The sequence below is a fragment of the Apium graveolens genome, chromosome 8 (assembly GCF_009905375.1).
Source record: "Apium graveolens cultivar Ventura chromosome 8, ASM990537v1, whole genome shotgun sequence".
NCBI classification, from domain to species: domain Eukaryota; kingdom Viridiplantae; phylum Streptophyta; class Magnoliopsida; order Apiales; family Apiaceae; genus Apium; species Apium graveolens.
Window position 1 is genome coordinate 44,660,647 of NC_133654.1, and position 72,089 is coordinate 44,732,735.

At 34.4% G+C, this 72,089-nt stretch overlaps 3 protein-coding genes across 7 annotated transcripts; all 3 read left to right on the forward strand.

Annotated features, from left to right (window-relative positions):
- Positions 1–18,793: 18,793 nt before the first annotated feature.
- On the forward strand, positions 18,794–32,640 carry LOC141677858 (uncharacterized). Of its 5 annotated transcripts, none has more exons than XM_074483937.1 (7): positions 19,178–19,297; positions 20,280–21,134; positions 21,277–21,401; positions 21,511–27,714; positions 28,037–28,204; positions 31,095–31,818; positions 32,336–32,640. In XM_074483937.1, the coding sequence occupies exons 4-6, from the start codon at positions 26,605–26,607 to the stop codon at positions 31,806–31,808; spliced, it is 1,992 nt and encodes a 663-aa protein (XP_074340038.1). In that variant the 5' UTR covers positions 19,178–19,297; positions 20,280–21,134; positions 21,277–21,401; positions 21,511–26,604; the 3' UTR covers positions 31,809–31,818; positions 32,336–32,640. The 5 variants fall into 5 exon arrangements, with proteins under 5 accessions (XP_074340041.1, XP_074340040.1, XP_074340038.1 ...); XM_074483938.1 differs by lacking the exon at positions 19,178–19,297 and having other exon boundaries at positions 19,325–21,134; positions 21,511–21,557; positions 21,662–27,714; XM_074483939.1 differs by lacking the exon at positions 20,280–21,134 and having other exon boundaries at positions 19,169–19,297.
- A 1,895-nt stretch (positions 32,641–34,535) lies between these two features.
- Positions 34,536–37,323, forward strand: LOC141678892 (uncharacterized). The gene is made up of 3 exons (XM_074485316.1): positions 34,536–35,720; positions 35,864–36,031; positions 36,367–37,323. Exons 1-3 carry the CDS (start codon positions 34,671–34,673, stop codon positions 36,994–36,996), a joined length of 1,848 nt encoding a protein of 615 aa, XP_074341417.1. The 5' UTR covers positions 34,536–34,670; the 3' UTR covers positions 36,997–37,323.
- A 10,874-nt stretch (positions 37,324–48,197) lies between these two features.
- On the forward strand, positions 48,198–49,700 carry LOC141676821 (uncharacterized). The gene is made up of 2 exons (XM_074482542.1): positions 48,198–49,275; positions 49,413–49,700. Exons 1-2 carry the CDS (start codon positions 48,259–48,261, stop codon positions 49,572–49,574), a joined length of 1,179 nt encoding a protein of 392 aa, XP_074338643.1. The 5' UTR covers positions 48,198–48,258; the 3' UTR covers positions 49,575–49,700.
- The last annotated feature ends 22,389 nt before the right edge of the window (positions 49,701–72,089 follow it).

Consider the following 72,089-nt stretch of genomic DNA (forward strand, 5'->3'; position numbering starts at 1 on the left):
TGATAATCAAAGTGCTATTGCTATGACAGGTAATCCAGTTCAACACTCAATGACAAAGCACATCAGCATCAGGTACCACTTCATCAGGGAACATGTGGATGAAGGTACAGTGGAATTGCATTTTGTTCCCACAGATCAACAATTGGCAGATATCTTCACAAAACCATTATGTGAAGCTACTTTTACAAGATTGGTAAATGAACTTGGAATGGTTTCAGGTTCTTTCTCTAAATCTGCTTAGACTTGTTCTGTGTTATCAGACTTTATGCTCAGTATTTACAGAATTAATCTCATTGTATATTCTGTGCTTAATTGATAAATGTCTTTAAGTACTGACTGTTGTCTGATATATGTTTCTAAACTCTGATAAGTGATATGTTTGTTCTAGTACCTATTCAATCCTATGAGGATAACTGTGCTAGATACTGACCTAGTAGTCTTCAATAAACAAATGATTCCATGTAAGAAGTAATTATTTCAGTGGAAATCTTATGACACTAGCAAATTCTGATAATTGAGCTTAGTTAAGTTTACTTTGTATATCTTATTACTAAGTCACAAATTAGAATAATGCTACTCATCTGTTAAGTTCTGATACTAGTAAAACCGCTGAATGTACTAAGTGCTGATAAACCTCACTTATCAAAAGAAAAAGCAAAAAGATCAAAGAATAAAATCAGGTACTCCTTTGAGATCTAGAGTAAAAATGTGGAAGGGACGACCCAAGTGCATTGCTGGTATTAAGTAAATATGCATTAGAAAAGCAAAATATTTTCTTGGTGACTTTTCACACTCTATGATTACTGGAGAAATACTCTGATAATAGCATAAATTCTGATAAACAGTCGTGACTCACTTACACTGAGAAGCCACTGTAAAATAGAATTGCAAAAGATGCATAAAATTAGCACAAAACAGTTGAGGTGGACTCAAGCATGAACTCATTCATCAGTAGGTTTCAGGACAATGACAGATCTTTAGCAAAATTTTAGTTATGCCTTATTTCTAAGATGTACTGAAGTGAATCAGACTTTACTCTTTGTCTGTTATTTAGCTTAATGCACACACTAATCACTCCATCTGAATGATGAAAATTTCTGTGGTGGTCAATGTTATTTTAGATAAACAGTCATTGTGTCATTATTGCACAAATTCTGAGGACAAGTTCTAGTTACACGTTCTGATGATTAAGTTCTGACGTCTATAACTCAGAACTTGTATGAGGATTTATCAAGATGGGCATTCCTTTTTCGAGTTAAGAAATTATGTTCTGATGACTGTTAAGTTCTGGTATAGGTCTAAGTTCTGATTTTTCAGTCTAATCCTTTACTTGGCTTATCTGTGAATAAAACTTGGTAACAGTCTCAGTTTAATCTAGAATATGTTGAAATGGAATATTAATAGTCACTATGATTAGGATTAATGGTATTCCTACTTGAACAGTCCACTGTTTCTTGTGTCTTGTGCGGTCTAGACCATGATTCCTCTTTCCAATGACTGTTCTTCTTTTTCAAGTCTGGGGAGATGAGGTAGACTTAACTCTACCTGTCAGCATTAAATATCTTTGCGTCTCCTGGCACTCTCTTGCCTATATAAGCAACCACTTCACATCAGTCTTTCCATCATATTCTTCTCACACACTTATCCTCCTTTTTCTTTCAAAAACACAATGGTCAGATACAACATGTTTTTGAACTACCAAATCTTCAATATGGAGCTAAGTTGTGCCGAGTGGCAGCAGGAGTGGCATGTAACAGCCATTCCTGAGGAGATCTGGGACTCTGTCCCACAGGAGGTGCTGACTCACCTTCTATTCTTCTACATGGATTACCATCGCCATCTGGAGCGATTGGAGGAGGAAAGGCGGGAAGCTATCCGTCAGCAAGAGCGAATCATACGACTCGCCATCTTGTTTGTCGAAGATAGGAAGAGGAAGATGACTTAATCTTGTCTTCTTCCTGTTCTTCTTCATCCTCAGCTTTGTCAGGCTTCTTAGCTAGGACTAAAGCTGTTGATATTAGGATTAGGAGCTTAGGGAAAATCTTGTATAAGTATTGATGTAATTTCCATTTCATAAATGTATTGTCTTGATATATTAATGAAAGTTGTTTTTACTTCAAGATTTTGTCTCTGAGTTATTTCATCTTGTGTTGATAAATCCTGATTGATATTCTGATGACCATATAAATTTTGTTTAATATTAAGTTCTGATTCATTTTCAGCACTTACTCATCTAATTTATCTTGGTCATTTTCATGTGATGTATTTTCAGAATATCAATGATGCAGTGAAAAATAATTCAATCAGTAATAATGGTTTAAATTTTGAATTAAAACTGTTTCTCTTGATAAATGGAACGGTTTTTCCTTGAAACTAGGCAACTGGGTAAGTAATGATTCCTGTTTTCTCGAGCCCAGTAACTGACCGTTATTACTGCATGTCTGACAGGTGTCCAACGGTAACATTTTTGTTCAGAGTATAAGTACAACAGAGAGAAGATTTCTTTAATCTTTTATTTTCTTTATACTTTATTTCTCTCCTTACTTTTACTCTCTTTCTCCTTCTTTCTCACGTTGGTTTTTCATACAGACATTATCTCAAACACCTAACAGGCATACTTGAATCTCAATATTTTTTCACATGGCACAAAAGGATTTAATCATTGATGGAGCAAAGTTTGTTCCAAACAACTATGCTACAATTCTTGATCATGCTGAAGCTCCATCTGAATTGCACTTTGTGCAAGATCTTCTTGCACATAGTGAGGTTGGGTACGCCCTAACTTAGCCTGAATTATTTTCAAGTCAACAAGTTCTGAGGTTCTGGAGGACTGGAGTTTTTGATGATGGTGGTAAACGAGGAACTCCTAGTATTATCTTCCAAGTGGGTAATTCATCCTATGTAGTCACTCCTGGTACAGTACGAAGAGCATTACATCTTCCAGAAGATTGTACTTTCTCTATACCAGAGGAATCAGAACTTCGGGAGTTAATGACTGATTTGGGATATGAAAAGCGTCTGATGAAACTAGGATAATTGAAACGGGCTCATATCAGAAGAGAATGGAGTTTCTTCTTCGATTGCATCACCAAGGCTTTTGGCAATAAGTGTTCAAACTTTGATGCTATCCCAATCATGAGTCAGCACATCGGGTATGCACTTATCAATCAAACTCACTTTGATTTTGCAACTGCTTTAATTGGTTTTATTGGGGATAAGATGACAGAGGATAGAACTGTTGTTTACTTTGCTCGATTCTGTCAACTTATTTATACGTATTGTACTGATGAACCCCAGTTAGTCAGCACTCAAACCCCACCTTTTAAGGTTGCAAAAAGGTACTTTAACGACCAGATAAATGCTGACACAAAGAAATCAATGGCGAGACCATTACAGATTCCTCAGTCTGTGAAACAGATTCTGGTAAATGCTGATCCTGCTACTTACCAATCTGTTTACTCCAATGTTCAACCGACTCACCATAACCAAAATTCATCATTTTCAGTCCCTACCACTCAGGGTATATCTCAGCCTACCCTCAGAACTTATCTCAAATCCTATCTCTCCACTTCACAGACTGCTCAACCTTCTTCTTCAGCACCTACTGTGAAGCCTACATCCTCTAAGATAAAGCGAACAAAGACTGTTCCTCAAACACCTCAAAAGAGGAGGAGGATTACTTTGAGAGATGAATCAGATTCTGAGGAACAGATTCCTTCTTCAGAACCCGTGGTATATGAAGCTGAGAAAGCAACTTCTCAGAAGGATTCTGAAATTGGGGGTTCTAGGCTTCTCAAGAGGCTTAGACGAATGATAGTTCCTGAAACTTCCAAGGAATCCAAATCAACAAGGAAGTACAAGAAACAGAGGGCACAAAGGCCAGTTTCAGATGATGAGGAGGAAGCAGCTAAGGAAGGGGATCAGGAATCTCTGATCTCAAAAGACAAGGAATTTGCTCCAGTCACTTCTTCTCCATTAACTCCATCTCAGGAAGCTGTATCTGACAAGGCTAACTCACCATCTGTGTCTCTTGTTGATCCAGGCACAAGTGCTGAAATTGATATTCAGAACCTGGTTGTGCCTGAAATACTTTTCTTAGAAGCTCCAACAGCAAATAATCCTTCCACAACACCTGTTACTGATGCTGTTCAAACTCCAGAGTTATCAACAACACCTTCTCTGCATCAAGATGCTGATGATCAGATTTTAGGTGAGCATCAGGATATGGCTGTTGATCAGAACTTAGTCTCAGATCAGCAATTAGAGGATGCTGAAGCCTCCATTGCTACTCACACTGTTGTCTTATCAGAAGATATTGATTCTTTAAGTTCTGATGCTGCAAATGTTGGAGATATTGGTGAAGCTGCTCCAACTGTAGATGCTGATGAAGCAGGTCCTTCAGGACATACTCCTCAACCGACTCTTCCTAAGTCTGAACTGGTAAAGGAGTTTGTTATCAGGGATGCACCAGTGCCTTGGAGTGAAACTCCTGCAGGTCAGGAATGGACTAAGGAATGGAACTCAGTTTCATGTGTTCCAAATGCATTACATCTTGCTGAGCACTTGACTAAAGCTGATGAAATGTTAAATTCTGATGATTTTAAAACCCAGCTTAGAGTCACTGCATTGAGTACTAAACATCTACAAGGTCTTCATTCAACTACTCATGCAGAGCTACACAAGATTCAGGAGAACTTTATCAAACAAGAACAAGTTTGGAAAATTGATAAGAAAAAGTTCTTTCAACCTACCATTGACAGGATTGCTTATATTGAGAAAACTCAAGAGAAACAACAAGCTCAGATTGATCAAATTCTGACAAATCAAGCTTCTCAGCAATCACAACTTACTGAAAACCAGACCTCAGTGGAACTACTTATCTCTCTTTTACTACCTGCTGATGCCAAAAAGGGGGAGAAGGTAATTAAGTCCAAATGCAAAACCAACAAGACACTGCAAGGAAAGGATGATGGAAAAGATGACCAAGGAAACTCTGGAATGGGTAGCGGTCATAGTCAAGGTAGAAGGTTTACATCAAGACAAGCTAGTCACAGGACAAGTTCTGATACTGGGAAAAGAATAAGTTCTGCTGCTGGTAAAAGGATAAGTTCTGATGAACTTCTAGATCTTGATGAGGAAATGTCAAGACAGTTATTTCTTCAAGAAAATCCAGGAATGGACTTGGAAAGTTTAAAGGAAGAAGAATCCAGACTTAAATCAGAGAAAGTCACATCTAAATCTGAAGCTTCTGGTAAAAAGTCACTTCCAAAACTTAAAGGCATTGTGATCAAAGAAAGGACACATACTGAAGCAACATTGGCTAGATCACAACCACAGATAGATCCAAGATCCAAGGGTAAAGAAAAGGTTGGTGAACCTATCAAGGTTTATGTACCTCCTGAGGAAGAAGAAATTGCTGATGAAAAAGATGATCTTGCTCTGACTTCAAGAAAAGTTCTTAAAACAACCTCTGACATGGCTCAAGTTGTTCAGAGTCAAGAAATTGTAAGTTCTGATATTCAGAAGAAGCAAGTAACCTCTGACAGAGCTCAAGTTAACTTGATATCAGAAAATAGATCAAAGACACTCCTACCAGGATTCACTAAAGCAAAACAGACTCAATCTTTGAAGACTACTGTAAGTGGTTTTGAAGCAAGAGTAGTTACTGGAAAGGAAGCTAGAGATAAAACTGGATTGGGAAGTGCTGATGAAAGAAGAGTACACAACACTACCAATGATCCAACTTCCTTGAGTGAACCAGGTATTGGAGCAACTCCTGAGAGATTGAATCAACTGGAATCTGTACAGATGGTTTACCATACCTACTTGAAAGAATACATCATGTTGTATTTCATGACAGATGGTAGGGTTTATCATATAAGACAAAATGCCATTCCATTGAAGTATTTTGAAGAATTGGAGCATGTACTTTTCTTACTTCAAGTGGATGACAAAATAACAGGGACTGCTGCAAACTACTTAAAAGAACAGATTCAGAGACAGAAAAGGCTTTATTATGTTAAGTCTGACAGCATATATGTTCCAAAGTACAGAGATCACAATGGTGATATTGTTGATATGAAGCCTAATACTGCACAGATCAGAACGTATCTTGGTATTAAGGGACTTGAATTCAATCTAGAGTCTGACAAAGCTTATGTCATAAGACTAGATCAGGAGTTGAGAAAAGCAAAGATTAATGATCTCAGAGCTGCAATCTTTCAAACTGGTGAAGATACTGCAGAGCTTAAAGATGTTAAAAGGAGAATGATTGATGAACTAAGATATGCTGAGAAATGTTTGTTGAAGAACTATCTCAGAACAACTCCTGACATCAGAGAGATCAGAAAATGAAGAAGCCAAGTCGAAGATCTACAACTACTTAAATTCTGATATTTATACAGATTGAAGTTGTTATCAGAAGTTGAAATTGGTAAAAACTTTAAGGACTGTAAGTTGTAGTTATCTAGTCTATTTCTCATGCATTTGTACTTAATGTTTTTGACATCATCAAATATCTGTTAAACTTGTATATTATGTTAATTTACAAGTTGGGGGAGATTGTTAGATATATTTGATAATGTCATGGCTAATATGTTTTATGTTTAGCTTTCAGAATCTTACGTGAACAGGATAAATCAGTACTTACCTGTTGATCAGTACTTATACTGGAAGTCAAGACTTAAGGATATCAGTACTTATATTATCAGGAGATAATCATCAGAAGATAGATATCAGAACTTAAGTGCTGAAGGACAATCAGATAAGGACAGTAGCTGATTAAAGGAAAGAAGATCGAGATAAACATAAGAAGAGATATGCATGAAGAAGGAATTCCGTAAAGAATGGAATACTTGGAAGAAAAGATATCTGATTGATATATTTTAGGAAGCAGAATTATATTCCATATCAATTAGCGATTATCTTGTAATTGTGTAGTATATAAACACAGACATAGGGTTTACACTATAAGTGTTATCATTATTAGAAAAGATTATTCATTGTAACCCTTGCAGCTCTCGTGATATTTGTTCATCACTGAGAGGTAACAGTTCCATACTGTAACAGAGTTTATTGTTTCAATAAAGTTTGTTTTCTGTTACTTAAGATCTTAAAGTTCGATTTGAGTGTACTATACACTGTATTCACCCCCTGTACAGTGTGTGTGTGACCTAACAGTGCAAGTCCTAATAAGAAAGGTTCCAGAAAATCTGAAGGCAAAGGAGGAAAGTCTGACAGAGGAGATTACTCAAATGTCAAATGCTACAACTGTGGTGAGAAAGGCCACATATCTCCTGATTGCAAGAAAGTGAAAAGTGACAAAGGCAAGGCTCTTGTCACAAAGAAGAAAAGTTGGACAGACACTTTAGATTTTGAAAGTGAGGTGAACTGTGCCTTGATGGCAAATGCTGATAGCAGTTCTGAAGCTGCTGAGTTAAAGGTACCTCAAACAACTTATGCTTTTCATACTGATGATATTACTGAGTTGAGAAGATATCTTAAAACCATGTTCATTAGTTATAGAGATCAAACTTTAACATGTGAAAGATTAACTTCTGAAAATCTTGCTTATAAAAAAAGGAATTATTATTTAGAAAAAGAGTTAGTTATGTTCCATCAAACTCAGAAAGATAGAGATGATGCTTTCTATGTTAGAGATGAAGTGCTTAAAATGAATGAATCTCTAAAAACTGAGTTAGAAAAGGGAAGAGAGATTATCAGGACTTGGACTAACTCTGGCAGAACAACTTAGAATTTGTTAAGTAGTGGAAATTGGAAAGAGGGCTTAGGTTATGGAGATGATAAGAATAATAAAGGAACTGTAGAAATTGAGCCTATAGTTGTTAAACAAAAGCCAAAGGTAAATCCTGTTAAGTTTGTAGCTGTAAAGTCTAATATTGATAAATCAGAAATTAAAGAGAAATTAACTTCTGACAAACCAAAACAGGATAAGCCAACTGAAGTTAACATAGGCTTAATGACAAAGAAGCAGCTTAAGCATAAGCTGAAAGATGTTAAGAATGTAAACAAGGTAAAGCCACCTAGGAAAAATAGGAATGGAAAGGAAGGTGTGAATAAAAGCAATGATTATAAGCCTGTTCCTAATGCTCTTAGAAAGAAATGTTATAACTGTGGAAATTCTAACCATCTGGCTTTTTTTTGCAGGAAGAATAAGAACATAAACTCCTTACCTTCAAAATCAGGAGTTAAGAGTCAGTCTATTAGATATAGGCCACAAAATCCTTATTTTCATTGTGGTAGTTTATGGCATTCCATTTATACTTGTAAGGAATATTATAGTTTGTACTATGATTATTATCAAATAAAACTTCTTTAAAGAAAGTTAGCATTATTCCTTCTAGTGTAAGTTCTGATGCAAAGTCTGATACTGTAAATTCTGATAAGAAAAATGTTAACATAAACTCTGATGTTAAATCCGCTATAAATGTTAACAAACTTAATAAGGCCAAAGGATCCAAGCAAGTCTGGGTCCTTAAAACTAATCATTAGTGGTCTTTGTGATTGCAGGGCAACAGGAAAAACATCCTAATTCTGGACAGTGGATGTTCTGGATATATGACTGGAAATAAAGCCCTGCTATCAGACTTTGTGGAGAAAGCTGGCCCAGGTGTTTCTTATGGAGATGGCAATATTGGAAAAACTTTGGGATATGGCAATATCAATCTTGGGAATGTCATCATTAAAAAAGTAGTTCTAGTCTCAGGACTTAAACACAATCTGCTGAGTGTTAGTCAAATCTGTGACAAAGGTTATCATGTGGATTTCTTTGAAGAACACTGTGAAGTTGTAAGCAAATCTACAGGCAAAGTTATTCTGAAAGGATACAGGCATGGTAACATTTATGAAGCCAAGCTTTCAACAAGTTTCGATGGTTCTGCAATCTGTCTGCTAAGTAGAGCATCAATTGAAGAAAGCTGGGATTGGCACAAGAAACTCTCTCATTTAAATTTTAACAATATAAATGAACTTGTCAAGAAAGATCTTGTGAGAGGACTTCCAAAATCAGTGTTTGCTCCTGATGGCCTTTGTGATTCATGTCAAAATGCAAAACAAAGAAAATCTTTATTCAAGAGCAAGACTGAATCTTCAATTCTTGAGCCTTATCACCTACTTCATGTTGATCTATTTGGTCCAGTGAATGTCATGTCTATTGCAAAGAAGAAATATGCTATGGTCATAGTGGATGAGTTCACCAGATACACATGGGTGTATTTCTTGCACACAAAAAGTGAAACTACATCTATCTTGATTGATCATGTCAAACAACTGAATAAATTGGTTAAAGACTCTGTGAAAATCATAAGAAGTGATAATGGCACTGAGTTCAAGAATTTGATTATGGAAGAGTTCTGCAAAGACTATGGAATAAAGCAGGAATTTTCTGCTACTAGAACTCCACAACAAAATGGAGTTGTTGAAAGAAATGATAGAACTCTTATTGAAGCTGCACGAACTATGCTTGATGAAGCAAAGTTACCAACCTATTTTTGGGCTGAAGCTGTGCAGACTACTTGTTTTACTCAGAATGCAACACTTATCAACAAGCATGGAAAGATACCATATGAGATGGTTAAGAAAAAGAAGCCAAATATGAAGTATTTTCATGTATTTGGATGCAAGTGTTTTATTCTTAAGATTCATCCTGAACAACTATCCAAATTTGATCTAAAAGCTGATGAAGGAATTTTTGTTGGATATCCACTTTCCATAAAAGCCTTCAGAGTCTACAATTTAAGAACAAGGGTTGTCATGGAATCTATCAATGTCTCTTTTGATGATAAGAAAATTACTGGACTTGAAGATTTCAATGATCATGATCAACTGAGATTTGAGAATGAAGTTTTAAATTCTGATTCTCTAAATCCTGACAGTCTAAATCCTGATACTGCAAACTCTGATGGGTTAAACTCTGATGTTATTGAAACTGTGATGACTATGCCAAAGGAAAATGCACCTGTATAGGGGGAGCATATTGAAGAACCAACCACATCTCAAGAAGCATCAGAACCAAGAAGAGGCTCTTCAAGTTCTGATTCATCAAGTTCTGATGGGGCAAGTTCTGATAATTCTGAAAACTCAAATTCTGATAATTCTAGAAACTCAAATTCTGAAGGATCCAACTCAGAGAGCATAATTTCAGGGGGAGCATCAGAAAATGCTGATGGAGACAGCATGGATCATGGGGGAGCATCCAGTTCTAGAGATAATCTTCCATCTGCAAGAAAGTGGACTAAAACACATACACCTGACTTGATTATTGGAGATCCTGAAGCAGGTATTAGAACTAGAACAACAACATCAAATGAATGTCTCTATAACTCTTTTCTTTCTCAGACTGAACCAAAGAAAGTGGAAGAAGCTCTTCAAGATGCTGATTGGGTGCAAGCAATGCATGAAGAGTTAAATAAATTTGAAAGAAATAAAGTCTGAACTCTAGTACCAAGACCAAAGAACAGTTCTGTTGTTGGTACAAAATGGGTGTTCAGAAACAAAACTGATAGTGATGGCATAATTACAAGGAATAAAGCAAGGCTGGTTGCAAAAGAATATTCTCAATAGGAGGGAATTGATTATGATGAAACATTTGCACCAGTTGCTAGATTGGAAGCCATAAGGATATTTTTGGCTTATGCTGCTCACAAAAAGTTTAAAGTCTTTCAAATGGATGTGAAAAGTGTTTTTCTTAATAGAGAATTGGAAGAAGAAGTATATGTTGAACAACCTTCAGATTTTGTAGATTCAAAATTTCCTCATCATGTCTACAGACTTGATAAAGCACTTTATGGCCTTAAGCAAGCTCCAAGAGCATGGTATGAGACATTAGCTCAGTTTCTTCTGGAAAGTGGATTCAACAGAGGGACTATTGATAAAACCTTATTCTATCTCAACCATGAAAATGACTAACTTTTGGTGCAGATATATGTTGATGATATCATTTTTGGTTCTACAAATGACAGACTTTGTAAAAGGTTTGTCAAGCTAATGCAGTCAAGATATCAAATGAGTATGATGGGAGAAATTAGCTATTTTCTGGGCCTTCAAGTCAAGAAGAATGAAGAAGGAACTTTTATTTGTCAATCTAAGTACACCAGAAATTTGTTGAAGAAATTTGGAATGCAAGACTGTTCAAGTGCATCCACTCTTATGGCCACTGCAACAAAATTGGATAAGGATACCGGTATATCAGTAGATATTACTGATTACAGAGGTATGACTGGCTCACTACTCTATCTAACTGCAAGTAGACCTGATATCATGTATGCTACCTGTCTTTGTGGAAAATTTCAAGCAGATCCAAGAGAACCTCACTTAACAGCTGTGAAAAGAATTTTTAAGTACCTTAGGGGTACAACTGATCTGGGATTGTGGTATCCTAGAGAATCAGACTTTAAGCTAATAGGTTACTCGGATGCAGATTTTGTAGGATGCAAAATTGACAAGAAAAGCACAAGTGGAAGCTGCCAATTTCTTGTAGGCAGATTGGTTTCTTGGTTTAGCAAGAAATAAAAGTCAATTTCCATATCAACTGCAGAAGTAGAGTACATTGCTGCAGGAAGCTGTTGTGCACAGATTCTTTGGATGAAGAATCAGTTACTGGATTATGGGTTAACATATTCTAAAATCCCTATTTACTGTGCTAATCAAAGTGTTATTGCTATGACAGGTAATCGAGTTCAACACTCAATGACAAAACACATCAGCATTAGGTACAACTTCATAAGGGAGCATGTGATGGAAGGTACAATGGAATTGCATTTTGTTCCAACAGATCAACAACTAGCAGATATCTTCACAAAACCACTTTGTGAAGCTACTTTTACAAGATTGGTAAATGAACTTGGAATGGTTTCAGGTTCTTTCTCTAAATCTGCCTAGTTTATGTTCTGATACATTAGACCTCATGATCAGTATTTACAGGTATTACTATCTTTATGTAGTCTGTGCTTAAATTGAAATTTCCTTAAGTGCTGATTGTTGTCTGATGTGAATTTCTAAACTCTGATAGTGATATGAATATTTCTGTGACTATTTAATCCAATGAGGATAACTGCGCTAGATGCTCACCTAGTAGTCTTTAATATACTAATAATCCCATGTTTGAAGTAATTGTTCATGTGGAAATCTTTTAACACAAGCAAATTCTGATATTGAGCTTGGTTAAAGTTTACTTTGTGTATCTTATTACTAATTCAAAAACTAGAGTAGTGCTTATTATATGTTAAGTTCTGATGTTCGTAAATCTGATGGATGTACTAAGTGTTGATAAGCCACACTTATCAAAAGAAAAAGAAAAGAAAATAAATAAATATCAGGTACTCCTTTGAGATCTAGAGTAAAAATGTGGAAGGGAAGACCCAAGTGTATTGCTGGTATTAAGTAATATGCATTAGAAAAGCAAAATAAAATTTTCTTGGTGACTTTTCACATTCTCTGATCACTGAAGAAATACTCTAATAACAACATAAATTCTGATAAGCAGTCGTGACTCGCTTACACTGAGAAGCCACTGTAAAAAGGAATTTCAAAAGATGCATAAAATGAGCACAAAACAGTTGAGGTGGACTCATGCATGAACTCATTCTATAGTAGACTTCAGAATAATGATATATTTTGAGCAAAGTTCTTAGTTATGCCTTATTTCTAAGATGTACTGAAGTGAATCAGACTTTACTCTTTGTGTGATATTTAGCTTATTGCACACACATACACTCCATATGAATGATGAAAATTACCGTGTTGATAAATGTTGTTCCAGATGAACAGTTTAAGTGTCAATTGCATAAATTCTGAGGACAAGTTCTGATGGAAGTTCTGATGATTAAGTTCTAATGAAACTTATGTGAATAATTACAGAAATAAACATTCACTTTTCGAGTTAAGGAGCCATATTCTGATGACTTTTAAATTCTGATAATAATCAAGTTCTGATGCTGATGTGGCAGTATTTATTTACTTGATTTATTTTTGGTCATTACTTGAACGGTCATATTTTTACAGAATTTCGGTTTATGTGAGATAAAGCAGTAATAATCATTTGTTTAGTGGGAACAGTTTTTTTTAAAAACTGAACGTGCAATGTAATCATTACTTATTTACCGTGCCCATTAACTTTTGCCTTAACAGCTGCATGGCTAACAGATGTAAAGGTCTGTTCCACTTCTCAATAACTGCTTTCACGTGGGTTGTCTAAGTAAAAGAGATAAAAGATTTTCAAATCTATTATTCACATATCTATTCTATTCACTCTCTCTCTTTTTCTTATTCTCTCACATTTTCAGACGGTTTTCTATACAGACATTTCATCAAACACCTTTCAGGCAAACTATTTTCTCACTTATTTCTGATGGCGCCCAAGGATTTAATTGTTGATGGAGCCAAGTTTGTACCAAATAACTATGCTGCAATCCTGAACAAGGCTGAAGCTCCATCAGATCTGCACTTTGTGCAAGATTTCTTAGCTAATAGTGAGATTGGGTACGCTCTGACCCAACCTCAATCTATTTCAAGCAAACAAGTGCTGACGTTTTGGCGAACTGGGCTATTTAATAATGGTGGTGCTGTTGGTTCACCAAGCATCATTTTTACATCAGGAGATGTCGAGCATGTGGTTACTCGAGGAGCAGTTCGTAAAGCTCTCCACTTACCTGAAGGTTGTACATTCTCAACAGTGGAGGATCCTGTTTTACAGCAGCTTATGGCCAGTTTGGGCTATGAGAAAAGTTTGGGAAATCTGGGTCAACTGAAAAGATTAAATATCAAAAAGGAATGGAGCTTTTTCTTTGATCGTATCACTAAGGCATTCGCCAATAAATGCTCCAACTTTGATGCTATTCCCATCATTAGTCAACGAATCAGGTATGCCCTTATCCATCAAACTCATTTTGATTTTGCAAGTGTCGTGCTAGGTTTCATAGGGGATAGGATGATAGAGGATAGGAATGTAGTATAATTTGCTAGATTCTGTCAGCTTATCTATACTTTTTGTTGTGTTGATGAGCCCCCACTAGTTTTGGTCCTTCATTAGTTTGTGCTTGCATAAAGGGCCTTTAATGATTTATTAAATGCTGACAATAAGAAACAAGTGCTGAGACCCTTACAGATTCCTCAGTCAGTAAAACAAATCTTGGTAAATGCTGATCCACAAACTTATACATCTGTCTATCCTGATGTCCAACCCACCAACTCATCACAACCAACACAACAACCATCAGAACATACCATCTCTCACCAACCTCAAACTTCTCAACCTTAACCAACTCAACCCTCCATCAGGACATATTACAAACCAACACAGTCATCTCAACCTAAACCTTCAGCACATCCAGTGAAGCCTTCATCTTCAAAACCCAAGAGGACTAAGATAGTACCTCAGTCTCAACAGAAGAGAATGAGAATTATTCTGAGAGATGAGTCAAATGATGAGGAACAGGTTCCGATATCAGAATCTGTTGATATAGAAGCTGAGAAGATCACTTCTCACAAAGATATTGAAACTGGGAGTTCTAGGCCCCTCAAAAGGCTTAGAAAGCTAAATTCTGATGATGAAGCTCCCAAAGTCTCTACTTCAGCAAAGATACTTAAAAAGCAAAGAGCCAGAAGGGCTGTAACTGAATCATCACACTCTAAAGAAGTTTTGGAAGCAGCAGCTAAGGAAGGGGTCAGGAATCTCTGATCCCAATAGAACCTATAGTAATTGAATTACTTCCCACTGCTGAATCAGACTTTACTAAAGCTCAAAAGTTTCTTATTCAAGAGCAAGAGGATATTCCAGAGCAAGTGCCTACACCTCCTGTGTCTCCTATAATTGATCCAGTACATGTTGAAGACCCAGGTACAAGTGCTGAAATAGACATACATAACTTGGTTGTGCCTGAGGTTCTGTACTTGGAAGCTCCTCCAACTCAACTCACTCCACCAACAACACCACTTCTAGATGCTGATTTCAATGCTAATATTCCAACAACACCAATTCTGAATCTAGATAATGAAGATCAGATTTTAGATGGGCATCAAAATTTAGATGTTGATCAGAACTTAGTTGCAGATCAGAATTTAGAGGATGATGTTGAAGCCTCTATAGCCTCACATACTGTTATTTTATCAGAGGATGCTGATACTGCAGGCTCTGTAAGTTCTAGTGCTGACAATGCTGAAATTACTGGTGAAGCTGCTACAAATGTAGATGCTGATGCAGCTGGTCCATCCGGACATGCACCTCAACAAGCTCCATGAAAAGCTGATCTAATCAAGAAGTTTGTTAGAGAGGATGCACCAGTACCTTGGAGTGAAACTCCTAGAGGAAAGGAGTGGACTAAGGAATGGAACACAGTTAGTTTTGTTCCTACTGAAAAAATTCTTGCTGAGCACCTGACTAAGGCTGATGAAATGCTGATAAATGATGATTTCAAGGCACAACTGAGAGTTACTGCATTGAGTACTAGGCATCTTCAAGGTCAACACTCAATAACTCATGACAAGGTGAACAAAATTTAAGAATTACTGATCCAACAAGATATGAATATAAAATTGGAAAAGAACAGATTTTTCAAGCTAGCCTTTGACCGAATTGGGTATATTGAAAAGACTCAGGAGAAGCAACAAGATCAGATTTCCGAAATTCTAAAGAATCAAGCTTCTCAGCAAACTCAACTCAATGATATCCAATCCTCAGTGAAATTTCTTGTCTCTCTTCTTCTACCTGCTGATGCCAAAAAGGGGGAGAAAGTGATTAAGTCCAAATGCAAATCTAGTCAAGTACTGAAGGATAAGGATGATGGAAATGATGACCAGGGAAACTCTGAAAAGGGTAGAGGTCATGGTCAAGGTAAATGTTCTTCATCAAGGACAACTGGAACTTCTATACAGAGATCAGGCTCTGATGCTGATAGAAGAATAAGTTCTGGTAAACAAGTTCTGACAAAGCCTGATGTTCCTACACAGGGTGAAAGTCAAGAGTTTATACAGAAACTGAAGCTCAAGAGGAAGGAAACAATAGTTTACTATCAAGACCCTAAGTTTCATAAGCTGGATGAAGAAATTTCAAAGAGATTATTTCTTAAAGAAAATCCAGGAATGGACTTTGAAAGTCTAAAGGAAGAAGAAGCCAGACTTAAAGCAGAAAATGTCAAATCCAAGTCTAAAGCTTCTATTGTTGAAAAGAAACTTCCAAAGCCTAAGGGAATTGTGATTAAGGAAAAGACAAATTCTGAGGCAACCAAAGCCAAATCACAAGTGGAGGTAGATCCAAGATCCAAGGGCAAAGCAAAAATTGATGAACCTGTAAAAGTATACATGCCAATCATGGATGAAGAAATAATTAATGATGAAGATGCTAGCCTGATTTTGAAGAAAAAGGATATTCAAACAACCTCTGACAGAGCTCATGTTGTTCAAGATCAGGACTTAGTAAATTCTGATATTACAGTGAAGCAAGCAATCTCTGACATAGCTCAAGTTGGCTTGATATCAGAAGATAAAGAAAAGGAAACCTCTGACATTGCTTATGTTAAACCTTCAAAGATGCTACCACCAGGATTCACAAAAGCTCAACAGACTCAACCTTTGAATACTACATCAAGTGATTTTGAAGCAAGAGTTGTGTAAGGAAAGGAAGCAAGAGACAAATCAGGATTGGGTAGTTCTAAAAAGAAGAGAATACACAACACTACCAATGATCCAACTTCCTTAAGTGAACCAGGAGTAGGAGCAACTCCTGAAAGATTGAATCAACTTGAATCTGTACAAATGGTTTACCACTCTATTTTGAAAGAAGATATCATGTTATACTTTATGACAGATGTGAGGGTATTCCAGATCAGGAAGAATGCTATTTCATTGAAGTATTTTGAAGCACTGGAACATGTTCTATTTTTACTTCAAGTGAAAAATAGAACAACAGATGGTGCTGCAGGTTATTTAAAATCAAATATTCAAAGACAGAAGAAACTTTACTCTATAAAGTCTGACAGCCCATACTGTCCTAAGTACAGACCTCATAGTGGAGATATTGTTGAAATGAAGCCTAATACTGCAAAAATCATCACTACATTTTCTGGTATTAAGGGACTTGAATTCAATCTAGAGTCTGATAAAGCCTATATCATCAGACTGGATCAGGATATAAGAAAAGCTAAAATAAATGATCTCAGGGCTGCTATCTTTCAAACAGGTGAAGATACAGTTGAACTGAAAAATGCTAAAAGGAGGATGGTTAATGAACTTGAATTTGCTGAGAGAATACTTTTGAAGAACTATCTCAGAACAACTCCTGACATCAAAGAGATCAGAAATTGAAGCCAAGTCAAAGATCTACAACTACTTAAATTCTGAAATGAATACAGACTGAAGCTGATATCAAACTTTAAGGATGGTAAAGCTACAAGGACTGTAAGTTGTAGTTATCTAGTCAAATTCTCATGCATTTGTACTTAATATTTTTGACATCATCAAATATCCGTTAAACTTGTATATTATGCTAATTTACAAGTTGGGGGAGATTGTTAGATATATTTGTGATGTCATGTCTAATGATGATTTGTGTTTAGTTTTCAGATCTTACTTAACATGACAAATCAGTACTTAACTGGAAATCAGTCTTTATACTGAAGTCAGGACTTAAGATATCAGAATTTAAGTTATCAGAACTTAAGTTATCAGAAGATATTTATCAGGAGATAATATCAGGACTTAGAAGACTTTCAGATAAGGAAGGCGGCTGATTGAAGGAAAGAAGATCGAGACTAAAACAAGAAGAGATATGCATGAAGAAGAATTCTATGAAGAATATAATACTTGGAAGAAAAGATAACTAGTTGATATATAGTATGAAGCAGAATTATGTTCGATATCAATTAGAAGATTATCTTGTAACTGTGTGTCTATATAAACACAACATAGGGTTTACACTAAATGTGTTATCTTAATCGATAATATTATTCATTGTAACCCTAGCAGCTTTCGTGATATTTGTTCATTACTGAGAGAGGACAGTTCCATTATAATACTGTTTTATTAATAATATTATTCTGTGTTTCATACTTGTGTTCTTATTTCGATTTGATTGTGCTAGACACTGTATTCAACCCCCTTCTACAATGTGTGCGACCTAACATACAACAACTAAGACTATAATTAAACCGAGCCGAGTCGAAAACTTTCAGACTCGAACTCGATTAAAAATATCCGGGCTCGAGCACGAGCTCGGTTTCAACCGATTCTTAAATCAAGCTTGAAATTCGGGTCGTAAATAGTCCGGTCGCCTCAAGTTCGGCTCAAAATCTTGAATCAATTTCACCAAATATTGACAAAAATTTGAAATATGATAGGTTATGCTCGAAATCGCTTTTATTAAATATATAAAATATAAATGAAATATTAAATATTTACATACAAATATATTTATATTAAAAAAAATAGTATCGGCTCGATAAGACTCGTAAGCCTTATGAGCCGAGTAATTTGAAGTTCGAAATCGACCGTGTAAATAAATTTACTATTTTGCCCCCATATTTTGATAAATATGATACATAAACATTACAGTATTTTTGGTATCTCCAATTGAAAATAATTTTGATACTTGATAGAAAGTCATTATTTTCAATGGTAAGAGTGCATTCTAAACTTTATATTCGTGGCATAATATAAATTTAGAGATATTCGTCGTTACATTAGTACTTGTAACATGAACTATGTAATATTGTATGAAATAACACAAATATCGTAAAAGTACATTAAAAAATTAAAATATTTTTTATAAATAGAGCTATCGATGATGGGAAAATTAAACCCTAATTGCTAATCAGGCAATTGAGAGGTGAGGTGCTAGAAAATCCCTTTGCAAAAAGAGGTGTTTGATTTTCGGTATGCACCACAAGGTCTGTATACGGTGAGGAGGTAGATTGATGGTCCAGTTACCAGAAATCAGGGTAGCTCTGAATCTGAAGTGTAAAGTGTTTAATGAGCTACATTTAGAAGCCCTCCATTCTAAAATCCTGAATGTTTGTCAAGTGATACTGGAATCTATAATGCCAAAAATAAATTACGTTGAGATAGCTTTTGGTATATGGGTACCAGCCTTGCTACTACTGCTACCTATGTTTTTATAAAAACGACTGTGAATTAGGGAAATCTTTTATTCCACCTACATGTCCAGATGCGAAGCTGTTTCCATTAATCTCCAGCTAATCAAGCTAGGATCAACATATATCGGAACAAATGCAAGGCGTTTTGGATTTACTACATTGTTTACTACTACATGTTACTATTTACGCACACAGTAAGTACCACCACGTTCTTGCTTCTTTGTTATATTTATCTGCATACTTCATATTCTTCTATCCTTGTGTTTTTTTATTTTACCTTTTACTATAGTTGCACAATATCATTATCTTGTTCACATATCAGATCCTTAACTAGTAAACAACTTGCATCTTTCTGCGTTAATGTAGATTAAAACCTCATCCTACAACTCAAATCATACAACTGTACAACGACAACCAATTAGTTTTCCAAATACTGTCATTAAGGACACCAGTGTCATAAAATTTTGTAATTGTGGTGCTTACGCATCTCTAAGCAAATTAAAAAAAATCATCGGTGTGCTATGGAGAAACAATCTGTTTTAATAATAGTACTCCTATACTCTCAAAAAAGTATGCGAGGTTGTAAACAATAAGTAATAGTAGAAACCTTTCTGGTAGATAAAAAGCCTAAACATCGCTGTATTAAGGAAGACGGGTGTAGTAGACGTTTACGATATATTGTACTTAGCATTAGTGTAAAAAACAACCTTCTGTATAAAGAAGGAAGTAATGACTTTATTGAGAAATTTAGAAGCAATGTAGACATTTAGTTTCTCTCTGACTTGCCCTGTTTTTCTCCAATTCATGTATCTTTAGTTCTGCAATTCTAGTCTACACTTCTTTAATTTACAAAGTCTTCATGGTATCAGAGCCTCAGATTCTCGAGGCCTAATAATTAATATGTACTATCATTTCATCGTAGTTTTAAGATGTTTCGGTGAAAACTCGATGACAACAACGAACGACTGTGGTCATCGGTATAGATGGTATTTACATAGATGTATATGTTAGGTCAGAGGGTGAAGTTTGGGTGGAAGAAGATTAGAATTTGATTGATTTTTAAATCTAGAAATGTCTTGAACATGAGGTGTTTGATAAAATGTCCAACATAAACAATTTGTTTTGATTGGATAAGAAGTCTGTCAATGTTGATGAGAAGAATGTGTCTTGTTGGAGGTACATTTGAAGTCTCTTTTCTCACCATTGAAAAGATTACTTTTGAGGTGAAATCAACTGCTAGTAACACTCGTTGGGAGGTGACGATTTTAACAACGAGATAGTGAGCCATTTTGTTCAGGAGTTTAAGAGAAAAATAAAAATAAAAAGGATATTGGAGTTAATGCTAAAGCTTTGTTATTGTGGAGGCTTCGAAATTTAAAATAATTGGTGAAAAGACGACATCAAGGCAGGAGTTAGCCGATGCTATTGATGTAAGAGTTTTTCAGAGGATCACCAGGTTGAGCCGCTCGGCTGTTGATTTGCTGAAGAAGGAGATGAATGAAGGTAATGCACCAGTGGCTTAGTCTAGTGGTGCTGTTATTGAGAAGTCTATTCGAAAGGCTTCTTTCGAAGGAATTCTTCAAAGGCTACTCAGTTTCTTGAAGCCCGAAATCTTTGTTGGATCGGTCAAAACAATTAACTAGAAAATCCCGTCTGTTTTGGATGAATCAGAATCAGGAAGCGTAAATTTGGGCATGTTCGTCTTATTATTGCCCCATCTGCAGTGGTCCACCAGAAAGAAGGAAACGAGTTGCATTTAAAGCCCTTGAATGGCGTTCTGTTAATGCAATTGCAACACAGATAATGAAAATTGATGCTTTAAGGTACATTAAGGTGTTAAGATCGGTATATATCCCTTCTTAAAGGATTAGTGAAATGTTGGAAATACACGGAGAAACGGATGTATCGTAATCTCTTTGATAGAGTTTCTTGTAATGTTTAATGATCCTGACTGCGGTTTTGGAATTATGTCCACTCTACTGAAACTTGAAAGTGGAGATAGAAATCGTCAAGTCAGTGTTACAACGAAGGGTAAGTTCCTCCAGACTCCAAGCACGAACTATATATATTCAATGAGTAGAAAAGAAGTTCGGGATGCTGCCTGCATGCAAATTGGAGATACAGGTTTGATTGATTACATGTTAAAATTGATGACCAGTGTCATTGTTGGCAGGTACATTGTTTGTCGAGATGTAAACCCACAAACTCGTGTATCGGAGTGCACTATTGAAGAGGTAGATCCAGAATTGGATTTGGTTGTGTGCTTACATGGGATCAGCCACATGCTATAATTCCCAGGTATAATGTTTACTCTGATATTGCATATTTCTATAACAACGTGTTTTTAAAATATCTGAACTCAAAATGGGTTGAGGTGGCCGTTAATATAGCAATTTATACTAAACAGTTTGTCAAAGAATGGCTTTTTAAAGGCGAGCTTGTTCAGCTACCGAGGTTTGTTTGTAGGGTGATTCCTAGTTTGAGTGATTTGAAAACTGAATTTATAAGGGGATATCCACCAGGAGAGCACATTACAGTTCCTTTGCATTTAACTGTAGGCAAGTTAAAATAAGTGGTGCATTATGTATTGAAGCCAGTATTTCTCACTGGAAGTTGCTGGATAGTTCATTTGCTTGCTTTGTTCTTGATCCGGTGATCACAAATGGTGCCGGTATTGACCTTGGCTCAAACTCACCCAAGGTAGGAGAAAATAAATTTGAAATGTGTGTAAACTCCGTAGTGAGCTTATTCCCGTTGCGGGTTGTGCCCTTTTATGGGTTGTTGAAGTCGAGAAGTCACTCCATTGAAGTGACTGAGTACTCTTGCTTGTTTTTGAGCTCTGTGAGCAATGGTCCTCTAATGACTAGCAAATCCAAGATTCCTCTAATGGCTAGTAAAACCAGAGTCCTTTAATGGAAAGCGAAGTCAGGACATCAGAAGTTTCGATTTTCCGTTTAGAATTCCGACACCATATTCTGTTGAGGCAGGACAGAGCCCTTGAAAAACCTCTTGAAAGCAGTTGTAAATGGATGACAAGGAAGAAGAGAGATTGAGAGAGAAATGATTTGGAGTCCTTAAATGGCCAAAAGAGCAAAGTGTGAAACAATTGTCCTTTAATGGCAAGCAAAGCCAGGATTCCTCTAATGGCAATCAAAGCCACGGTCCTCAGGTCCTCTAATGGCAAGTAACGTCAAGCCTCAAATGAAGCTGAAACGGTCCTCTAATGGCAAGTAAATCAAGGATACCTCTAATGGCCAGCAAAGCCAGGCTCCTCTAATTGGAAAGCAAAGCCAAGACACGTAAGCTTAAACTATTGATAAGCTTATCTTGCATTGTCAAGTTAGGGCTTTGTTTCGTCTATAAATGGCATCAAGATAAACGCAGGTTCAGTGGGTGGGGTAGTTGATGCAGGACCAGAATAAAAAGAAGAAAAACGATAGAATTATATAGATTAACTGCAGAAAATTCAAAAGCCCCAAGGTTATCTAACCATAGAAGAACCACTACCCCTAGGATTTCTCATCCGCGGAAGAGAAAAGTTTGTTGGGAAACCCATAACAAGAGAGAAACAATTCTCAATTTTGTATCAATGCAAATTTTCTTTATAATAATACATTAAATCTCATTATACAGGACTAAATCCTTAAAACCTTATCAAGTGAAACTTTCTTACCGAAGAAAAAAGAACTTTTTTTACTAAATAATCCTTTTCTAATTCTCTACACAATTTAGAATGTATGCAATTAAATTCAAACCAAACTAGTAATAGAAAATATATATCCAAACTAATATTTTAATTCTTTGTTCAGGTCATTCTCCACGCCTCCTCGTCCACGAGTTTTATATAATTTAAAAATTAACATACGAGGAGATGATTCATCATAGAACTTGAAGAATTCTAACTTCAATTCCATTAGTAGTATCTTCGAGGAAAGAATGAGATCTTTTGACATGGTAGTGATGTAGGATATAAAATTAAAGCAAATGATCAAGTAGAAATTATACGAATTCCAAGAATAATTAGTTAATATTATTCTTAAGACACAAATATAATCACAGCTGGATAAAAATGTGGGGCTTACGTCATTATATATAGTCATTATATATAGAGAATAGAATACCTAATTAAATACCCTAATGAACTATGGCCCAATAACAATGGAGCTAATTATATAATCTATGAATTATCAAACTACTAGCCCCCATAAAACGTTTTTGTAAATAAACTAATGTCTCGACTACATGTATGAATAAAAGCCTCCTTTTATTTTCATTGCCGTTCCTCATCATTTAGTAGTTCCTAAAACCTCGTCTTTTCCAAGATAATCAATATTCTCTACTATGATAATGTCAGTTTTCTTGTTCAGAACTTCAGTTTTTGACACTTCATCATCCACACAATTGTTAATTAGTGTGTTTTGCTCTTTTTCTTCATGAAATTCATCAAGTTTAAGTTTCACATTCTTTTCGCCATTAGATCGGGGTTGAGGTGGGATGATGGTGTTACAGATAGAGGATTATGTCTTACACCGAGTTTATTTTTTATTATTTTGAGTGTTGCCTGCATATCTTGCATTTGCAAACTCAAATCTTCAAATTTAATTTTGAACTTTCGTGATCTCAAATTGTTTTGATTGATATACATAACCAGACGGATGCTACTTGGCTTGCATTAACCATTGTGTAAAATTAAGGGCCGACTCATAAGTTCTGGAAAATTCAGGGGCTGTTTTGTAACATTCAGGAAGTTTTAGAACTGTTTTGTCACTTTCTAGAATGCAGGGACTACTTTGTAACTTTCTGGATGGGAAGGAACTGTTTTGTAATTTTCTGGAATGCAGGATGTACTAGCCGTTATTTTGATGAAATGTCATATTTATAAAGAATTAAACATATATGATCAATCTAAGGGTTTCTAGGTGGAAGAATGGTTGTGTTAGACTGATGGTGACTTTGATACCGCTTTAATGTTGGAGAAGAATAAAAATAAAGAAAATGATAGAATTATGTAAATTAACCGAATTAAACACACAAGCCCTAACCTGTAAATTATATGCTAAGCACATGTATATAAAAAGAGAAACCGATAAATCAGAGGGAGATAAGGTAGAACTAGGGGAGATAAACATAATAGAGAGATAAGAAATAGCTCAAGGAGAGAGAGAAGAGGGGGGGGGGAGAAGGAGATGGTGGAAAAGGATTCCATATTTTGATAGTGCATAATAATAATCATAATATAGCCAAAAGAGTACTTATAGTCCCAGCTAACAAACTCATATTAAAAGATGTAAATGCCCTTATGCTAATATGTTACTAAAGCTTGCTAGTCTTGACGCATGATTGCCTTTAACCATCCAAATCCAGTACCAAATTATTTTGGGGTCCCTTGGTTCGTGTGGTTTGCCACGAGGAATCATAATCTCATAAATGAACTTTAAACCCTATACTACCTTAACTTGATTCCAAACTCATACTACTTCGAAAACAAAGTATGAAAGTTATTTACATTTATCAAGAAACTTATTAAATTAAGATGAAGACATCATCACATTGAAGAAATCACCGCATTTATTTGAAGATAACAATATCAATATAAAGGGTTGGGAACATTGCGTACAAAACTATGATACTATTATGCATACAGGACACACCACCTCTAGTTATTTCTAGTTTTTTTATTTAGCTGCACTCTCTATAATATTTTATCTTATACTATATTTCACATTTGTCATAATATGATGTAATTGGTCACATATCAGATGAGAATTCTTGTAAAGAACTTGCTTTCTCTGTTTTTATAAATTAATTCTTAATTATATTAGTCAAATCATAGAGCCGTAGAGATACAATAAGTAATTTGCTAATCACTTTAATGAAACAATTCTGATTAATATAGACAAATAAGGAAACTACTTTTACAAAATCTTGTGGCCTGGATGCTTATGCACCTCTAATCTCTACATATGCCCCATCAACAAAATCGCATGTGAGCTATAAAGAAACAATTTACAGTTCCTTAGTATGGCATGTTTAGATTTAGTCTGTTACTAGTAATGGAAAATTCAATTTTTTAATTTTAACCCAGCTTAGTCGCGAAACCTCCACCACCAAATTCTTTATTTGTGCATCTATTATTTCTCATATACATGTATAGTAATTGTGTTTCAACCAGTTTAAGAGTCATTAGCAATTTAGCATCTTTCTTCTTAATAATCAGTGAATATGTTACAAGGTATTCTATTCCATTGTTATAATTTTATTCGATCCAGGGCATGAATTTGGCATTCTGTCATATATATATATATATTTGTGTGTGTGTGCGCGCGCGCGCGCTTGACCACACACATTAACCTAGGAGGAACATTTTGAGTATAATCATTTAGGCATTAGAATGTTTGTTGAAGGGATGTGGACTTGTGATAAGCTAGCAGGAGTGTGTGTGTACATAGAATAAAGTTCTATGAAGTTCTTTTATCAAACTATTACTTAAAATATTGATGAGCATATTATTTTGTGAATCATGTTGTAAAAACATCACAATTTTAAAGAAAATCTTGAAAATCTCATACATTTTTTTGCAATGTGAACATTTATATTCTGCAAACTAAAAATGTTTTGTAAAATAATATGTTTTGCAATTTTCTACTAGTAAACTGTATGTGTTTGACAAACTCTTTATTAAAATAGTGATATTTATGCAAGATGATTCACAAAGTAATACGTTCTTCAATATTTTACGTTATATTTTAATTGCAGAATATACATTAACTCTGGACTCCACAAAAAATAAGGATTTCATATAACTTAACTCTCTCTCTAGAGAGAGAGAGCTAAGGAGAGAAGTTTTACATGAACCACTGTTTAGAGAGAGAGAAAGAAAAGTTTTACATGAACCACTGTTTCATTATAGACCTTTTATATTCTATGGTCAAAATATTTTTAAAACAGAGCACTAGTATGTAAATATTTTTTATAAATTTGATATGTTGTATTAGCAAATATAGTTTCTCAAATCAAAACTCTTTCAACTCGAAAATAAATTCCGATAAAAAAGTTTTTTGAGTTAATATTTATTTAATATTTAATAATTCGAATCGAACTATCGCCTCTAAATACTATAATTGGAAAAATATTTCATCATTAAAATTTTAAAAGCGTACATATAGATTGTAAACAATAAAATAGACATAAATAAAGATACTAGTGGGCATGAACTTCGTGTGGTTTCGAACCCAGACCACACGGAAACCAATTCAAATTAATTTCCCAAAACTTTTCAATTTTTTTGGGCGCTATTCCTAATAAATAAAAATACCCCTTTTACACTATATATGCGTACAAAAACTAATTAAAATTTGCCATTTGAAACAAGTTTAGGGATGTATCTGATGCCTCTGCGCCGCCTACACATACATACATGAATAGCAAAGTACGAGGGAAGATTAAAAACCCTAATTGCAAATTGTGTGAGCATCTAAGCATTTGAATATCAGAATTATATATGGATAGACAGATGAAGAAGGCGAGGACGGAAGATGAAGATCTAATCAGTACGCTGCCTGATGATCTGATTCATCGAATAATGCTATTTATGGATACTCGTTTCGCCGTTCAAACTTGTGTTCTGTCCAGACGATGGGAGTTTATTTGGACTACTCTCCCATTTCTCAGTTTCGATGGCAATAAGCACCGGTACAAGAATATTTCCAAATTCCTTGACCATTTCTTTTCTTGCCGAAACCGTCAATCTCCAATTATGAAACTTGAGCTCTGCGCTGGTAATGGTGTGGATGTACGTTCCATGAAAAAGTATATAGGGTACGCAATTTCGTACAAACTCGAACATTTACATGTCAATTCAAATCATTTTCGTACATTACCTACATTCAGCTCTAAAACGCTAAAAGTACTCGATCTTACAATGAATTATGTCAGAGCTATGGAATCACTTTGTGTGTCTCTACCTAGCCTAACAACTCTACTTTTGAAGTGCTGCAATAAAAATAAACCCTCCAAATTTCCAAATTCAGTTTTGACGTGTTTGCCTGCCTTGACAACACTAGGCCTTATCAATTTTGAGTTTCCCAATTTTTTCAGTTTGCCTGGCTTAACAACTCTCCGCTTAGAATCCTGCATTTTGCCCCAACAAGTTTGGGATTTTCCAGCTTTATTGAATTTAGAGCTTAGTAATGTGGTCTTTCCTGGGAATACGAGTGACTACTTCCTTGCCCTTATAAGTCTACAGAATCTCGCCATAGATTTTGGTGGACAAAAAATAGGATGTTTTGTTGTATCTAGTTCCCAATTGTTGAACCTGGAAATCAGGGTGTCCTTGTATAATGTTGATTTAGATAAGGGAAAAGTTGTGGTGTTGGCACCCAAACTCCGTAATTACAATGCTATTGGTTTCTTTTTGACAAGATTTGAAGGTTCTGAGCTGGAGAATGTAAACATCAAATTCTGGGATTGCATAGATGGCACGCCATCTTCTTCAGAAAGTAAGAATAACCTTACATCGTTCATGTTGCTACGATATCAGATCCATTTGAAAATTATGTTCTCACAACTGGGAAGTGCTAAGATTCTTACCCTTGACTTGGTGACCCTTCAGGTAACTCTATAATGAAATTCAGGCATTGTTATCCTATAACTATTTTACTTGCGACAAATATTAAGTTTTTGCCTTTCCATTAAAAATTGAACTGTTCAAACTAAATTGGGTATGTTAACTGATTATTGACATAACGACTGTGTTTTCCATAGTCACAATATAAATACTTTTTAGTTTATTTCATGTGTACTCTTTCTCAAGGAGAAAGCTCACGAACAACTGACCTACCTTTGCTAGTCAGTACTACAATTAGATTTACTGATACGACAAGTTATTGATAAATGTTTTATATTTAATTTATTTGTTGTCATGATTTTTTTAGGCACTGTCTCAAATCTTCTACATTCTTGCACATCTGGGCTGCCCGTTTTATAATTTGAAGTATTTGAAGATACCACATGGATATGAAGAATCAAGTATGTCTAGATATGTCATACGGTATTTACTCAGTGGCTCTCCAAGTGCAACCATTGTCAGAACATTGTCTCGGGTATTTAATGACATCTCTGGTCTTCTATAACTTGGTGCATTGTTATTCATCATGTGTTTCTAGCGAACTACAGTTTATGTAAAATTTAAGTCTTGAAATTTATAGGAATTCCCCTTTCCTCTGTTTGCATAAATTGTAACTAGCAATTCTCACACGCAATAATAAGAAAATATTATTAAGAATTAAACCAGATTACCACATAGATTTATATATGGAAAAACTCATGTAAAAACTACAGCAATAACTTCATAAGTTCTTAGTGAAATAATATTGGTTACAATATTCTTTTTCAAGTTTATAGAGTAACATTTGAGGTACAACTAAATGGTAAAACAATGAAGACGGAGTCCCTCTTGTTGCAACCACAACAACTAGACATACTTTAGTGTTGCAGCGGGACATACGATGGGTGTCGCCAAATACTGACACTATAAGTCCCTCGAAATGAGAGAATAGAGAAGCACAGGGGACCATAGGGTAGGTTCTCTGCTCTTTGACAGATCTAGCAGTTATAAACTAATGTATGGGTGGAAAAGAAAAGATAGGTGCATTTGATAATAAGGAGGGGTGGGTATTTATCAGGAAGAGTGGTCTTAGATATTTTTCTCGAGTATAAAAATTTAAAAACCTTGTGCTCCTTCCTTTTCCCTTCAAACCATTTCAGCTGGTGCATGTAGATGTCCGCGTTCATATCTTCACGAAGGATTAAAGTTTTCACATCAAATTGCTCAAACTTTAACATCCATACTAGCAACTAATTTAAGAATTGTTCGATTGATGTCCTCTTTACAATCAGAGACTTTTTTCTATTGATCAAAATCAATGTCTTCCTTCTATGCAAAGTCTGTAACCACTGAGCATGCCTTACAGTTTAAAGCTTTCTGTCCTCTCGGACGCGTAGTCTTCCAAATTTCTCATGATTCTAACACTTGCGAAAGTTTAGAACTTTGATTAAGTACTCCACAACTTGTGCTCGAACCCTGGATCAATCTCTATTGCCAGTGAAAATACACAGAGTTGCCCTATATATATTCTCCACATTTGTTGCCTCTGTTAACAGGCAAGTTTCCCATTCAGGAAAATTCCCTCCTTATTTTGAGAGATGCTTGTATATCCTTATACTAACCTTGATCCTCAAAACTTCTTATGTGTCTAGGCTTCCTGCACTTTATTCATATGACCTTTTTCTTGGCCTCATAATATGAATTTTCTGTTCTTGTTTCCTGTTCTTTAAAATTATTTCGTGGCCAACTTCCTCTTTTATATGTGTTATTTGATTTTCAATGTTCTCCATCATTGAAATTCTTTACTTTCCAATCATCTCATTTTGAATTATTTCCCTTCTGGTTCTTGTGGTTGTTGTAACGCCTTCTTTCAACAAACATTGCCTGATTGTATTCAGAAATTGAAGCTTTTGCCATTTACATAGCTAGAGCTTTTTGATTGGTAAGTGATTCTCCAACTCAACAATGCTATATTGTCTGTCATCCTTAAATCAGTATCAAGGATGGGGTGTACTCCTTTATGCCACGAATAAAATATCTTCACATTCATGCCTCCTTGATAGGCTCATCAAGATCTAATTTTGAAATCTCAGCACAAAAGGCCATAAGCTCTGTACTTTCTGAAAAATCAAGCAAATTACCTGTTCCCTTGTTTTCTGACTCGTTTTTTAGTAATTGAATTCTAGGAGTGTTGTTCTTGGTAAAGAGCTAGCTGTGTTCTTTTAGAAATAACAAATACAAAGATAAGATATATGGTAATGAAATTAACAAGCAACAAGAATGGTATTTCTGAAATTGTATTTTTTAGATTTGTGTTTGCTAAAACAATTTAGCTTCTTTTCAATAGCCAAGTGAGTTAACTTTCCTTACAATTTGTTTGGAAGCCTAATTCTGTGTTGTGAAACGGCTATTTATATATTCTAGAGGACAACCTTTTCTCTTACCGGGCACACACACAAGTTTCCCACTCACATGGTTCGCACAAGTTTCCTAGAATGTATTATACAAAAAGATAAGATTTTTGTCTAATCTAAAACATGCCTACTGTAGTTCACAACAGTTCTGTTTACTGGCCTGATGTAAAATGGTCATGCGTCTTGAATTGATAAAATATTTCTATCTCTCCAAGGTCTCCCATGAATAACCTATAAATCCACCTGTCCCGTTTTTCTAGTACATTGATCAAAATCCACCTTTCATTCAATCCGATTAATTATTATGACAATTTCCTAAAAATGCTATTTTATTTCCAAGACTGCCCTATTTTTAAACTACTCTTTTTGTCACTATTTTAAATAGTAAAGGGCACTAGTGGAATTTAACTTATTACCCCCCATAAAAATGAAATATGTACAACATTTTTGGGACAAAAAAAACGGGACCGAGGCAGTACATATTTGTAGAATTGTAACCTCACATATGAAACATATTGATAAATATACTATTGATCTACAATAAATATATTGGGTTCTATGGAGAACACTTCTTTATGTAAAATTAATTGTATCTTTTATCCAAAATGCATGTTTTCTGTAAATTATAACGTAATAATTGTAACAAGGGTTGATATAGAAGAGGGAGGTGGCTAAAAAGTTATTATGATTAGTAATATTGTGGGAGGGACCTGCACCTAATTAAAAGCTGTACAACTCCTTCAAATTACAAATTCTTGGGAAATAGGGGAACCGTGAAAATCAAATGTCTTGTTCTGTGGGTACTTGTTGATTAACGTTCTTCTATATATGCCTTGCATTATTCTTATATATGTACATTTTTGTCCAAGATGAATTTCCTTAAGGTGTACACTTGGAGTTGGAAGCTATTTCCCAATGCCTCCAAAATTGTTGTTGACATGGTATATTTGACCTGGTTTTAATTTTTTTCAGAACGATGCGACTCCTCAAATGGAACGAGCTGTTTCCTTTATAACACAATGTGGAGTGCTAGAAGAACCCTTACCAACTACAACTGTGGAAATTAATGATTATCGGTACCCATATAGACGCATAAATTTTGGTGTTATTGATATGAGGGTTCCAAAAGAAAATTGGGGGGAGAATTCTGTACTAGTTGCCGACAAGGTCACACAGACTGAAGCTCCAGTTTCAGGGGCAAGCAGAGATTGGGCGGACTCTTGTGAGAAAAGTAATTCTGTTTTATGGCAGGGCCATGAGGTTAATTCTGAGTATGTAGGCATGCTTGATCTTATCAAAGAAAAGTATCCCTATACCTTTCAGGATTTACCCAAAAAAAATGAGAAGCTTTTGACCGTGAAGCTGAATACTCTGTGTTCCTCAGTGAATGCCTTTTTTAAGACCTCAATGGCTGAGGTTGACACTGAGATGATCACTGAGTACAAAATTCTTTTTACTACCTTGGGATCATGGGGATTCAATACAAATTGGCTACTGAGCCATGTATCCTATATTGAAAATCTCCATGAACTAAATGCAAGTGACTATCGTATTGATGATGCCAAAAACAAATTACAAGAGCTTCAGACTCTGCTTGCTGAGAAGAGTACAAATTCAGAGAGCTTTCAGACAATGGGTATCAGCAATGCTTCTACTGCTGCCTACATTGGAGATGGTTTACCGTAGCCATTCTTAAGTAAGTATAGAAATTGAATACTTCTAAAATAATTATTAGTAGACTACTTTATGACAATGTGAAAATGAGTCTGTGAAGTAGAAGAGTCTTTAATCCCAGTTATGTTTTCAGATGCTATGTTTTCATTTACTAATCAATGTGCTACCATTGTAGTCACTGTTGCGATCCCTTTTTTAAAATTAAATTGAACATATCAAACATAGAGAACCATATATATAGATGTCGATAGGTTTCAATCAAGTACGAAACTAGTAATAAATGAATCATGAATTTTCTTGCAATAATATTGGTAACAGAATGGCCAGACAGATTTTATGCTGTTTTTTCCCCAAACAACATTAGATATAAGATGAGGATATCACATACAGCATGGTATTGTTGGTGCATACAAATTGACCTGGTTTTCACTTGTAGAATATGTCATAGTAAATTTGAACTCTCAATCTTCTATTATCTCTTGTTATTATTCCACGCATAGCTATATATGTATGTTCTAATATAATTTTCTTTTTTGCAGATCAGAAGAAATTTCTTTACTGGGTTCAGAATTTGCATTTTCGGTTCTATCAAAAATTTAGATGTCATTAGACTCGTTGAATTGAAGAAATGTAGAACTGGTTCCCCAGTTTTTCGACATTCTCTACAAGTTTAAATTTTCATCATTTTACTTATTAATGTCTTGATCACTTTCACTTTCGTCTTTGGGCATGACTTTGGGTTATTTGCCTTTTTATGTTGACGAATGGTTACTTGGATGGTCAGTTTAGCATTTGAATTTATTTGTCTAAAAAGTTTAAATTCGTAATAATTTACCGTGGTTGAATAACAGTGATTGTGTTCATGTTTACCCACTGCCTTGTTCACATGGTTTGGGCCATTACTTACATCTAAGGCTTGTTTGTTTCGGGAATTTTAATTCTAGGAGTATTATCAGTGGAAAATAATTCCATTATTATTGTCAAAATGTATATAATTATGTGTAGCAACGGAAGGCATAGAGAGATTGAGCACAAAGGATGCAGGGAACTGTTTGTTTAGAGCAAGTCCAAAAACTCCCTTAAACACTTAAACATGTTCTTAAGTCCAAATATAAGAAATATGACATAAAATTGTACTCTAATAGTGTCTTAGTGGTTACTTATATTACTAAGACACCTTTCTCATCCCTTATCTTTAAAAAACTATAAGTCATCCTTTATTTCATTTTTATCAATAAAAAATTGATTTCTCTCTTTTCAGTTCTTTTCTCTTTCTTCCCTTCATATCTTATTCAAATTTATTATTATAGTAATAATGAATGAAAATAAGGATCATTATTGTAGTTCAAATTTAAAATCATATTTTAAATCACTAATAGTTAGTATTTTATAATATTTACAAGGAACTTATAAAGAAACTGTTGGACTTGCTCTAAACCTTTTTTTATAGATAAACTTAGCTTCCAACTAAAGCATGATACAATTAGAGCGGACAATTTGGTACACGACAAATGAACACGACACGAAACGACACGAAAAATATGGATATGAGTTTTAATTTTTGGTACATGAAACACGAATACGATATTACACGATAGATTTAGTGATATGGGTTTAAATTTAAGTAGATTTAGTTATATGAGTTTAAATTTAAGTACACGAAAGTACACGAAATTACACGAGATAAATATATTTATAAATTAATATATATAACACATGCATATATTTATGTATATAATATAAATATAATATAAATATTTATAAGTTTTTATAGAATATTATGTAAAAATATATATATTTATATATACACTCTCCATATTTCATTAAATTATACATTAAAATAGAATTTTTTATATATTATAAGTATATTTATATTAAATTAATTTTTTATTTAATACACACGAAAAGTACATGACACGATTTGAATCCAACGAAATTATTTCGAGTCGGATATAGTTTCATGTTTACGTACACGAAATTACCCGACACCAACCGATTGCCTGCTCTGATTACTCTTGCTGTAGTGAGTCATCTCGCTTACTCGCTGCATGATGATTTCTTTGTCCCAACTTATTTGTTTTTTTTAATGTTTGAATGTATTTTAAGATGTATTAATTATATAGACCGTTAATTATTTTTTAAATTTCCTTTTTGTGAATAAAGGTTTAAGATTTTAATATTTATAAAAACTATAAACGAAATTATACGATCAATGCACCTTAAAATATGCGTAAAGTTCAACATGAACAAATAATTTGGGATTTAGGGATATTTAACAATTATTAATCCTTAGGAATTAAAATATCATATTTTTTAAATTATTAAATTGAGGATTGAACTATACTCCTGTAAAATAATAATTCTTTGAAATTTATCTCATGTTGTTTTTGAAAAATAATGATGGGATTGGAATATTATTTTTAAATTTTTTGAATATTATGTATGTTTTACATGAAATTATGATGTTAGAAATGATAATCCTTTAAAACCATCTAGAGGAGATTAAATAATATTTCTTTTAACTAAATAAAAAGAAAAAAAGAGCACGGTAGAATATTTAAAATGATTATGAGTTTATTCTTTGTCATTCAGGTACCGAGTTCGATTTTGACTCACCCTGAAATTTTTTTAAAAATTTCTTAGAATCCGTAGTCAAAAACAAAAAAACTAAAGGAAAAATAAATTAAATGGACAACTAATTCCGAAATATACAATAAGGTGTTAGGTTTGAAGGCGAAAGCTCACCGAGGAAGTCTTTTTAACTTCCCAAAATATATAAACCCTAATTATTTTTATATACAATGTTGAGTAGAGACTCTAAGGAGGTGATCAAATTAAATATGGAAAGACAGGTGAAGAAGGCGAAAGTGGTAGATGAAGATCGAATTAGCAAGCTACCAGATGGTGATTCATGAAATTATGGTGTTTATGGATACTCGATCCGCAGTTCAAACAAGCATTCTCTCCAAGCGATGGAAGCTTGTATGGACTACTCTCCCGTATCTCAATTTCAATGCCAATGACCAACATTATAAGGATTTTTCCAGTTTTCTCGACCATTTTTTCTCTTGCCGAAACTGTGAATCCCGGGTAATGAAACTGGATTTTTGTCCTGGTAAAGGCCTGCATGTACGTGTAATGAAAAAGTATGTTAATTACGCGAATTCACACAATCTTGAAAGTCTGCATGTAATCTTAGATCGTGGTTGTTCATTATCTACATTCAGCTCTAATTCGTTAAAAGAACTCACTCTTGCGATGAAATTTGAATCTCGTACGTTGGTGAAATCACATTGTTGGACTCTACCAAACTTAGCAACTCTACTTTTGAAGAACTGCCTTAATAACAAATACCTCAAAGTTCCAGAATCATTTTTTACATGCTTGCCTGCTTTAAGAACTCTAGGACTTGACCTCTTTGAGTTGCCAGAATTTTTCAGTTTGCCTGCGTTAACAACCCTCCGCGTGAAATCATGTATTTTGCCCCAACAAGTTTGGAATTTGCCTGCTTTATTAACTTTAGAATTAACTAATGTGGTCTTCCCCGACCATATAAGCGACTACTTCCTTGCACTTATAAGTCTACGGGATCTCGCCATAGATTTTGATGGACATAGTATAGGATGTTGTGTAATATCTAGTCTCTTACTGTTGAATCTGAAAATCAGGGTTTCCTATTTCACTCTAAATTTAACCAAGGGGAAAGTTGTGGTGTTGGCACCCAAACTTCGTAATTTTCATGCTATTGGTGTCTTTTTAACAAGATTTGAATGTTCTGAGTTGGAGAATGTTACCATTCAATTCTGGGATTGCAAGTTTAGTACGCCATGGTGGACTTTAAAACAATATAAGGACCTGTTTAAAGTTATGTTTTCACAACTGGGTAGCACCAAGATTCTTACTCTCGACTCAGCCACCCTTCAGGTAACACTTTACTAAATTTTTTTATATAATTGTCGACAACTGTTTTACTAGCAGTTTATTGAAGAAGAATTTAGTCTATCCATTACACATTAACCATAAAAAATGTCTTGGCAAATATTTATTCTTAATTTGAATTTTTGTAGGCATTGTCTGAAATTCGCAAAGTTCTTGTACATGGGTGCTGTCCGTTCTATAACTTGAAGTATTTGAAGCTACCACCTGGGTATGACAAATCAAGTACATTTAGGCATGTCATACGGTATTTACTCAGCGGATCTCCAAGTGCCACCATTGTCAAAACATTGTCCCCGGTACTTGATATAAAATCTCAAGTCTTCATGAATAATTAAATTGGTGCATTATATTCATCTTGCTCTTAAGGAAACTACGGTTCACGTACCATTAAAGTGTTGAACCATGTATAACACCTCTAAATTATTACTAATTTTCTTCTGATGTCGGAGCGAAGGAAATCAATTTTTTGCTCCACTCTGTAGGTGATTATTGATAATTATTGTGCATACCTTGCATTATTCTTAATTTATATGTAGATTTGCTTAAGACCTGAATTTACTCAGGTGTAAGCTTGGAGATAGAAATTATTGCCCTATGCTTTAGAAATTAATGTTTATATGGTATACCTCAGGACGATCTGACTCCTCCGATGACATCAGCTGCTCCCTTGGTAACCCAACATGGGGTGAGGTCACGCAGATTGAAGAACATAGTGGAGAATAATGTCGTGAATTCCCATAAGGTGAGACAGATTGAAGCTCCGGTTGCAGGGGCAAGCAATGGCCAGGTGAATGCTATGGAGAAAAGTAATTTTGTTTTATGGCAGGGCCATGAGGTTGCCTCTGAATTTGTTGGCGTGCTTGATCTCATTATGAAAAAGTATCCGAAGACCTTTAGGAATTTACCCAAAAAGAATGAGAAAATTTTGACTGTGAAGCTGAATACTTTCTGCTCCTTGGTAAATACCTTTACCAAGATGTCAATGACTGAGGTCAACACTGAGATGCTCGCTGAATTCGGGTCTCTATTTACTGACTTGCACAAATGGGGATTCAATATAAATTGGCTAGTGCGTCATCTGAACTATATCAAAAAGCTCCATGAACTTCATGCAACTGACTCTCGCATCGATATTGCTAAAATCAAATTACAAGAAAAGCTGACTCAGTGTGCTGAGAAGCTGAATGGTTCAGAGAGCTTTCAGACAACGGGTACCAGCCACGCTGCTATGCCTTCCTTCATCGGAAATGGTCTACTGTAAGTCTGATAGCATTTTATACCTTGAAGAGAAACAAAATACTTATGAAATACTAATTGGTTGTAGGCTACTACTTTACGTCATAAGATACACTTCCGAATGACGGAAATCTAATATTCCCGGTTGATTTTCAGTTGCCGTGTTTGTCATTTACTGATTAGTGATTACCATCCAGCGTGTTACCATTTTTGACTCTTTGCACTGCAGTTCCTCTAATATCTAAACTTAGAGAACCATATTTTTAGATATCGATCAGCTTCAAATTAAGTACCAATGTATTTATGGATTATGTATCTTCTTGCAATCGAATTAGTATCAACTCAGAAACAATTGCTGGACAGATTTTCTGTTTGAGTTCTTGTCCAACTAAGATGAGAATATTACCTCCAACATATAATTTGTGCTTATATATTGCCCCTGTTTTTCAATTTTACTGTATAATTTATATTTTATTTCCGTCGCCTTGCTATGGTTTTATTTCCATTGCCTTGGTATGTTTTTGTATATGACTTGCTAGTTGGTTATAATTAATTGAGTTGTCCATATTCTTCTATGTTTGCGTAATACAACTTTCTAGATTGCAGATCAGATGAGGATACTTCACTAGTACAAAACTTGCATTTTTAGTGTTGAAAAAAATTTAAATGTCATTTTTCTTGTAGAACTAAAGAACCGTACTACTAAAATTGATCAGTTCGGTAATTGCATGAGTGCCTCAGTCTGATCTCTACTCTCCTCGGATGAACTATCAGTGCAAATATATAGGCTTGCTAAGAAAGACTACTGTAGTAGTATTCTGGTACTGGTCTAGCGAAACTACGCGGGGTTGTAGATAGATAGCACTTAAAAGAGTTATAAACTGACCACAACTCATTAGTAGTGACCTGTTAATATATTTCTAGTTATTAGTTATACTTTTGAAAATTTATTCGCTTTCGAGGCCAAATGCAATCAAATTCTTTGGCTTAGACGCCATTACTCTAGAAAATAATTCTTGATGCGTTTATCTTCACTTTCTCATTTCTTAGTGGTTGTTTTCTACCATATCTGTTTTAATAAAAAGTCCTTGAAAACTGATTTTTGATGTTCGGATTGAAACTTGTGTTCCAATCTATAGTCTTAAAATGACATCAAACATATTTAAATAAAACTATATTTCAACTACCAAATCTTTGAAAATACAATTGTATTTGTCAGTATTACTATAACTACCTATTTCTCACCATCTTGCACTTGAATGTTATTGTTAGGGTATATTTGATTCCATATTTAGCACCACGTATATCATTTTGTAATTTCTTACATCCATGTTTAGCGTTCCACTGGATTGAGTAATTTTTCATAAATTCATGCATTATCGATCACTGAACTTGCTCTCTTAACAGGCATTATTTTTTCCGGATTGTTCATCTCGTAGCTGGTCTGGGGTTTCTCTCCTTTAATGTATGTATACTTGACGATACATATGTCCACGTAGCGGAAGGTCTAGGGATATTGTCATTTCGGAAGTAGACTCTTCGTTTAGTCCACCCACAGACACACTACTGCTACAAATAGTAATTCACTAGAATACACTAATATAACAAACATGGTAAAGGAAATTTAAATTTAACTTCAAATTCCTAAAGTTAATGTTGAGAACTTGTCCTTGGCATAATAAAAAAAATACATACACTACCATACCAGAAGAGATAAACCAGATATGGAGGCTTCTGCTGTGTATGCCCTTGGAAGAGTTAAACAAGAAATTGCAGAGGCTTTAAGCATCAAAGGGGCTTGAAGTTGGATTAAAAGGAACATCTGGTTGTTAAAATAATAATAATAATAATAATAATAATAATAATAATAATAATAATAATAATAATAATAATAATATGAGATAGTTTCATTATTTAATAGTTTCCTTGTTATAATGTTTTTATTTATTACTGTTTGGTTGTTGGTTACATTAGCTCGCTTCTATTGTAATTAGATCAAGTTTCGTTATAATAAAATCTCAACTTTTCTCTTTTCTGTACTTTATCATGTTATCATGAGATAGATTGATTGGATTTGAGATAGGTTGATGGAGAGTCGATCGTGATGTCTTCCACATGTTGGGATTAAAACGTGTTTCAATTATTGTTGTTCTCGTTTCCTTTTATAAATAGGTTTAGTTTTTTGTATTGAATAATTCTTAGTTTTAATCATGATTGCTATTCTTTTTTCCGAATTGGTCGATTTTCTTGGTGGTAAAGACTTCGATTGCGTCATTTCTACTGGTTTCGTTTCGTTTTGATTGGGACTCTTTCACACACTTTCTGTTTCTTTGTCTTTGATGATATTGCCTCATTTACATAATTATTTTTTTCTTTCTTCCCCTCCCACCATCTCTTGGTCCTTCACAGAATTGTTTTTTATTTAGTACGATAGGCATATTGGTTATTTTTATCTGGTGCTCAAGGCACATTGGCCCCTTGCGGGATTTGATTTGATTTGGATATAGTTTAAATTTGGATACAGGTTTTATTTGATTTAGGAATGGATATAGTTGGTTGACTTTGATTCAATTATAATTTGAATTCATTTTTAGTTGATATTAAAATTTAATACAAGATGTTGGTTAGATTTGGATAAAATTGTTGGTTTGATTTGAATAAGATTTGGATTTGGAGTTGGTTTGATTTTAGATTTTAATTCGTTGGTTGTAGAAATGTTCTTTTAAAATTGTTTTGGTTGATTATTAAATAACATGGGTGGTTCTTCTTCTGTTGTTGATTGGATACTTGGATTTCTAATCTTTGCTCTTATGTTGCACTTGTGCGCAACTTTAGATTCTCTTAGGAGTTTTTGGTTCGTTTGGATTCATGATTTTGTTTTTGGTTCGTTTTGACACTCTTGTTTCTGGTGTTGCAACTTTGAATTTGTTTGATTACGTTACTCTGTTTCTCGTTTGACAAACTCTTGATTTCCAATTAGTTTGAAGGGGAGTGTTAATATATACAAATATAAATATTAATATATATATATGGGTTAGGTTATATGGAATCACCTATTTCATCGGAGTTCTTGGAGTCCATATATGTACTGCAAGTAAAATATAGCTTAAAATGTTGCAAAACGTATAATTTTTCGAATGATATTCTACAAATATCACAATTTTATTGAAAATCTTGCAGGTTGCATATATTTTACAAGTAGAACGTTGCAAAATATATTATTCTATAAAACATGTTTAGTTTGCAGAACATAAATGTTCATGTTGCAGAACATACATATTGTACTTATAAATATATGTGATTTGCATGATTTTATTGAAATAATGATATTTGTGAAACATGTTTTGCAAAATAACATGTTTTAGAAAATATTTTATTTCCAGAACATAGATGGACTCCGAGGACTACAATTAAAAGGTGGACTTCATAGAATTTTACTTATATATATATAAACTTTTGCTCAAATGAGAACTTTTTAAAATGAGAAATATGAGAACTTGTGATTTTTGTATGATAATAATGTATAAGTACTTTTTATTAAATAATAACTGATGCGACAAGACTTAATATTATAGTGCATGAGTATTTTTTGATTAACTGAATTCATCATTATTCATATTTTTCGTCTTTACTTTTTGTCAAATAAATTAGTTATTTAAAATAAATTAAAGATTTAAGCAAGTGAAATCTCTAATATTCATACTGGGAAGTTAATTTTTGAAATAACTTTTTGATTCAGAAAAATTAATTTTAAAAAAGCCACGGGAGGAGTTTTTAAGTCATGCATATAAAAAATTAATTAAAATATTTCTTTATCAAATAATTTTGTTCAAAATGGTTGAATTTAAACTCCAAACAAAATAGCTTACTCAATCAATTAGTCAAAATAATCAATTAAAACCACTGCACCTAGCAACCGCTGAACACTTTCTTTAGAAAAAACAACTACTAACCACTAATCGCCAAATATGAACATTGTTATGTTCGTTTTTGGCGCCTGTACTCCAACAAATATGTTATATAATCTCATAATTATCAAAGGGCACAATTATAATCATGAATGTTAGTCCATTTAAGGATCACCTGAAGTTTCATGAGTAACTCTATTAAGATTATGAGTGCCATATTCTTTTAAAGGATGATCTCGGAGGCGCCTTATCAAAGGATTATGTAATAATTTTTAGCAATAACTTTTAAAGGATGATCTCGTGCCACTCCTGCTACTGAAAGAAAGAAGAAACTCATGGTTGACCAAGTTCCTAAGACACCTATCAAGAAAGTCAAGACTGAGAATACAGAAAGGAAGAAAAAGTACAGGAATGGCGATAGGAGAAAACAAGAGCAACAACTTTGCATTTGTTGCAGATGCCCCTAGAAAGCAATGTCAGAAATGTGGCTCAACAAATCATCTAACTCACCTTTGCGAAAAGGATGTTAGCAAGCCAAAAGTGGGTGCATGCAAGTACAGAGAAGCAAATGCAGAAGACCCTTTCTTCTTTTGTGAAAAATTTGACTGCATACCTTGTAAATGAAAGTGATGACAAGTTGTTATAAACTGAGAGTAGATTTGAAAGACAAAAAGGAAAATGCAAAATAATTTGTTCACAGTGTTCCTTCTGAATCAATACATTCTAATTCTGCAAATTCTGTCAGCAAGAAGAAAGTACCTAACACTGCTTATTATGAGTACTTATACATTATTACCGTACTTTTTAAAACCATAATTTTCGAAACCCTACTCATAATCCATGCGAAAAAAATATATATATATTTTTTAGATAAGTTTATTTACCTAAGAAACTTAACAAATTGGTTGACTAATGAAGATCCAAAACTTATTCGATCACCATATGCATCCCGCTCTCGCGATCTACGCTCTCTGAGTCTCCACACGAATGCGTGAACTCAAGGATCAGATGTGTACTGGCACAAAGTTGTTTCTTCTTCCTCTCTTCATGATTTCTTGGTGGCTAGGATTTTTAATAAAAGTCTCGTGTTAAAAATCAACCACAAGAAGTATTATATAGAGAGTACAAAAATAAATTATAACTCTTAACTAATTTGAAGTTATTATTAATTCAAAATTCATATATATATATATATATATTATAATTAAGTCGCACTTAATTATTTAACAACTGAATTTCAGAATTAATATTACTGAATTCAAATATCATTATTTATCTAATTAATAAAGTCATACTTAATTAATATCATAAATAATTCAAATTACTTTAATTTAATTTAAATCCAGTTTAAATTTAATAATACTTCAAGAATTCTTTTTGTGTGACCTATAGGTTATTATTACATTGTCTACTAATTTTAAATATAATTTTATATCATAAATAATGAGCAATATCTAGTAATACATCACTACTACCCAAGTAATAATTAAATCAGTTATCGATTAAATCTTTCGTGAATAATGTACAATGTAATATAACCCTTTAAATCACATCTTATAGATTTTATTGAAGCAAGTAATATTTCATCCTCATCATTATTTAATATATGTTTTCTTGATCAATGAGTAGACTATCATATCAAATCAACATTTGAGCGCGACCACGCATTTCATAGTCTAGCTCAGGCCAATATTAGCACTTCAAAAATTAGGAGGGTTGAATCATTTCTAGACCATTCATATTTCTCATACGATTCGTAATATACCCGAATACACTTTTATCATTATCTCATCAAATATAACTTTTAATGTAATCAAAGTATATTAGTTCTCGTATTGAAATATAATAATTTCAAGTTTAAGGATCATTACATTATTATCACGATGAGAATTACTTATGACACAACAGACATGTAGAATCTCACATTGGGTCTATCCAGCTCCATGTACATTTACATGAGCCTGTATTTTTGACTTTAATATATGTTAGGTAATGAATACAATACAGGGGGGTGAATGTGTTTTAGACAATTTTAATCTTTTTGAACTATTTTTGAATGGTGAATATAATTATCTAAGTTGTAGAGATAATATGTTTCAACAGGAATAATAAAACATGCATAGGAACACAATATCTTTCAAAACTCACTTAATTTTATATTAAAATCAAGTATGTGTTTTGCTACAAATTTCTGGGTTCTTGTTATGCTAAGAACTCAGCTTCTCTCTTGAGAGTTACAAGAATTTAGATATGTTTGTTACTCCTGAAATAAAGCATCCAGTGTTTACCTTATAGAACAGTAACCACTGGTTTTACACAACATGCAATAGCATGAACTAAACCCTACTTTAAGTTAACAAAACTTTCTATTTCTGACTTAGTTGCGTGTGACTTTACTTTGTCAGTTAATCTTGACCTTTGATCTTGTACTCTTCAAGCTGCTTTTGTAGACTTTTCAAATCATTGATTGATTTATTTGTTGATTGATAATATTGAATATTTAACTGATCTGCACTTTGTACTTTGAGTTTTACCTCGAGATCTCCAGTTTGCATATAGAGAACTCGACAACTCGATAAGTATAGTGGCTTATCGAGATCTCTTATTAATCTATAGTTGTTGTGACTTATCGAAGTCTCTGAGTTCTCGAATGTAAAATTGGCTTGTCGAGATCTCTGAGTTCTCGAGTATAATCTTGACTTATTGAGATCTCTGAGTCCTCTAATGAGCTTGACTTATCGAGATCTCCATTTCTTTGCATGTAGAATTAACTTATCGATATCTCTGAGTTCTCTAGTGATATTTTGACTTGTCGATATCTCAAAGTTCTCTAGTAAAGAAATGACTATTCGATATCTCCAATCTTCATGTCTTCAATTTGCCTTATCGATATCTCTGTGACTTCTCTGTAAGCTTTACTAGACTTCTCGATAAGTCATTCTGGAGTTCTCAAATGACTTCTCTATAATACTTAATCCGTGACTTGTAGATTTCTTGACTTAGAATGTTTTTCCCAAAACAGATTTATTCAACTTCAAACTTCTTCACATTTTCTCCGAGGCATGATCTTCTAGATCTTCTTCGAGAGTTTATTCTTAGGCTTGAGATTGTTTACAGAAAAATACTCCAGTCTAATCTATTTTCACTTTTACAGACTTAAGTGATACAATACAAGATGCAAACTTAGATTATCATACAACTTACTTAGGGTTGACAATTTGACTTAGTCTTGTTATAGTACAGGCATGTCTTGCACAATAATATCATTATACCTATGAGAAATGAGATGTGATCATTAGTCAACAAACACACTATTCTTAATGCATTATTATTTTCTTTTAATAATAATACTCGACTATGTGCCTTTAGGAATATTGATACTATTCTCATTATCTCATTTCTAAGTCAAGTACTTAAAGATATATAATGCATATCATATTCCAAGCACATTTATTAATCCAACATTTATATCGTAGTAAATAAAGACATAATAAATTATAAACAGAATAATCGATAGAACATAAATATTAATAATCGAAATGTCTAAAACCTAAATATTATAGTGTTATTTATAGGGTACAAACACTAACATTCTCCCACTTACACTAGAGCCAATTATCCATGGATCTAATATTCATGGAACTAGTATGACCATCGTGCTTATGCTGCGACAAAACCTTAGTCAGTGGATCATCAATATTATCATTAGTATGCACATAGATATATATATATATATCTCCTTAATCATTAATCTCATTAATAAGGTGATATTTCTTAAGCACATGCCCCAATAGTCTCCTTGACTGTTTCAAAAGCATTAATAGATTCGGCTTCCATTGTAGAATCATCGATGTTCTTGCCATGAACTATTCCAGCTAACATCACTCATATTTAGACAAAACACAAAACCAGACTTAGGCACAAAATCACCCTTGTCCATCCAAAAATTAGGTTCAGAAACTAGCATTAGTGTAACCCTTTACAACCAGTTCCCCATCTTCTCCAAACACCAAGAATGAATATTTAGTCTTATTTGAGTACTTAAGAATATTATTGACAACTTTCTAGTGACCATCACCTCGATTAGACTGGCGTATGCTCGTCATGCTTAAAGCATATGGAATATCAGGACAAGTATATATCATTGCAGATATTATAAATCCAATTGTTGAAGCATATGAAACTTTTCTAAGATGGCCTTTATCATCTAATAATTTAGGGTAGTTATTGTGTGAGAGCACTATCCCATGAGATATCGGGGCGTATTTCTTCTTTGCCTCTTGTATTCTAAAATGATGCAATACTTTATTAATGGATATATCTTGACTTAGGTCGATTAATCTCCTTGATCTATCTGTAGAGATATTAATCCCTAATATATATGTAGCATCACCTAAGTCTTTCATCGAGAAACTATTTTACAATCAAGTCTTAACCGCCTGTTTAGAATGTGTGTCATTTCCTATTAGTAAATGTCATCTACATATAATACTAGAAATATCGCATGACTCTCACTAACCTTCTTGTAAACACATGGTTCATCTTAGTTTTGAATAAAGCCAAACTCTTTGACTATTTCTTCAAAATGAATATTCCATCTCCTTGAGGCTTGGAGACAATTTCTGATCAGTATTGTGTTTGATGGGAGGGCGACTCAAATTAATTTTTATCCTTACTGTAATATTAATTCATATCAGAATTTATATAAAAAAACAAGAGATTACGAAGATCTTGATCTATTAAAAACTGAAGTCGGATGAATATATTAGAGTTATTGTCTTACAAATACCATGCATGGTCTGAAATTCATATACAAGTCCTAGATCGCTTTTTATATAAAACTAGTTTAAAACCCGTGCGATGCACGGACTGCACAATTTTTTTTTAATATTACATAATTAAAAAAAATACTTGAATTCAATGCTTAATTTTACTCATTTAAAATTTAAATGATATGATTTCATGATAATTATATAAGTAAACATATATGTTCATAATTTTTTAGAACATTTACACTTATTTAAAGTGATAACATTGATAAAGGGGGGAAATATTATTATACTGAAATTATTATTTTATTGAGGGTAAAAATATAATGTCTCAATTATGTTGTTACCTTAAAAAACTATTATTTTAACATGGTGATTACTTAATCGATTTACTATAACTCTATAAAAGATATTTGAAAAAGGCAATATAACTAATTGAACGATATAATTTTATTGATAATTATATGTGTATTTTTAAAAAAATAATATTTATGTTTCATTTAAATTTTGAATTGTTAGTTCACATAAATAGGATACGAATTATACCCAATCTATTATTAATTTGATTTATCTCGTATAAGTGGTTTATATTATTTTATTTTAGCCCGATGCCCACTACACCAATCAAATCAAACTAATTATTTTTAATTTAATTTTAATTTTTTTGAAGTCTTGATCAATAAGGTAATTTTGTTATAGACTGAATATTTAGTATATATGATTTTGTTTTTGTTGGTCGAATTATTTTTATTTTAGTTTTCTGTTAGTCTAAATCAATTGTATAATATTTTTTATTCTAGATATATAAAATATATTATTTTGTTTATCCAACTTCATTAGTATAATTTTTTAGGAGGATTGATAGTATTATTATTTTATCTTAGCCCGAGTCACATTATATCAACTAAATCTAAATAATTATATTTAGTTTGCTTAAATTTAATTTAGCCCGAAATAATAAATTAGAATAATATAGAACTTGATATGAATTAAAATTTAAATCGGTAAAAGAAGTTGAATTTAATATAAATTATAATGATATACAGTTTGATATAAAATAGAATAGAAATTGGTAAACTAACAAAAACATTTGATTTCAATATTAATTAAAATTAGAATTGATCAACCCAATAATTAGAATTAGAATAGTTAAGTAAGGGTAATTAAGTAATTTCAGCAAGTACCGACCGATCGACTACCAAACTTTTAATGTTTCGTCTATTATAATATAGTATAGATTCATATATTCAAGTAAACTCAGATGTATCCTAATTTATAGAGGACAAGTGTTCATATTTTAAAGAAAATGTATCATTATTTATGAGGGGTTCAGATCATTTTTTAACAAACTATAAGTTTAAAAATACGCGGTAAAATCAAATGAGTGTAGTTTGGATTTACAAAGAAAAAATTAGTATTACTTAAAAAGGATGAGACGTTAGAGGTTAGCTGGTATATATCCTATTCAAACTAGAAAACAAATACATATTTATATATAATTAAGTTTTCAATTTTATACTAGACAATTCGAAGTACAAAAATGTTATATATTTGAAGCAGTATTGTGTTTGATGGGAGGGCGGATCAAATTAATTTTAATCTAAATTGTAATTTTAATTCATCATAATTTATAAAAAATTCACGAGCTAGGGAAGATTTTGATCTATTAAAAACTAAATTCGGGTGAATAGATTAAAGTTAGTGGCTTACAAATATCATGTATGATATGAAATTCTTATGCAAGTTCAAGATGGTTCTTTTTATGAAATTCATGTATTCAAGTAAATTCACATGTATCTTATTTATTAAGAAGATGTGTTCGGATTTTAAAGAAAATGAATCATTATTTTTAAAGGGGTTCATGTCATTTTTTTAATAAATTATAAGTTTAAAAATAGCCAATAGAATGAAAGGGGGTAGTTTGGATTTATAAAGAAAATGTACTATCACTTAACAAAGATGAGATGCTAGAGGTTAACTAACATCATAATCGAACTAGAAAATAAATTCATTTTTATATAAAATTAGTTTTTCGATTTTATAATAGACAATTTGAAGTGGAAAATGTTATATATTCGAAAAAGATAATTTCTGATTAGGATTGTATTTGGTGGGAGGACGGTTCAAAATAATATTTACCTAAATTATGATATTAATTTATATAAGAATTTATACAAAATTTAAAAGCCGTCGTGAAACGCGGCTGTATTTACTGATCTAAATAAATGTTAAGAATAATTTTTTTATAAAATTTAATAATTACGCTTTTGTATAAAGTTGACATAATGTCTTTAATTTTTGTTATTAAATATATAAATTAATTTCTACCAACAATTTAAAGAATTTTTTTTAAAAAAATTAAAGATTATATGTAAAATAATGTCGACGGAACCTTAAAAAAAACCTAGCACATGAACATAAGCCAAATATACGTATACCCATTCAAGTCAGCGTACGTGGAGATAATAAAAAAACCCTAATTGTACGTGACAGAGAAGAAAGAGAAGATATCTAAAAGCATCGTAAATGGCTAGGCGGACGAAGAAGAAGGCTAAATTTAAAGATGAAGATCGAATCAGCAAGTTGTCCGATGAATTGATTCATCACATAATGTGTTTTATGGATATTCTATACGCAGTTCGAACCAGTGTTTTCTCCAAACGATGGAAGCTTATTTGGACTACTCTCCCCTTTCTCGATTTCAATGGCTACGAAAAACATTACTATGGTAAGAAATTGGTCTATTATAGCGTTCTCAAGAAAGTCTTCTCTCGTCGAAACCATGAATATCGGATGCTTGAGATGAATCTCCGTCATCGTCATGGCATGAAGTTAGGTAGGTTGAAAAAATATGTGAAGTACGCAATTGCACATGATGTCGAATGTATGGATGTTCGATCATATCACTATTGTCCGTTATCGATGTTTAGCTCTCGCTTTTTAAGGCAACTCAAGCTTACAATGGACTTTGGATCCGAAAATGTGATGGAATCAGATTGTTGGACTTTACCTAACTTAACGACTCTATTTTTGAAACCGTTCAAGGTTAATTTAAAACACATGTTCCCGGAAACATGTTTGATACGCTTGCCTGCATTGACAACTCTGGTCCTTAGCCATTGTGTGTTGCCCGATTTTTTCAGTTTGCATGGTTTAAAAACACTATATCTAGAGTCATGTGATTTAGCGCAAAACGTGTGGGATTTGCCAGCCTTATTAACTCTACAACTTACTAAGATGTCGTTTCGTGAGGATATGATTGAGTCACTTGCCAGTCTATGTGATCTCACATTAGATTTTGGTGAAGTGGAGAAAGGATGTTGTAATATATCTAGTTCCCAGTTGGTGAACCTGAATATCAGAGCCCCCTTGAAAAATGTTACAAAAACTGATAATGTTGTGGTGCGGGCTCCGAAACTTTGCAATTTCAATGCTATTGGTTTCTTTCGGACAACATTTAGAGAGTCGGAGTTGAAGAAGGTAAATGTTAAGTTTTGGGACAAGACTATGTATCAGAAAAGAAGGGCACCATCATGGGTGTTGAAACGGCATACAGACCTGTTTCAAGTGATGTTCTCCCAACTGGGAAGTGCCGAGATGCTTAGTATTGACTTGGTGACGCTTCAGGTACCTTATAATTAAGCTTCCATTCTTTCCATCTGACTGAACAATGTAACTATGAGTTCCCCTGTATTATGGTTCACTTGATGGACGTTTTGTATTCTAATCAAATCTTCTTTTTTTTGGTTGTTTTTACTTTCTAGGCATTATCTGAAATCCCCGAAATTCTTAGACATTTGAATTCTCCATTCTATAACTTGAAGCATTTGAAGCTACCACCTGAATGTGAGGAATCAATTATATCTGGTTCTGTCAGAAAATACTTACTCGGTGGTTCTCCGGATGCTACCATTGTTGAAATGTAGTACCAGATACTTACCGGCATATATACACTATACTCCTCAATCTTTATAGGAACTACTGTTCATGTAAAATTTATATCACCAGTTTCTGGTTTTTATGCAATGCGAAAGCGAAACTATTGTACCAAATGGTGGCTCTATGGATACCTTATTGACAATATTGTTGTGCTTATCTTGTTGCGTTATTAGTACATGTACATATTTGTTAAAAAGATAGTAGGATAAAATTATTGACTCTTGCTTCTGCAGGATCAATAATTGATTTTTTGTTTATTTAGTTTTGGACATAACCTTGCTATCTGTTTCTTTTTTTTTCCTGTACTTGATGATGATACAGGTGTCTGAAGGTATGGTCATCACATCCCAGTATTATGTTCCGTCCAAGTCCAACTGTCCAAGCATTTGGGACTTCTAATACTTTGTGGTGTTCTAAACTTATTTCATCAGAAGCTAATTCCAGTATCGAGTTACCAGCAGTTTTTAAGTTTTTAAAATGTTGTTAAATGTTCTTCTTCAAAACAAAATGTTGTTAAATGTTTGTCAAGTAATGGAGTATTTATGTTTTCACTTTAATAAAATTAGTTCTTACTCTATCTTTTTTAGAATTTGCGAAACATATTGCTTATCACTTCATTTACTTATTACTACATTCGTTTACTAAAAAACTAGGGAATACGGCGTCGATATATAACAAATTTATTTATTATAATATATTTAGCAAAAGAAAAATTATTAAAACAATATAATCCTCTTATTTTTTCAATAAAGAAATAAACATTTTCCAAAATCTTAAAGGCTGCAGCGGTCGACTTTTCTACTTCCAAAACATACAATCTCCGAAAATTAAATCAATCTAGGATCAGACAAAACTTTAAGTATGATATATTTGGATACAGCGTGGATCATATATGAATTGATTCGATTCAGCCTAATTGGAATTATATTCGGTTCAAATTTTTTCAAATCATTGTTCTTTCATTTTTCCAATTTATCAGATTTTTAAAAATAAATTACCTTAAATATACATAGGTAGACAAATGTTTAAATAAAAATCAAAATTAAAAAAAATTATAAACTAATATAAGCCACTCATTTATCTCAATAACCAACCACATGACATAGACACGTGACCCACTTCTTTTATTTTATCATCTTTCCATAATTTAAATTTTTCTCTTGATAATTTACACAAACATATATCAGATTAATTTTCTTGTTTTCTCTTTTTTTCACCAACTCCCTCTTACTCTTTCTAAATTCATTCCCCTGTGATATGTTAGATCCAACTACTAACTTGTGTTTACGACCTCCTATAGCAAAAATCGATCTATTTTTTTTGTCAAAAAGATGCCTTTTTATCCGACAACTTCATCAATGATGAACGTTATCAATAAATTACCGGCCATAGTTAATAAAATTGATATAAGAGTGACGATTTAACTGTACAGCACATCACTGGTGACTGTCCTAATATAAATTACTAATTTGCGTCAATAAATTAGTGATTTTCGTATAATAAATTAGTAATTTATGCAATAGTTATAATGGTTGGGGCATTTGAAGAATATAGCCTAATATATTATTGACAAGGTGTTGGGTGGTGATAAAAATGGTTATACTGTTGAGCTCTGAGATGTTTGATAGTATGATGGTGTTGTTGTTTATCCAAGTTAGATCAGAAGTGGGGATGGAGGAGATAGTGATAATATATGATCTTATTTTGATTAAATGCAGTGAAAAAGATTGAGAATTCGACAATAATTTATGTGAGAACAAGTAAAAAATTTTACAAAGACATAACAGTTTGATATGAATATATTGATGTGGGTGAAGAAGAAGGTCAAAGATAAAGTAGCGCTTATTTATATTGGGTCAAAATTTGGGCCTATCTTTTTACCGATCAAATTTAATCGGATTTCAAATTTTTATTTTAAGACTCTCCTAGTTATATATAGTATCTCCTCCGTACACTTTTAATCACTTATATTAGTATTTGACCCGATACGATATGTGAAAGGCATATGTTATAGCCTATTTGTTTATTCGAGGATTTAACTCAACTCAAATAAGAATGTAATAAGTAAATAGTGGATCTATCGTCAGAGAGATCTCACAGAGTAACATATGTCAAATGATTAAGTAACATTGTTCATCTACAGACTTGATGACTTAATTCACTGGAAGAAGCTCAAGAAATTGATCAAGCCTCAGTGATATAAATCAAGATTGTGGATTTAATCAAGTGACAGAGATCTCGTCAGGGTATCAATTATTTACAAGGATTTAGTCTGAAGAAAATCAAGAGTATCAAGGTCAAGGCATGAAGAAACGTCACGGAAGTTAGTCACTCATGAACCAGACAGTACATCGAGTGTCAACATTGAAGTGGTAGAATTGATTCATATATTTCAGTGATTTTCAGAAGATATACAGAAGAATGGATGCTGCTCAAGATTAGTATTAATTCTCTATTAATTAATTAAGTCATATAATTTAATTAAGAAAATAAATTATATCTGCAAAGATTAATTTATTTGATTAATTGAATTAATTGATTAATTAATTCTGAATTAATATTAAGAATTTTCAGAATTTAAATTGGTTAAAAATCTGTTTTAATTCAACAAGACAACTGATTGTATTAGTATGACAATCGGTATGACAATCAATAGTCATACCGAAAGTCATGCTAATTCAAAAGGATTGTCTTACCAGAATTATTATAGGATTTAAATCTATTTATTTTCAGCAAAAACAATCTGATTGTCCTACCGAAAGTCTTGCTAGTTCATTCTGATTGTCTTGCTAGTTCTAAAAGATAGTCCTACCGAAAGTCTTGCTGAGCCAAAGAGATTGTCATGCCAGTTCATTTTCATTCGGTTGGTTGATAAAAGAAGCAGAAGCTGAACATTCATTTTTAAAGAAGGACAATCAGATAAGGACAGTAGCTGATTAAAGGAAAGAAGATCGAGATAAACATAAGAAGAGATATGCATGAAGAAGGAATTCCGTAAAGAATGGAATACTTGGAAGAAAAGATATCTGATTGATATATTTTAGGAAGCAGAATTATATTCCATATCAATTAGCGATTATCTTGTAACTGTGTAGTATATAAACACAGACATAGGGTTTACACTATAAGTGTTATCATTATTAGAAAATATTATTCATTGTAACCCTAGCAGCTCTCGTGATATTTGTTCATCACTGAGAGGTAACAGTTCCATTCTGTAACAGAGTTTATTGTTTTAATAAAGTTTGTTTTCTGTTACTTAAGTTCTTAATTTCGATTTGAGTGTACTATACACTGTATTCACCCTCTCTACAGTGTGTGTGTGACCTAACAATTGGTATCAGAGCCTATCTGTTAACTTACATACAGTTAAAGATCCAAACACAATCATGTCGGACACAGAAACTCTAACTAAGCCTATCACAACTGAGGAACCACCAAAGACACGAATTCAGAGTCGGTATGAGACCATCAGAGTCCCCATACTGAGACCATCTGAATATCTCATATGAAAGGTAAGGATGACCATGTTCCTGGAAGCAACAGATCCAGAATACCTGGATAGAATCAAGGAAGGTCCTCACAAACCAACCAAACTCGCTGTTGTAGTTGCAGGTGAAGCAGCAATGACCGTACCAAAGGAGAAGAGTGATTATACTGTTGAGGACATATCATCAATTGCTAAGGATGCTAAGGTACGACACTTACTGCATAGTGCCATTGATAATGTAATGTCAAACAGGGTAATCAACTGCAAGACTGCTAAGGAGATATGGGATGCTCTGGAAACAAGGTGTCAGGGAACTGACACAATTAAGAAGAACAGGAAGACAATACTCACTCAAGAGTATGAACACTTTGACTCAAAGACTAATGAGTCATTGACTGATTTATATGATAGATTTGTCAAACTTTTGAATGATTTGTCATTGGTTGATAAAGAGTATGATCTTGAAGATTCAAACCTTAAGTTCCTGTTAGCTCTTCCTGAATGCTGGGATTTGAAGGCAACGACAATAAGAGACAACTACAATCTTGATGAAACAACTCTTGACGAAATCTATGGAATGCTCAAGACTCATGAGCTGGAGATGGAACAAAGAAGCAAGAGGAAAGGAGGAAAGTCAAGGACAGTTGCTCTTAAGGCTGAAGAAGAATTCCCCAAGGCAGCTTCCTCAAAGAAAGACAAGGGTAAAGCTCTTTTCATAAAGTCTGATACTGAGTCATCAAGTTCTGAGAGTGATGATGACTAAGATTCTGAAAGCTTGCCTGAGACTGATGCTGATGAGGAGATGATGAAGCTGTGTGCTCTTATGGTGAAAGGAATCACCAAGATTGCATACAGGAAGTTCAGGAAGGGAAAAAAGTTTTCCAGAAAAAGCATAAGTTCTGATAAGAAGAATTTTAGAAGATCTGAAGGCAGAGGAGGAAAGTCTGACATAGGAGATTACACCAATGTTAAATGCTATAACTATGGTGAGAAAGGCCACATATCTCCTGACTGCAAGAAGGTAAAGGGTGACAGAGGCAAGGCTCTTGTCACAAAGCAGAAAAGCTGGACAGACACTTCAGACTCTGAAAGTGAGGAGAACTATGCATTGATGGCAAATGCTGATAAAGAAAGTGCTGAGAGCAGTTCTGAAGCTGCTGAAACAAAGGTACCTCAGACTACTTATGCTTGTCATACTGATGATATTAATGAGTTGGGAAGATATCTTAAAACCATGTTTGTTAGTTATAGAGATCAAACCTTAACATGTGAAAGATTAACTTCTGAAAATCTTGCTTTTAAGAAAAGAAATGATTTCTTAGAAAAAGAGTTAGTTATATTCCATCAAACTCAGAAGGATAGAGATGATGCTTTTTATGTTAGGGATGAAGTGCTAAAAATGAATGAATCTCTAAAAACTGAGTTAGAAAAGGAAAGAGAGATAATCAGGACTTGGACTAACTCTGGCAGAACAACTCAAAACTTGCTAAGTAGTGAAAATTGGAAAGAGGGCTTAGGTTATGGAGAAAATAAGAATGATAAAGGAACTGAAAAAATTAAGCCTGTTGTTAAGCAAAAGCCAAAGTTAAAACCTGTTAAGTTTGTAACTGTAAAGTCTGATAATGAGAAATCAGAAGTTAAAGAGGAATTAACTTCTGACAAACTAAAACAGGAAAAGACAGCTGAAGTAAACATAGGCTTAATGACAAAGAAGCAGCTTAAGCATAAGCTGAAAGATGTCAAGAATGCAAACAAGGTAAAATCACCTAGGAAAAATAGGAATGGAAAGGAAGGTGTGAATAAAAGCAATGATTATAAACCTGTTCCTGATGCTCCTAGGAAAACATGTCATAACTGTGGAAGTTCTAACCATCTGGCTTCTTTTTGCAGGAAAAATAAGAATATTAACTCCTTACCTTCAAAATCAGGAGTTAAGAGTCAGTCTGTTAGATACAAACCACAAAATCCTTGTTTTCATTGTGGTAGTTTATGGCATTCCATTTATACTTGTAAGGAATATCATAGTTTGTACTATGATTATTATCAAATAAAACCTTCTTTGAAGAAAGTTTCCATTGTTCCTTCTAGTGTAAATTCTGATTCAAAGTCTGATAATGTAAATTCTGATAAGAAAAATGTTAACATAAACTCTGATGCTAAATCCGCTGCAAATGTTAACAAACTTAATAAGGCCAAAGGATCCAAGCAAGTATGGGTCCTTAAAACTAATAATTAGTGGTCTTTGTGATTGCAGGGCAACAGGAAAAATATTCTAGTTCTGGACAGTGGATGTTCAGGATATATGACTGGAAATAAGGCCCTGCTATCAGACTTTGTGGAGAAAGCTAGCCCAAGTGTTTCTTATGGAGATGGCAACATTGGAAAAACATTGGGATATGGCAATATCAATCTTGGGAATGTCATCATTAAAGAAGTAGCTCTGGTCTCAGGACTTAAACACAACCTACTGAGTATAAGTCAAATCTGTGACAGAGGTTATCATGTTGATTTCTTTGAAGAACACTGTGAAGTTGTGAGTAAATCTAAAGGCAAAGTTATTCTGAAAGGATACAGATGTGGTAACATTTATGAAGCTAAGCTTTCAACAAGTACTGATGGCTCTGCAATCTGTCTGTTAAGTAGAGCATCAATTGAAGAAAGCTGGAATTGGCATAAGAAACTCTCTCATTTAAATTTCAACAATATAAATGAACTGGTCAAGAAAGATCTTGTGAGAGGATTGCCAAACACAGTATTTGCTCCTGATGGTCTTTGTGATTCATGTCAGAAAGCCAAACAAAGAAAATCTTCATTCAAGAGCAAGACTGAATCATCAATTCTTGAGCCTTATCATCTTATACATGTTGATCTATTTGGTCCAGTAAATGTCATGTCTATTGCAAAGAAGAAGTATGCGTTGGTCATAGTGGATGAGTTCACCAGATACACATGGGTGTATTTCTTGCACACAAAAAATGAAACTGCATCTATCTTGATTGATCATGTCAAACAGCTGGATAAAATGGTCAAAGATTCTGTGAAAATTTTAAGGAGTGATAATGGCACTGAGTTCAAGAATTTGATAATGGAAGAGTTCTGTAAAAGCCATGGAATAAAGCAGGAATTTTCTGCTCCTGGAACTCCACAGCAAAATGGAGTTGTTGAAAGGAAGAATATAACTCTCATTGAAGCTGCACGTACAATGCTTGAAGAAGCAAAGCTTCCAACCTATTTCTGGGCTGAAGCTGTGCAGACTGCTTGTTTTACTCAAAATGCAACACTCATTAACAAGCATGGAAAAACAACATATGAGATGGTGAAGAAAAAGAAGCCAAATCTGAAATATTTTCATGTATTTGGATGCAAGTGTTTTGTTCTCAAGACTCATCCTGAACAGCTATCAAAGTTTGATCTAAAAGCTGATGAAGGAATCTTTGTTGGATATCCACTTTCCACAAAAGCCTTCAGAGTCTATAATTTGAGAACAAAAGTGGTCATGTAATCTATCAATGTCTCTTTTGATGACAAGAAGATCACTGGTCTTAAAGATTTCATTGACCATGATCAACTGAGATTTGAAAATGAAGACTCATATTCTGATACTGAAAATCCTGACAGTCTAAGTCCTGATACTGCAAACTCTGATGGATTAAACTCTGATGTTATTGAAACTGTGGTGACTACGTTAAAGGAAGATGCACCTATGCAGGGGGAGCATACTCAAGATCCTACCACATCTCAAGAAACATCCGAACATGCATCTGGCTCTTCAAGTTCTGATTCGTCAAGTTCTGATTCGTCAAGTTCTGATAAGCCAAGTTCTGATAGTACTGAAAATCTAAATACTGAAGAATCCAACTCAGAGAGCATAGTTTCAGGGGGAGCATCAGAAAATGAAAATGAAGATAGCATGGATCATGGGGGAGCATCCAGTTCTAGAGAAAACCTTCCATCTGCAAGGAAGTGGACAAACTTTGCAAGAAGTTTGCCAAACTAATGCAGTCAAGATATCAGATGAGTATGATGGGGGAACTTAGCTATTTTCTGGGCCTTCAAGTCAAGCAGAATGAGGAAGGCACTTTTATTTGTCAAACCAAGTACACCAGAAACTTGCTAAAGAAATTTGGAATGCAAGATTGTTCAAGTGCATCCACTCCAATGGCCACTGCAACAAAACTGGATAAGGATACCGGTAAATCAGTAGATATTACTGACTACAGAGGTATGATTGGCTCTCTACTCTATCTAACTGCTAGTAGACCTGATATCATGTATGCTACCTGTCTTTGTGCAAGATTTCAAGCAGATCCAAGAGAACCTCACTTAACAGCTGTAAAAAGAATCTTTAAGTATCTTAAAGGGACAGCTGCTCTGGGATTATGGTATCCTAGAGAATCAGATTTTAAACTAATAGGTTACTCAGATGCAGATTTTGCAGGTTGCAAAATTGACAGGAAAAGCACAAGTGGAAGCTGCCAATTTCTTGGAGGCAGATTGGTTTCTTGGTACAACAAGAAACAAAAGTCAATTTCCACATCAACTGCAGAAACAGAGTATATTGCTGCAGGAAGCTGTTGTGCACAGATTCTTTGGATGAAGAATCATTTACTGGATTATGGGTTAACATATTTCAAAATCCCTATTTACTGTGATAATCAAAGTGCTATTGCTATGACAGGTAATCCAGTTCAACACTCAATGACAAAGCACATCAGCATCAGGTACCACTTCATCAAGGAACATGTGGATGAAGGTACAGTGGAATTGCATTTTGTTCCCACAGATCAACAGTTGGCAGATATCTTCACAAAACCATTATGTGAAGCTACTTTTACAAGATTGGTAAATGAACTTGGAATGGTTTCAGGTTCCTTCTCTAAATCTGCTTAGACTTGTTCTGTGTTATCAGACTTTATGCTCAGTATTTACAGAATTAATCTCATTGTGTATTCTGTGCTTAATTGATAAATGTCTTTAAGTACTGACTGTTGTCTGATATAAGTTTCTAAACTCTGATAAGTGATATGTCTGTTCTAGTACCTATTCAATCCTATAAGGATAACTGTGCTAGATACTGACATAGTAGTCTTCAATAAACAAATGATTCCATGGAAGAAGTACTTATTTCAGTGGAAATCTTATGACACTAGCAAATTCTGATAACTGAGCTTAGTTAAGTTCACTTTGTATCTCTTATTACTAAGTCACAAATTAGAATAATGCTACTCATCTGTTAAGTTCAGATACTAGTAAAACTGCTGAATGTACTAAGTGCTGATAGACCTCTCTTATCAAAAGCAAAAGCAAAAAGATCAAAGATTAAAATCAGGTACTCCTTTGAGATCTAGAGTAAAAATATGGAAGGGACGACCCAAGTGCATTGCTGGTATTAAGTAAATATGCATCAGAAAAGCAAAATATTTTCTTGGTGACTTTTCACACTCTATGATTACTGGAGAAATACTCTGAAAATAGCATAAATTCTGATAAACAGTCGTGACTCACTTACATTGAGAAGCCACTGTAAAATAGAATTTCAAAAGATGCATAAAATTAGCACAAAACAGTTGAGGTGGACTCAAGCATAAACTCATTCTTCAGTAGGTTTCACGACAATGACAGATCTTTAGCAAAATTTTAGTTATGCCTTATTTCTAAGATGTACTGCAGTGAATCAGACTTTACTCTTTGTCTGTTTTTAGCTTAATGCACACACTAATCACTCCATCTGAATGATGAAAATTTCTGTGGTGGTCTATGTTATTTTAGATAAACAGTCATTGTGTCATTATTGCACAAATTCTGAGGCCAAGTTCTAAGTTACACGTTCTGATGATTAAGTTCTGACGTCCATAACTCAGAACTTGTATGAGTATTTACTAAGATAGGCATTCCTTTTTCGAGTTAAGAAATTATGTTCTGATGACTGTTAAGTTCTGGTATAGGTCTAAGTTCTGATTTCTCAGTCTAATCCTTTACTTGGCTTATCTTTGAATAAAATTTGATAACAGTCTCAGTTAGTACTCTAATATATTGAAGTGGAAGATTAATAGTCACTGTGATTAGGATTAATGGTATTTGTACTTGAACAGTCCACTGTTTCTTGTGTTTTGTGCGGTCTAGACCATGCTTCCTCTTTCCAATGACTGTTTTCTTTTTCAAAGTCTAGGGAGACGAGGTAGAATTAATTCTACCTGTCAGCATTAATTATCTTTGCGTCTTTTGGCATTCTCTTGCCTATATAAGCAACCACTTCACATCAGTCTTTCCATCACATTCTTCTCACACACTTATCATCCTTCTTCAATCAAAAACACAATGGTTCGATACAACATGTTTTTGAACAACCAAACCTTCACAATGGAGCTAAGTTGTGCCGACTGGCAGCAGGAGTGGCATGTAACAGCCATTCCTGAGGAGATCTGGGATTCTGTCCCACAGGAGGTGCTAACTCACCTCCTATTCTTCTATATGGATTACCATCGCTATCTGGAGCGATTGGAGGAGGAAAGGCGGGAAGCTATCCGTCAGCAAGAGCGAATCATACGACTCGCCATCTTGTTCGTCGAAGATAGGAAGAGGAAGATGACTTAATCTCATCTTCTTCCTGTTCTTCTTCATCAGCTTTGTCAGGCTTCTTAGCTAGGACTAAAGCTGTTGACGTTAGGATTAGAAGCTTAGGGAAAATCTTGTATAAGTATTGATGTAATTTCCATTTCATAAATGTATTGACTTGATATATTAATGAAAATTGTTTTTACTTCAAGATTTTGTCTCTGAGTTATTTTATCTTGTGTTGATAAATCCTGATTGATATTCTGATGACCATTTAAATTGTGTTTTTATTTAAGTTCTGATTCTCTGTCAGCACTTATTCATCGAAATTATCTCGGTCAATTTTAACATGATTTATTTTCAGATTATTAATGTTGCAGTGAAAAATAATTCAATCAGTGCTAACGGTTTAAATTTTGAATTTAAACTGTTTCTCTTGATTAATGGAACGGTTTTTTCCTTGAAACAAGGCAACTGGGTAAGTAATCATTCCTGTTTTCTCGAGCCCAGTAACTATCCGTTATTACTGCATGTCTGACAGGTGTCCAACGGTAATATTTTTTTTGGTATAAGTACAGCAGAGAGAAGATTTCTGTAATCTTTTTAATTTCTTCATCTTTTATCTCTCTTCTTACTTTTACTCTCCTTCACTTTACTTTTTCCGTTGTTTTCATACAGACATTATATCAAACAACTATCAGGCATTCTTAATTCTTAATTTTTTCACATGGCACCAAAGGATTTAATCATTGATGGAGCAAAGTTTGTTCCAAACAACTATGCTGTAATTCTTGATCATGCTGAAGCTCCATCTGAATTGCACTTTGTGCAAGATCTTCTTGCACATAGTGAGGTTGGGTACGCCTTAACTCAGCCTGAATTCTTTTCAAGTCAACAAGTTCTGAGGTTCTGGAGGACTGGCGTTTTTGATGATGGTGGTAACCGTGGAACTCCCGGTATTATTTTCCAAGTGGGTGATTCATCTTTTGTAGTCACTCCTGGTACTGTACGCAGGGCTTTACATCTTCCAGAGGATTGTACTTTCTCAGTTCCAGAGGACTCAGCCCTTCGGGAGTTAATGGCTGAATTGGGATATGAAAAGAGTCTGACGAAACTTGGTCAGTTGAAACGGGCTAATATCAGAAGAGAATGGAGTTTCTTCTTTGATTGCATCACCAAAGCTTTTGGGAACAAATGTTCAAATTTTGATGCTATCCCAATTCTGAGTCAGCACATAGGGTATGCTATTATCCATCAAACTCATTTTGATTTTGCAACTGGAATAATTGGTTTTATTGGGGATAGGATGACAGAGGACCGAGATGTTGTTTATTTTGCTAGATTCTGTCAACTTATTTACACTTACTGTACTGATGAACCTCATTTAGTTAGCACTCAAAACCCACCTTTTAAGGTTGCAAAAAGGTACTTTAATGACCTGGTAAATGCTGATACTAAGAAGAAAATGGTTAGACCATTACAGATTCCTAAGTCTGTAAAACAGATCCTGGTAAATGCTGATCCTGATACCTATAGATTTGTTTACTCTGATGTCCAACCACCTCAAACCACCCAAAATCCATCAACCTCAGTACCTACCTCTCATTCTACTCAACCCACCCTCAGAACTTATCTCAAATCCTATCTCTCCACTTCACAGACTGCTCAACCTTCTTCTTCAGCACCTATTGTGAAGCCTACATCCTCTAAGCCAAAGAGAACAAAGACTGTTCCTCAAACACCTCAAAAGAGGAGGAGAATTATTTTGAGAGATGAATCAGATTCTGAGGAACAGATTCCTTCTTCAGAACCTGTGGTAAATGAAGCTGAGAAAGTAACTTCTCAGAAGGATTCTGAAATTGGGGGTTCTCGGCTTCTCAAGAGGCTTAGACGCATGATAGTTCCTGAAACTTCCAAGGAATCCAAATCAACAAGGAAGTACAAGAAACATAGGGCACAAAGGCCAGTTTCAGATGATGACGAGGAAGCAGCTAAGGAAGGGGATCATGAATCTCTGATCTCACAAGACAAGGAATTTGCTCCAGTCACTTCTTCTCCATCAACTCCATCTCAGGAAGCTGTATCTGACAAGGCTAACTCACCATCTGTGTCTCTTGTTGATCCAGGCACAAGTGCTGAAATTGATATTCAGAACTTGGTTGTGCCTGCAATACTTTTCTTAGAAGCTCCAACAGCAAATAATCCTTCCACAACACCTGTTACTAATGCTGTTCAAACTCCAGAGTTATCAACAACACCTTCTCTGCATCAAGATGCTGATGATCAGATTTTAGGTGAGCATCAGGATATGGCTGTTGATCAGAACTTAGTATCAGATCAGCAATTAGAGGATGCTGAAGTCTCCATTGCTACTCACACTGTTGTCTTATCAGAAGATACTGATTCTTTAAGTTCTGATGCCGCAAATGTTGGAGATACTGGTGAAGCTGCTACAACTATAGATGCTGATGAAGCAGGTCCTTCAGGACATACTCCTCCACCGACTCTTCCTAAGTCTGAACTGGTAAAGGAGTTTGTTATCAGGGATGCACCAGTACCTTGGAGTGAAACTCCTGCAGGTCAGGAGTGGACTAAGGAATGGAACTCAGTTTCATGTGTTCCAAATGCTTTACATCTTGCTGAGCACTTGACTAAAGCTGATGAAATGTTCAATTCTGATGATTTTAAAACCCAGCTTAGAGTCACTGCATTGAGTACTAAACATCTACAAGGTCTTCATTCCAATACTCATGCAGAGCTACACAAGATTCAGGAGAACTTTATCAAACGGGAACAAGTTTGGAAAATTGATAAGAAAAAGTTCTTCCAACCTACCATTGACAGGGTTGCTTATATTGAGAAAACTCAAGAGAAACAACAAGCTCAGATTGATCAAATTCTGACAAATCAAGCTTCTCAGCAATCGCAACTTACTGAAATCCAGACCTCAGTGGAACTACTTATCTCTCTTTTATTACCTGCTGATGCCAAAAAGGGGGAGAAGGTAATTAAGTCCAAATGCAAAACCAACAAGACACTGCAAGGAAAGGATGATGGAAAAGATGACCAAGGAACCTCTGGAATGGGTAGTGGTCATAGTCAAGGTAGAAGGTTTACATCAAGACAAGCTAGTCACAGAACAAGTTCTGATACTGGGAAAAGAATAAGTTCTGCTGCTGGTAAAAGGATAAGTTCTGATGAACTTCTAGATCTTGATGAGGAAATGTCAAGACAGTTATTTCTTCAAGAAAATCCAGGGATGGACTTGGAAAGTTTAAAGGAAGAAGAAGCCAGACTTAAATCAGAGAAAGTCACATCTAAATCTGAAGCTTCTGGTAAAAAGCTACTTCCAAAACCTAAAGGCATTGTGATCAAAGAAAGGATACATACTGAAGCAACTTTGGCTAGATCACAACCACAGATAGATCCAAGATCCAAGGGTAAAGAAAAGGTTGGTGAACCTATCAAGCCTTATGTACCTCCTAAGGAAGAAGAAATTACTGATGGAAAAGATGATCTTGCTCTGACTACAAGAAAAGTTCTTAAAACAACCTCTGACATGGCTCAAGTTGTTCAGAGTCAAGAAATTGTAAGTTCTGATATTCAGAAGAAGCAAGTAACCTCTGACAGTGCTCAAGTCAACTTGATATCAGAAAATAGATCAAAGACACTCCTACCAGGATTCACTAAAGCAAAACAGACTCAATCTTTGAAGACTACTGCAAGTGGTTTTGAAGCAAGAGTAGTTACTGGAAAGGAAGCTAGAGATAAAACTGGATTGGGAAGTGCTGATGAAAGAAGAGTACACAACACTACCAATGATCCAACTTCCTTGAGTGAACCAGGTATTGGAGCAACTCCTGAGAGATTGAATCAACTGGAATCTGTACAGATGGTTTACCATACCTACTTGAAAGAATACATCATGTTGTATTTCATGACAGATGGTAGGGTTTATCATATAAGACAAAATGCCATTCCTTTGAAGTATTTTGAAGAATTGGAGTATGTACTTTTCTTACTTCAAGTGGATGACAGAATAACAGAGACTGCTGCAAACTACTTAAAAGAACAGATTCAGAGACAGAAAAGGCTTTATTCTGTTAAGTCTGACAGCATATATGTTCCAAAGTACAGAGATCACAATGGTGATATTGTTGATATGAAGCCTAATACTGCACAGATCAGAACGTATCTTGGTATTAAGGGACTTGAATTCAATCTTGAATCTGACAAAGCTTATGTCATAAGACTAGATCAGGAGTTGAGAAAAGCAAAGATTAATGATCTCAGAGCTGCAATCTTTCAAACTGGTGAAGATACTGCAGAGCTTAAAGGTGTTAAAAGGAGAATGATTGATGAACTAAGATATGCTGAGAAATGTTTGTTGAAGAACTATCTCAGAACAACTCCTGACATCAGAGAGATCAGAAAATGAAGAAGCCAAGTCGAAGATCTACAACTGTTTAAATTCTGATATTTATACAGATTGAAGTTGTTATCAGAAGTTGAAATTGGTAAAAACTTTAAGGACTGTAAGTTGTAGTTATCTAGTCTATTTATCATACATTTGTACTTAATGTTTTTGACATCATCAAATATCTGTTAAACTTGTATATTTTGTTAATTTACAAGTTGGGGGAGATTGTTAGATATATTTGATAATGTCATGGCTAATATGTTTTATGTTTAGCTTTCAGATCTTACGTGAACAGGATAAATCAGTACTTAACTGTTGATCAGTACTTATACTGGAAGTCAGGACTTAAGGATATCAGTACTTATATTATCAGGAGATAATCATCAGAAGATAGATATCAGAACTTAAGTGCTGAAGGACAATCAGATAAGGACAGTAGCTGATTAAAGGAAAGAAGATCGAGATAAACATAAGAAGAGATATGCATGAAGAAGGAATTCCGTGAAGAATGGAATACTTGGAAGAAAAGATATCTGATTGATATATTTTAGGAAGCAGAATTATATTCCATATCAATTAGCGATTATCTTGTAACTGTGTAGTATATAAACACAGACATAGGGTTTACACTATAAGTGTTATCATTATTAGAAAAGATTATTCATTGTAACCCTAGCAGCTCTCGTGATATTTGTTCATCACTGAGAGGTAACAGTTCCATACTGTAACAGAGTTTATTGTTTCAATAAAGTTTGTTTTCTGTTACTTAAGTTCTTAAAGTTCGATTTGAGTGTACTATACACTGTATTCACCCCCTCTACAGTGTGTGTGTGACCTAACATGAAGGCACAGAGGAAGTTAGGGAGAACAAATTAGAAATCCTAACCTCTGAGTATGAATACTTTAAATCCAATCCAGGAGAAGGAATCACTGAAGTGTTTGAGAGGTACAATGCATTGATCAACAACCTGAACATTAATGGTAAATACTATTCCATCAGGGAGGTCAACAAAAAGTTCCTTTTAACACTGCCAACTCATCTCGAACATAGAATCACTGCCATAAGAGAAGCAAGAGATCTGAGTGAGATTTCTTTGGAAAGGCTCTATGGTGTGTTAAAGACTTATGAGTTGGAGCAGATTCAGCAGAAGGAAGTTTACGGGAAAGGAAGAGTGGTCAGCACGTCTACTGCTCTAGTAGCTGATGAACAACCACAACAACCACAATATCAACAACAATCTCAACAGTTAGAAAAAATGGTACAGTCTTCCCAGGTTGAAGAAAATGTGATAGTAGCAGAATTTGATCCTCCTACTACAAATCAATCAGGAGATGATTTTTATTCCTTGGAAGAACTGGAGCAATTGGAGGATGAGTCAATGGCCCTGATTGTCAAGAGATTCTCAAATGTCAGATTCAAAAGGAATCCCAAGTTCAAGTACAAGTCCAACTACAACAGATTCCAGAAAGGTGGATCTTCATCCTCTAACACCAGCAGTGGTGGGTATAAAACAGGGATGGTTGATCGAAGCACCATTCGATGCTTCAACTGTAATGAGTTGGGACACTTTGCCACAGAATGCAGGAAGCCAAAACAAGTTAGGAAGAACTCTTACGATTCTAATCAGAAGAGTAAATCTGAAAGGGCTTACCTGGCAAAGGGAAGAAGCTGGGATGATACTGACAGTGAAGATGAAGAAGTTGGGAATCTTGCTCTCATGGCTAGTGATGCAAACACCTCATCGTCAAGAAAAGAGGTAAAATTTACTGATGCTGAATTAGTTTATCATCTAGGAGGTTCCTTAGATTGTGCTCGTCGTGATAATGAATTGTTAAATCAACAAATCAAAGACCTTGAGAAAGAGGTCAATGAATTAAGACTTGTGCACATTAATCAAGATAAATTAAATGAACAAGTATCTTTTCTAGAGAATAGAGTTGACTGTTATAGACAACTCGAAACTATTCTCAAAGATAAGATCACCGATCTTGAGGCTAAGGTTAAAGCTTACTTTAATTCTTGTTCGAAGTCCAAAGAGTTTTACAATAAGCAAGCTGTTAATCAAACATCTGGAATAGGTTATGATTACAATGTTGCTATTGGAAAATTAGGCATAAACTCCCCTCCTCATGTCTGTGCTAAAGGCAGGGAAGTACCACATGTGCTTAAGGGTGTTGATGAACCCCTCTATAAAGAATCAATTGCTGAACCATTTGATGAGACCTCATTTATTATTCAAGAAGAAATACGTGCTGAAGATCATGCTAATGAGAAAGCTGTCTCCAAGTCAAGTGTGTCAAAGGTTCCAGTCAAAGTTGTGAAAGCAACTGAGACTAACTCAGACACACATGAGTTGGATAACACAAATGCCATGTCTACCATGCATAAGTTGCCTATTGTTAATCCCTCTCATAAAGCATGTGGTGTTCCTGATTATATGTCTTGTGCTTTTAATTTGATGTATTCTTATTTTAATGGTAAGCATGTTTCTAATGATAAGACTACTCCTCGTCAGCATGTGAATAATAGAAAGCATGATAGGTCTAAGACTGCTAGTCCTCCTAAAGCTAGAAAGGAGACATTTGTACCTAAGCCTAAACAGAAATTTGTCAAGGCTGTTCACAAGGACAAATGTCCAGTCATTGAGAAAGTTGAGAACATTAAAATTAAGAATGTTGTTTTGCCCGATAAAGGCCAATTTTACAAGTATGCCGGACCCAGCCAAGCTTGGGTTCCGAAGAAGGTCTAATCCATTTGTATTGCAGGGCATTAAACAGGTACAACCGGTAGTGTGGATTCTTGACATCGGATCGTCAAGACATATGACCGGAGATAGAGCCCTGCTATCAAATGTGGTTGAGAAAGCTGGCCCAGTGGTTACCTTTGGAGATAACAGCAAAGATTTAACGAAGGGATATGGCTGTTTGCTAGCTGGAAATGTTATCATTGAAAATGTGTATGTTGTTCAAGGACTTGAACACAATCTACTTAGCATTAGTCAGTTCTGTGACAACGGCTACAATGTTTTATTCGACAAGCTGAAGTGTCAGATTCTGCACAAGAAAAATGAAAAACCCTCCTTGATGGGAATCCGGAAAGGAAATCTGTTCGTAGCTGACATGAACTCTGAAAACAATCCTGAAGTCAATTGTTTCTATGCAAAGGCATCGTCAGATGAGAGTTGGCTATGACACAAGAGACTTTCTCATCTCAATTTCAAAACAATGAATTTTCTTGTCAAAAGAGAATTGGTCAGAGGTCTGCCTCAGCTGGAATTCTCCCCTGAAGGACTATGTGAGGCTTGCCAGAAAGGAAAGTCAAAGAAAGCAAGTCACAGAGGCACTGACATATATTCCATAACTGGTGTTCTGCAATTATTGCACATGGATTTATTTGGACCAGTTAATGTCCTTTCGATGTCAAAGAAGTGTTACTGTCTTGTGATAGTTGATGACTATTCCAAGTATACGTGGGTTTTATTTCTTCACTCTAAGGATGAAACACCACAAGTTGTGATTGATTATATCAAGATGATAGAGTTAGATTCTAATGTCCCTGTTAGAGCAATAAGGTCAGATAATGGAACAGAATTCAGGAATTCACTTCTCAATGGATTCCGTATAGACAAAGGGATTACCAGACAATTTTCAGCTCCTAGAACCCCTCAGCAAAATGGAGTGGTAGAAAGGAAGAATCGTACATTGATTGAAGCTACAAGAACGATGTTAAGTGAATCAAGTCTTCCAATGTACTTTTGGGCTGAAGCTGTCAATGCTGCATGTTATACTCAGAATCGAACTCTAATCAACAAAGACTTCATGAAAACTCCTTATAAGATTTTGAATGAACAGAAACCTTCTATCAAATACTTTCATGTATTTGGTGCCAGATGCTTCGTGCTCAAGGATGAAGATGATCGTCGTGGTAAATTCGAGGCAAAGGCATATGAGGGTATTTTTGTTGGATATGGAAGAAGATCATACAGAGTGTATATCATTGATCAACACAAAGTAACTGAAAGTGTCAATGTTACATTTGATGACACTAAACTCCCTAGTATCCAAACTGAAGATCCTTTTGAGAAACTGAAGTTTGATGATATGTCAGATTCAGAATCAGAACATGGTCAAGAACCTGAGGTTGTTGCTGGTGAAGAACCTGTTAATCATGATGATACTCAAGGTAATGGTGATGGAAACTTTGGCAACAATGGAGATACCACTGCTACTGATGGAGAATCTTCAAGTCAACATGGCAACAACTCAGGGGGAGATGCTGAAGGATCAACTAGTAGGACACAACATCCCAATGAATTTCAAGGCGAATCATCAAGATCAAATCTTCCAAGACAGACTGTCTGGAATAAAGCTCATCCTTTTGAGTTGATTATTGGTGATCCAGATGTTGAAGTCAGAACTAGACGTGCTACTCAAAATGAGTGTCTGTTCTCAGGATTTCTTTCTGAGATGGAACCTAAGAAGATTGAGGAAACACTGACTGATCCAGATTGGGTGATTGCTATGCAAGATGAACTCAATCAGTTTGAACATCAACAAGTCTGGAAACTGGTACCTAGACCTACACATAAGAAAGCTGTTGGTACTAGGTGGGTATTCAGGAATAAACTAGATGAAGATGGTGTGGTTACAAGAAACAAAGCAAGACTGGTAGCTAAAGGGTACTCTCAAGCTGAAGGCATTGATTATGATGAAACCTATGCTCCAGTGGCTAGACTAGAGGCCATCAGGATATTTTTGGCATTTACAGCATTCTCTAACTTTAAAGTTTATCAAATGGATGTCAAGAGCGCCTTTCTGAATGGAAAGCTGGATGGAGAGGTATATGTAGAGCAACCTCCTGGTTTTGAAGATCCAGATCATTTGGATTTTGTCTTCTTTCTTTTCAAGGCTATCTATGGACTCAAACAGTCTCCGAGAAAATGCAAATTTGAAATGAGCATGATGGGAGAGCTGAAGTTCTTTCTTGGATTACAAGTAAATCAAAGGTTAGATGGAACTTTTATTTGTCAATCCAAGTATCTCAAAGAACTCCTCAAAAAGTACAATCTAGAGGATTCTACATCAGCAAGGACTCCGTCAACTACAGCTGTCAAGCTTGGACCATGTGAAAACTCCATTAAGGTAGATGTCACAAGCTACAGAGGTATGATTGGCTCGTTACTCTATCTTACTGCAAGTAGACCAGATATTATGTATGCTACATGCTTATGTGCAAGGTTCCAAGCAGATCCTAGAGATATTCATCTCGTTGCTGTTAAATGAATCTTAAGATATCTTAAGGGAACACCAAATCTAGGTATTTGGTACCCTAAAGAATCTGGTTTTAACCTTGTTGGATATACAGATTCAGATTACGCAGGAAGTGTTGTTGATAGGAAAAGCACCTCAGGGAGTTGTCAATTCCTAGGTTGCAGACTAGTCTCATGGTACAACAAGTGTGGCACCCTCCAAACCCGGGTCAGAAGTTTGGGGTCCACAACACAAACACAATATATCAACCTGTATAAGAAATATTATTTATAATGACCCTGCTTCACAAAACCACGGATCGCAACAGGTTAAAGTATGAAAATAAGCCACAACCTTAATAATTACATCGTACCAAATCCCAACTAATTTAACTTACAATTGATAATAAAATCATTCTTACAACCTTGCTATCTCACTACTGCCATAAGCTCCTGCTAGCTCGATCAATCATAATCTGGAATCCTAGCTCGAACATTGAACTGGGAAACCTTGCTATCAACCGTATCCTTCTTAACCGTAGAATATATAAAAAGATTCGCAAGAGTGAGCTAACTAGCTCAGCAAGTCATATTATCAATAACTGAGGTTAAACAATAATAAACGAGGTGATTCAAAAGAATCAAGTTTCCTGTTAAACAGTCAATAAAATTGGATATTCATTTTAAGTTTTTAAAAACAAGGTTAGGCTGCTGATCAGTCACGCACTAACCCCGAGCAAAGCACACAGCACTGCTCTAACTACTGGATCCAAGGCACACATTGGCCTAACTTGACCACCGATATGGTCTGACCACGAATCTGGTCCACACAAAGAAAACTATCCAATTCTAAAGCATTTCAATATGATAAACAATAGAGTTCAATAAAACCAGATCATAATCAATAACCATAAAACATTTGTAAAAGAGCATGGTAAAAATTCATAGTTACCAAAAAGGGTATGTCAAAATACATAAAAGAAGTGGCCTCCAGCCGGTAGGATAATCGGATATTAGAAGAATAGTGTTTTTACAAGGTTTTAGTACTTTGATATCGCAAGGTATGGTTGAGTATAAAAGTTTCTGTATGTGTAAACAATTCTGTTCCAGTGTTTGGTATATATGATGGATATATATTTGTGGAGTAGTATCTTATTTGTGTGGTTTAGTATCTGGTGAATCAACAAGAAATGGTTTACAAAGAATAAGGCTTACGGCTCAAAGATCAAATGCTGTGGCTCAGGTTCAAGGCTGAAGGATTCAAAATGTGTACAGTATAAAACAGAACTATTTTGGGTATTAACAATATGTCACAAGAGAATTTAGAAATATTTGCATTGTATTTTGAGAAAGGTTTAGAAATACTTGCCTTATCATAATCGATTTCAACTTCACTTGTACTTGTCTAATGACCCCATTCAACAATCACTCGTCTGTTTCTCTTATGCCTCGCTTCTATCCTCTGATCCCTTGCGGTATTTTCTACATGTCAATTCTATTTTCTGATCACCTGCTTCTCTTTCTTACGCCTTGCTTACTCTGCTAGGCATCATAAGTATCTATTAATATTTAACTCATACCATTCTATTCGACATACACTTCTATCTACCCTTCGTTTTACTCATAACCGATTAACGGATTCAAAGTTACGCTATAAACAAGTATTCACCGAACATATAGACCGACAGTCAACCAACAAGTCACATATAACACATAACACGTTAAATAATCAATGCCATCCCATTTATAAAGAAGTCTCGGGTCATAAACAGGCTTTCGGTTACTTAAAATGATTTTTAAAACATTTTTCGGAATTAAAACGGGCCGTTGGATCAATTTTGGAGTAATAAACAGGGTTCGGTTGGCCAATTCTGGCTCCGAAATAATTTTAGAATAATTATCGAGCCTTGAAAATAATTTAGAATAATATTTTAAAGCTCGAAATTATTTTTTGAAATTTTTAAATCATTTTTAAATAATTAAATCTAATTAAATAATTAATTAAAAATCAATTAATAATTAATTAAATCAATTAATCAATTAATTTTCGAATTAATTGACTAATTAATCAATTAAAAATTAACTGAAATTAATTAACTAATTAATTCAGATTTATTTGTGAATTAAAAATAATTTTCGGAATTAAAATAATAATTTTTAGAATTTTCAAAAATTAAAAACGGATTTTTATAATAAAAATAAATAGGAAATATGATTTTTAAACATTTTTAAAACATGAATCCAATTTTTGCAAAGTCTGGAAACTTCAGGGACTAAACTTCATCATCTACAAAACTACAGGGACTAAACTGCAATTTTGCAGTCCAGTCGCCGGAAAACACAGGGGTGGCCGGAGAACACGATTTCGGCCTCCTCACCTTGTCACAAGCTCCAGATCACATCTACAGATTACCAGGAACATAACCATGCAATCAAATCGATCTAACAATCCCTGAGTTGGCCGGAATTTGGCCGTGAAGTTTGCCAGTTTCCGGCGAACTTCGGAAATATTCAAAACACAACTCCCTTCTCTACAGACCTCGTTGATTCATGAAACTTATACGACTGGATTGCAAATTTTACAGAGAACACAATCCACTATATCACAACATCAATCTATTCCAGAATAAGAAACCCCCAAATTTCAATTAAGAACATTCATACGGGTTATAAACCCTAATTTTGAAATTCGAAAATCAAACTCAAATTTGAACATGTTATTGGACTCCAAATCAGACGTATAATATACCAAAATCATCAGGAAAATAAGCTCTACAACATGCAATCA

Bases quoted from the DNA above. Each gene is read 5' to 3' on its own strand.
- LOC141677858 (XM_074483939.1), top strand. From the start codon at position 26,605: ATGGATAGACAGATGAAGAAGGCGAGGACGGAAGATGAAGATCTAATC. The intron at 27,715-28,036 runs GTAACTCTATAA...TGATTTTTTTAG, and splicing joins TTGACTTGGTGACCCTTCAG to GCACTGTCTCAAATCTTCTA. The intron at 28,205-31,094 runs GTATTTAATGAC...AATTTTTTTCAG, and splicing joins TTGTCAGAACATTGTCTCGG to AACGATGCGACTCCTCAAAT.
- LOC141678892 (XM_074485316.1), top strand. From the start codon at position 34,671: ATGAAGATCGAATTAGCAAGCTACCAGATGGTGATTCATGAAATTATG. The intron at 35,721-35,863 runs GTAACACTTTAC...GAATTTTTGTAG, and splicing joins TCGACTCAGCCACCCTTCAG to GCATTGTCTGAAATTCGCAA. The intron at 36,032-36,366 runs GTACTTGATATA...GGTATACCTCAG, and splicing joins TTGTCAAAACATTGTCCCCG to GACGATCTGACTCCTCCGAT.
- LOC141676821 (XM_074482542.1), top strand. From the start codon at position 48,259: ATGTGTTTTATGGATATTCTATACGCAGTTCGAACCAGTGTTTTCTCC. The intron at 49,276-49,412 runs GTACCTTATAAT...TTTACTTTCTAG, and splicing joins TTGACTTGGTGACGCTTCAG to GCATTATCTGAAATCCCCGA.